The sequence below is a fragment of the Natator depressus genome, chromosome 8, assembly GCF_965152275.1.
Source record: "Natator depressus isolate rNatDep1 chromosome 8, rNatDep2.hap1, whole genome shotgun sequence".
Classification (NCBI taxonomy): Eukaryota; Metazoa; Chordata; order Testudines; family Cheloniidae; genus Natator; species Natator depressus.
In genome coordinates this window covers 11,460,557-11,525,288 of record NC_134241.1, presented here as the reverse complement: position 1 = coordinate 11,525,288, position 64,732 = coordinate 11,460,557, and the positions used below count along the sequence as shown (strand labels likewise).

Genomic DNA, 64,732 nt, shown 5'->3' with positions numbered 1-64,732 from the left:
TCTTCAGAATTAGTATTGGACCTTGTCCTCTTCTAGGAATGGTGCAGATATGGTGGGGGGAAATTCTGAGGTTTTGTAGTTAGAACTTTTTTTTCCTCTCACTGATGAGACCCCTGTGCATGACCTGGAAGGGGCAGGGGGGCATGATGGGGATCCAGAATCAATTACAAAACAATTTACCACTTTGCCAGACAACAGCTGTGTTTTATCTGGTATGAATAGTGAGAAAATCCAGGTGATATTTTCTGGATCGACTGGCAAATTTTGGAGTAGTCTGGGGCAGGACTTTAGAATCATCAGCATTATCAATTTGCAGATTCGTGTTCCAGAACCTTTTGTCTAGGAAGGCAGCGTGCTGGAATAGATCAGACATGGGATTCATGATTTCTGGGTTCTTCTGCTTCACCTTCAATGAGTCACAGGTTAATCTCTCTGGTCCTCATTTTCTGTGCGTTTATAAATGGGGAGAATGATACCTCCTTTCCTTCTAAAACGCTTCGAGATTTGATGGATGAAAAGTGCATTTAATAATCATTATTGGCAAGTTATTGTATGTGAATACATTGGAAGGGATATTCCCAAGTGGTTAGAAAATGGGATCAGGAGCCTGGAATCCTGTGTTCTGTTCCTATCTTTGCCGCTGTGACTTTGGTCCAGACATTATGCTATGTGCCTCGGTTTCCCTTCCCTTTTAAGCAAGTGTAATATTTACCTAGCTCACAGGGTTTGGTGAATTTTAATATCTGTAAACCACTATGAGCTTCTTGGATTAATCCATCTCAAAGTCCAGAGCATTATCATTGCTCGTTAGGCAAAGATTTGCCCCTCCCCATTTACAATAATTTATTTTTGGTACAAGTTGGAAAGTTAGTAAAGGCTGGGGCTGATATTGTTTTGTGGGACTGCTCCACCATATCAAGCTTATCGTGCACTGTAGTGACGGTCATTGAAATCTGCTCTAGTCTTTACAGCACTTGCTGGGTGAACGGTTTGTGGTGAGTCACTTATCCTTTCTGTGTTTCTGTTTCTCCATCTAGAAGATGAGAGGAATAATGCTGGGTTAGCTTGCCTGCCCTGAGGTGGATGGGATGTAGCTCTAGCCCCACAGAAAGCCATCTGTACGTGAGGAGAGGGCAATGGGGTTGGCTGGAGAAAACACATTGTTGCCTGTTGGCAACCAGGGATGAATCTGCCTGAGTCTCCTTTAACTCTTCTGCTTTAACACTTTTGCACTGAGAAACATTGTAGGAGTGGCAGGAGGCAGTGAATTTCCTGGTGATGTGGTTCCATCTGGAGGGAACCAAGACCCAACATAACTGGTGTGGCTTCCTGTAGACTCCCTGAAATCTCTGGGGGCCAAATCCCTTGCCCATTCTAAGAGTGGCAACTTACTTCCTCCCTGCCCCCCTGCTTAACCTCTCCCGTAGAAAATTCCTCCTGGTGTCTTCCTTCCTCACCTGCCCACACAGATTTTTCTATGAGGCACGTAGCTCACAGATTAGTTAGCTAACCTCTGTAAAGTACTAAGTACTGATACTTTTTATATTGGTATTATAGTTTCATTATCAGAGCTTTATGCACCCAAGACAGCAGATTATTCCTTGAAGTCTGCACATGTCAGAAGGAACAGATGTTAGAGATGAAAACGTATCCAGGTAGTTCTTTCTCTCTTAGTGCTCTATTTACTTCGAATCATCTTCAGTCTGATCTGATTTAGATGCCAATATTTTCCTTCTCCTCCATACTAAAATGCATCATACAATTATGTTCTTCTTATGAAGTACGTTGTGTTTCCATTTTGTATCACAATGAATCTATTTTTAATGAAAGGAAATATATAGATTATCCCTATTTTGTGAGACTGAAACTTGCTAATAAGACTTTTCATCTATGTGTCTCAATATTACGTATTGTAAAGCACTTTAGCTCCCTTTTACAGATAAGAAGACTGAGGCACACAGAGACTAATTGCCAGATTTGTAAAGGTATTTAGGTGCCTAAATACCTTTACAAATCTGGTTTTCAGTGATTTGTCCAGGACACTCAGCGTGTCAAATGTAGAGTTGGGAACAGAACCCCCCTCTCTTCACACCAAGTCCAGTACCTTAATCAGTGGACCATCTGCTTTGTTTTAACAGGTTATGGGCAGATCCTCAAATGGTATAAATTAGCACAGCTTCATAGAAGAATTTTCCCACACTGTTCTTAAGCCCCACTAGCAGCTGATCGTGGCATACAAACACTAATATATTGATCAATGGAGCAGTCCAAGCTCTGTAATGTATAAGATCATGGAAGACTGGTGTGTGCTGGTTAGTATAGCTGCCGGTCTGGGGTCTAATCCAGGGCACCAATGTAAGAACAAGCTGCAGCAGCCAGTGATGCTCCAGTGGGTCATCACAGTATAGGGTGACCAGATGTCCCAATTTTTATAGGGACAGTTCCGATATTCGAGGCTTTGTCTTATAAAGGAACCATATACCTCCCATCCCCATCCTGATTTTTCAAACTTGCTATCTGATCACCCTATCACAGTAGAGTGTGTGATGACATTGTTACATGTGATGAGACATTCTCTCTAAATATATTTAGCCTGCTTAATTTAAACAGTCTCTGGGTCTTTGACTCAGGCTTTCTAGGAGAACCCCATTATAGTCGATAGGGACTGTGCCACTGACTTCAATAGAGCCAGAATTTCACTGACTCCTCAGTAAAGTTTTGACTTCCAGTGTTTGTGGCCAGTTTCTTTTCTTTTTTTCCTGACCCTAAAATGTGTGCAAACTTCCAAAGAATGCGTGAAAAATTCCAGCTGCAGTTTGAACGATATTAGAAAGTGAAAATTGGAAGTTTTGTCCATTTCTAGGTTAATTTTTTTTCCCTGGACAAACAGTTTGTTCTTGCCACATGGTCACTATGTAATTGAGCCCTTAATGTCTCAATTTTTCTAGACCATGTTTGTATGTTATAATTGGAATGATCTGGGGCATTTATTTCTTAATTATGGTTATTTAGTATTCAAACTGAAAGCACCGTCTGGATTCTGAAATGGTCTTGTTCGTTGATTCCAAAATAACCTGCTGCTTATTTGCTATCTAACCTGCGATTGTAAAAAAACAAAAATAAAATGGGAGCAATTTATTCTCCAGATCAAATTTTCTCTCAGCAGGATTAAAATTGCCACAGCACTAAAGAGTTTACAAGCTCACTAAAGAACTATAATAACTTCCCTTCTCGCTGCTGGGTCAAGGAAAGGTAATACATGTTTCCAATCAGCTTTGAATTGAACTCAAATTGTAGGTTTTATTTCACTTTAATCCATATGTGGGTTCACGTTAAAGGTAAGAGAAATCACAGGGCTGCAAACATGGAGCAGAGTTAATTAAATTCTACAACTCCTTTGGAAGAAGCATTGACTCTAGTTTTATACAAAGGCTGGCAGAGTACTTATGAGGGCAATATGAACCATGACATTACTGTATTGGTACATCAAGGAAAATAGAGAAAGCGATGCAATAGGGCTTGAGTAGAAAAATACAGTTTTAAACTGATACTTTAACATTGTCACTTTTTTTTTTCTTTTGGTGAGCTATCTGCTGGAAGCCACTACGTCAAAATGAGAACTACCTACCACCCCACAAAAAGACAGACCTTTGAGATGGCTTTGAGCCAGCAAATTCAGCACTGGATTCCAATTCAAATCTCCGCTTTCTCCAAGTTAGTTCCTTGCTGCAAGGCTTCAGTCTCGGCACAGAATTGAAAAATGGAAAAGGCCTATTAGATCAGTGTGTCCACCCCTCTGCCATGGCAGGGATTGCTCTTTATTGTAGACTTCTTAGTCCCTTGACCAGCCGCCATTTTAAATGAACTCTGCAAAGGGGCTTCCACCAAGAAAGTGGAACGACTCATGTACTTAAATTGAGCCCAGGCTTCAGTGCTTTGCAGAACTGAGCTCCGTAAGCTTTTGTTTGTTGTATAGTTTGCACTGCAAGTGGCAGTGTTCGTATCCAAACCCTTGTCCAAAGAATCCAAAATTCACAAATAGCATTCTGCTCCTTTTAAGGGGAAAAGGAAATTAATCTCGCAACAATAACTTTTCATCTACTGCCTTTAAATGTATTTCTCTTTCAAGTTGAGAGATGCTATCGGTTGGTTATAAGAATATTTGGTGCAAATCAAAGCAATGGTATGGCTGATACAAGGTCTATACAGCATATAAGTCCCACTTAAGCCCCAGTTTATATAGTTACTTAACCATATGCTGAGCTTTAAAACCCCAAGTAGTTCCAATGAAGTCAACACCACTACTCAACGTTTAAAGGTAGGCACGTTTTTAAGTACATTGCTGAATCAGGGCCATAAGTTGACCAGACTGAATTTCACAGTCTGGACCATTCAAAACATTAAATGTTCCTCAAACCTCTGTGGGTCAATCTTTTTCAGGCACAGGTATTTTAATTCCTTTCTTTTCTCTACATTGTCGCTGCATAAAGATAAAATAAATAAAGATAAAATAACAAAGTGAAAATGGCACCAAATAAAACAAATTTCCCTTTCCTCAGAAAGTTGGTGGTTTTCTGTTTAAAAATGAATGGCATTCCAAAATTAATTACAAATTATGCAAGATGATGTGATGTAAGTAAAATGGGCCCCTTTTCAAAGTCAAAGAGTAAATTTTCAGTTAATGAATGTGAATTAAAAAGAATACAAATTGCATTCAGCCCCCGAGAAAAAGCCTCTGTTAACAGAATTTATTATACTTAACCAGCAGTTCTCAAACTGTGGGTTGAGACCCCAAAGTGGGTTGTGCCCCTGTTTTAATGGGGTCACTAGGGCTGGCTTACACTTGGTGGGGCCCAGGGCCAAAGCTGAAGCCCCTGGGCGGTGGGGATCAGGTTACAGGCCCCTTGCCTGGGGCTGAAGCCCTTGGGCTTCGGTTCCCCCTCGCGCCCTGGGGCGGTGAGGCTCAAGCGGGCTCAAGATCTGTCCCCCCTCCTGGGGTTGTGCAGTAATTTTTGTTGTCAGAAGGGGCTCATGGTGCAAGGAAGTTTGAGAACGTCTGTACTTAACCATTTCTGCCCCAGCTCTATTCTTTTCTCACCCCAGGAAAATTGACGCAATTCAAAAAAATTTCTTGTCCTGAAATGGGACAAAAAGTCAATCTCAAAAAAGTTCATGAACTGAAGAGGGGAAAAAAAAATCCGAAAACTTTTCATTGAGATGTTGACCTTTTGCATATAAATATTTTTTACTCTAAGAACCTTAAATTTCTAAATAAAATCTCACTTAGAAATTATTATATCCTGCAAAGTCAGGGGAACATATAAACCTATGAAAAGTCAGGAAGGGGGGCAAACCAAGGTTGGGGGGGGTCAACTGCCCCCTTGCCCTTATAGGAAATGATACCTGTCATTTAAAGTAATGTCCTGTAATATTAAATAGCAGTACAGGCCTGTGGAGTTTCTCTGGACCAGCAGTCTCAGATACTAATTTTGCTGGATCAATCCCTCAGTATTTAGAGATGACTTCAGTGATGGGCACTCATCCAAGCTGAATTGCACTTCTAAATCTCTGTCAATACTCCATAATTATTTCAAACTGAAATATTTACATCTAAATCACAGATGCTCTTTGACAAGCTCATGTTACACACTTCTAAATGCTAAGCCTTTGGTTTAATTTAATTTATTCTTATATAAAAAGCATATTTCTAGTAATTTTCAGAAAATTAGTTTACTGAAAACAAAATTTTTCTGTATACCTGCATATTAGCAGAGTCTTCTTTACACCAGTTTCCACTATTAAAACTTGAATGCGTTGAAACCATGAACCTTTCCTGTACCTTCTAGTTTCTGCAAAAAGAAAAGGAGTACTTGTGGCACCTTAGGGACTAACAAATTTATTTGAGCATAAGCTTTCGTGAGCTAGAGCTCACTTCATCGGATGCATTCAGTGGAAAATACAGTGGGGAGATTTATATACATAGAGAACATGAAACAATGGGTGTTACCATACACATTGTAAGGAGAGTGATTACTTAAGATGAGCTATTACCCGCAGGAGAGCGGGATGGTGGGGGGGGGGGAACCTTTAGTAGTGATAATCAAGGCGGGCCATTTCCAGCAGTTGACAAGAACATCTGAGGAACGGTGAGGGGTGGGGAATAAACATGGGGAAATAGTTTCTTTGTGTAATGACCCATCCACTCTGAGTCTCTATTCAAGGCTAAGTTAATTGCATCCAGTTTGCAAATTAATTCCAATTCAGCAGTCTCTCGTTGGAGTCTGGTTTTGAAGTTTTTTTGTTGAAGAATTGCAACCGTAGCTATGGTTTTCTCCCTTGCTTTAGTCTGAGGAGTTGACCACTGATTCAAAAGAACTCTGAATCTAGAGAAAATGTGTTGTTGCAAAATCCAGACATTGCAGAAAGCTAAGTTAGGGCTTGTTTTCCATTTTTAATTCCGAATTATCACTAGAGCTGGGCGAAATTTTTCAGCCAACATTTTTTGTTGTTGAAATCTGCAGATTCATTTGACCAGAAACATTTTGCGGTTTCATGTGAATTTCCACAAATTGTTTCACTTGAAATGAAAAGAAACAGTTTGATTTATTTTGGCAGGGGAGGGGGGCTAGATTTACAAGGGGATTTAGATGCCATTCATAAAACCGAGGAGGAGGAACTGCTGCCTCCTTATAACCACTGCGTTAGAGAGTCATTCTCTCGCTCTTTCTTTCTCTGGCTCAGTGACTATTTATGTAGTTTATTCAAAGTGGAACAGTTTCAACAGGAGAGATTCTGGGGTGGGTCTTTCCCAATATCCTATAGCTTGCTGGTTAGGGCATTTACCTGGGAAAAGGGAGAGCTGCGTTCAAGTCCCACTCGGGAGAGTGTCCTCCCTTCTAGGCGGGGGGAGGGCACCTCTTCCTCCTTTGGGTTTTTGAATTTAGACCTTCATTTCCTTTGCTTTAATAAATAAAAGTTAAAATCCCCCAAATCAAAACACATTTTGTTTTGGGTCAAACAAAATATTTTATTCTGCCCGAAATGAAATTTTTCTGACTTTTTAGATTTGCCGAACATTCTGGTTTTGGTTTAATCTGAACTGATTTTTTTTTCCCTTCAGAATGGTCAGCAAACCAAAAATTGGTGGTTCTCACAGCTCTGCTTATAACTGTTGTCTTGCACATCAATCTCCTCTGCTTTAGCTACAAGAATCAGTGGCAGATCATGAAAATATAGGGCTGGAAGGGACCTTAAAGTAATCAAGTCCAGCCCGCTGTGCTGGGGCTGGACCAAGTAAACCTAGACCATCCCTGGCAGGTGTTTGTCCAACCTGTTCTTTAAAACTTCCAGTGATGGGGATTCCACAACCTCCTTTGGAAGCCTATTCCAGAGTTTAACTACCCTTATAGTTAGAAAGCTTTTCCTAATATCTAATCTAAATCTCCCTTGTTGCTTCTTGTCCTACCTTCTGTTGACAGGGGGAACAATTTATCATAGTACTCTTTAACAGCCCTTAACATATTTGAAAACTATTATCCGGTCCTGTCTCAGTCTTTTTCTCAAGACTAAACATGCTCAGTCTTTTTAACCTTTCCTCATAGGTCAGTTTTTCTAAACCTTTTATCATTTTTGTTGTTCTTCTCTCACCAGTTTATCCACATCTTTCCTAAAGTATGGCACCCAGAACTGGACACAGTGCTCCAGCAGAGGTCTCACTAGTGCCGAGCAGGGTGGGACAATTAACTCCCATCGGGGCGATGAATTCTGCCTAAAAGTGGGGGGCCCATGAGGCCCCACCCACTCTGTGGCCCCACCCCTGCCCCGCCTCTTCCTGCCAAGGCCCCAGGAAAGCTGGAGCCAGTGTCGGGGGGCCCGAGAGCAGCCTCCAGCCCATCTCTCCACTCCCCAGGCCCGTTGACCAGGGCAGGTGGAGGGTCCATGGCTCCCCATAGCTGCTCAGGATCCCTGGGCTGCTCTTACCTGGGCCAGGTTCCAGCTTCTGGCCTGGCTGGGGGGGCGGGGCCTCTGCAGGAAGAGGAGGGGCAGGGGGCAGGGCTACTTTCAAAAGTGGGAGGGCCTTGGCCCCCCTTTGTTCTGGCACCCCTGCCTCCCGTGTCTTACATATGACACTCCTGTTAACACACCCCAGAATGATATTAACCTTTTTCACAGCAGCACCACCTTGTTGGTTCATATTCAATTTGTGATCCTCTATAATCCCCAGGTCCTTTTCAGCGGTAATACCTCTAGTCGGTTATTCCTCATTTACAGTAATGAGGTGTGCAGACTCCTTTATGGAACCATCCAGTTCTATCTGCACCACACGTGGTTTCTACAAGCACGAGTCTGTTAGCTGTTATCAAAGCAATCTGTTCTATTTATATAGATGACTTCTCTTGTTTCGGTTCCTGAGGCAGAACATCAGGAAAAGGTTATCCTCATTCAAGTATGGTTCAGGGTATACAGGATGATGAGAGAGTCTGTGAAGCCTGAATCTATGTGCTTTTTCAATTAATAGATTATTAACACTGTAATACAGCTGTTGAGGAATGTCTTCAAATATTCCAGCTTCCCAAATAAGGGTGACAAACTCAGTAAAGCACAGTAACTGGGATGGGTTATTTCTTCCTTTGACACCTTCAAATTGAAAGAAGAAAGTGAGCTTTGTTGATATTTAATGCCCCTGGCCATTAAATATGGTCAACCCAATTTTAAAACATGGGCACTTGATAAGACATCCCTGTCCAATATTTGAAGGGTCAGATGGCTACTGAGACACCTGAAGTGAGCACATCATAGTATTGAACTGGAGCACCAAAAAGTGGGTCCCACATTATTAAAGTGGATCCTGTGTGTATATGTTCATTAGAGCCAGATGGCAAATTAAAAAAAAAATCATGGCTTTACTCCCCCATTTTTCAACCAACTCCAATATCTATAGTCTGTTCAAGGAGCAGCATGGCCTACTGGCTAGAGCACTAATGGGGACTCAGGAGAGTTAGGCTCTATTCCTGGCACTGCCATTGGCCTGCTGGATGACTTTCAGTGAATCATTTCATCTCTTTGTCTCAGTTTCTCCATCTGTGAAATGGGGATAAAGCACTTTGAAATGTACTGTTGAAAAGTACTCCATAAAAGCTAGGTATTATTAGAAGGTATGAGTCTGAACCAAAACCCATATCCAAACACATCCATAGGTTTGATCCAGATCCAAACAGTGTGACTCAGGGCAATGACTAAGCGTGATCGCTTAGACTCAAAGCCTAATGTCTGAAATAACCATGCTCCACCTTCTGCTTTTTAAGGAAGACACTTGTTACCATCATTGTTTTTTTGGGAATCATCAATGATATTGTGTGGACAGTTAGACATTTATAGTATGTCTCGCCCACAGATACTGGAAAGAGAGGGACTGCTAATCTCTTGGGAGGGCAGCAGAATTCCTTTCCCTTTTCTCCTGGGAGAGAATCTAGGCAAGAAAATTACATATATTTCCTGCAAGTTATTTTTATTGTCCAGAAATATGCTTAAAAATTTGGAACTGTCATATGCTTTTTAGGCCCAAGGCTGCTATTAGATGCCAAAATATCAGCCATCACCAAGGTCACTTCTTTCCATCTGTGCTTAGCAATATGAATGTAGCCATTTGTTTCTGATGTGCATGAGGCTACCTCTCGTCATGCTTCTATCACCTCCGGACTGGATTATTGTAACATGGGGCTGCTTCTTGAGACTGCTTGGAAACTGAGTGCAGCTGCCCACTCATTAAGTGTCATTTCACACCAGGAGCACATTACAGCAGAGCTGTGGGATCTGCACGGGCTGCCAAGATGTTTCTGGGTGGAATTCAAGGCCTTGGCTGTAACCTGTGCAGTCTTAAATGGTTTGTGTGACCAGACTAGCTGAGAGACTCCCTCTCTGCTGGTGCCGTGGTGCTGCACTTGTGATCGTCAGACGGGCTTAAGCTGGAATTCATAATAAACTGGGGGGAAGTTCTCATCAAAGCCCCCTGTTTCTGAAGTATGCTTCCCCTCATTTGGACTACCAGATTTTTTCAACTTCCAGGCATGCGGCAAAGCCCGTCTGTTTTCTAAGGATATTAGGTAGACGGGGAGTGGGGGTAGGAAAGGCAGTTTAAGGGTTTAACAAAGGGGTGTGTAATTTTAGGTGATCAATCTGCTCTAGATTGAAATATATCCCCTCATCTACTATCGCTAAGTATCATTTAGTACAGTCAGCGCAACGCATCGGTGTCTATTAGCAGTATTTCATGTATCTAAATCTGCTCATGCAGCTCAGAGCTGCCAGAATCCTGTGGAGCACAGGGTAGTAGAAGCTGGACACGACACCTGGCCAATAGTAAGGATACATGTCTCCATAGCCCGGATGCTTTTTTGGCCTTGAATCCCATCTCTGCTGGTGATCATTCTCTGATGACAACACTAAAATGGGAGAATGGCCAGGGTAGAAAGAGGGGAGATGTAAGGTGCTCAAAGGAATGCTAAAACATTAAGACTTTCAGATGTATTTCCATTTAAAGCACTCTGAAGATGACAGCAGAACTGCACTGGATATATTTTTGTGTTTTTCTGAGGGAGAACATTCCATTATAGACTGGTTAGAAACCTATGTTGTATTAATTTCCATTTCATTTCACCTGAAATGACTTGAAATATATTGTAGTAACCAAGAAAGCACGCTCTTAACTCTGCCTGATTGCCTATAAATCCTTTTTGAAGGTCTATGTTAGGAGTATTCATATCCTTGCCTGTTGTTCATGCTGAAAGCACCTGTGCAGAGAAAGGATTGCCTTTCCTAGTGCTCATCCACATACCGTGCTGTAAATCTGTCATGTACAACTGGTGCCAGAACGAATACGAACTCAGCTTTTTCCCGATGTTTTTGGCCAAATGTTATATGAATGTTTCTTTTCATTGTTAGCGGCTACTCTTCTTATCACTAACACGCAAACCATTTAGGACTAGATTCTATGTGCCCCCCGCCCCCACCCCATGTTCCCTACTTTGCCTTACTGGTGTTGAATAGCACCTTCCTCTAAGACCAGTCCCCTTGACTTTAGTGAACTTCTTGTAGAGTGGGATTCGCCAGGTACTTAATACCTAGCTCCCATTAAATTCCCTTTGTGAATCCCACCAGTAGAGGAAGGTACTACTCAATGTGAGTAAAGATGCCAATGTATGGCCCATAGTTTTTCTTCGTTTTAATAAATTCTACTGGGCACTCACTGTGTGCAAACTCCTATGTGTCACTGCCTGCAATTGAAAACTTAACAAATATGGGTACATGGACTAATTGTATCAGCATTTAATTGGTCATGAATGTTTTTGTCATTATTTGTTTGAAGAGCAGGTTTAATTCGTTGTTTACCCCAAAAGTCAGACAGGCAGTAAATTAAAGAGGAGACTCTGCTCATAAGTCCTGCAGGTCAAAAGAGTTGTGATAGAAAGTTACAGTGCAGCAGATCCTGTAGGCTATTTCCATCCTCATAAGGACTGCCAGCTGTCTCAGGAATAGCTCAAGAGAAATACCTGAAATCAAATGTTCGTGGAAAGGGCCTAGCTGCCAATCTGCAGTTTGTACACACACAATAGCATGTGCCCCACTGATGGAAAGAAACAGTTCTACGTTCTTTCTGCTATACAGTTGTCCATAATCTATATGCCCATACAATGGACACTTCTTTATAATGAGAGATTTTATAACAGGACATTGGGAATCACAGCTATAAGGAGGCATACACCATATTTGCCATAACACAGTGTCTATTAACTTGTTGATAGAACTCTGTCTCACCTCCCTTTATCAATGACATCTTAATGTTATACTAATATATTACTTTAATGCATCTGGGAGCTGGATCGGATCATATTGGAGGAGGCTCTCCATTGACTTCCATGAGAATTGAATCAGGCTCTTAGTTTCCTCTTTTTAAAAAATAAAAAGGCAATGGTGCAATCTGGTCCCAGTGGTACACGCTCTCCATCAGGCAAGGCATAAGTGCAGGAGATTGGTCTTTCAAACTGAAACGATGGATAATTACTTTGACTTACATAAGCATCCCATAGTCACTGTCTCATGGTTGATCATTGCTTATGCCACTAATCAATGGTAATAAAAAGTTAGAGAACAGCAGCTCTATCTGGGGAAACAAATATAGTCCCTAGGCCAAAACTGCCCCTAATTCAACTCCAGTAACATTACACCACTGGAGTAACAACAGGGATGAATCTGGCTACATACAGGGGCTGTCCCATGTGCTGCGGATGGAACACTTGAGAGAGTTTATGTTTAGTGGCCAGTGTTTTGCAATGCTGTTATACCAATGACTAGATGAGCGTTTACTCATGGTTATATAGTGATTGTGCCCACACTGTGGGCTGCTACCAGTGGTTCTGTGGTGACTGAAATGGAGTCCTGTTGTCCAGCATAGACGTTAAAATTGGATCCTAAAGGGCATAAATGCATTCAGATGTGCTGTATGTTGGATGTGGAGGAATTGGGTTCAATATACTGTAACTGGAAGGCTTTCACGTAGAGGAAAGAGAGCACTCTTCCTGAAAGGCCAAAGATGGAGGCACAATCACTATGCACTTGACTGTGAAGAAACATCTAGCAGCAGGATCTCTGTTCCACTCCAGCAGGTTTAGAAAGCCCTAAGGATACGTCAGACTGTAAAAGTTCAAGAAAACATTACCTGTCCACTCAGGAAAGCCATTTGTACTCAAACAGAGGGGACTGCACACACCATCTTTTACGCTGGGCATCATGTATGATTAAAAATAGTGACAGAGTTAGAGTTTCACTAAGAGTTTTAACATCTTGATGGCGCTGACTTACTTCCTGAGGAATAAGTAACATAACACATGCTCGTCTCCTATTTCACAGTAATCCTTGCTCTTTGTTGTTGGAACACAAGCCAAAGGTGGACATTTTTCAGGGAATTGTTTGAATTACTTTCCGCATCGTGGTTACTTTTCTTCATCAGCCATCCTTTGGGCATTAACCCTGTATTTATGCTCACATTAACCAGGGTCAGCCTCAGAAAATGTTCTTGCTCTCATTCTTGCTCAGCCACCTGGAGAAACAGAGAAAGGAGACAGTACCAGACACACACTAATTTCTAACATGTGTTTCCTGCCAGTGCTGGCCTCAGCAGCTCAGCTACATAAGTCACTCTTGGAGCAGTTGCCATTCAAGTGCAGCCTGGGGGTGTGCACAGGTTTGAGAATGTTGTACTATCGAGTCAGTGTCTTGCTGAACACCTGAAGTATAAGGAAAAGGAAGAGCCCAGTCTTGGTATATACTAAAAATGAGTGAAGCACAAAGGTTTCACTGTTTGGGTTCATTTGGTACTTACAAGAGCTGGTCAAGTAACAAAAGGAGAATATCTTCATATACATATACAAATATATTCTATACACTATTTAAATATTGCAATGCCATTATATAGATAGAAGGGGCATCCTCCCTGAGAACACTGCATGCAATTCTGGTCACCCCAATTCAAATAATAGATAGATAGATTGATTATAGCAGAAACAGAAGGAGTTCAGAGACAGGTGACAATAATAATTAGGGACATGGAAAGATTTCCACATGAAAAGCCCTATTTAGCTTAGGGAGGAGGCAAATAGGAAGAGTGGGTGTGATATAGTTGTATAAAACAACAAATAGTATACAGAAATAATAATACCCAGCTCCTTTGGTCCATAGAGCTCAAAGGCCATTACAAAAGCAGTAAGTATCTTTATCCCCATGTTACACATGGGGAAACTGAAGTGAAGTGATTTGCTCAAGGGCTCCCAGCAAACAAGGAGCAGAGCTGGAAATAGAATCCAGGTCTCCCAAGTCCCCACCTAGTGCTTTATCCACCAGGTCACACTGCCTCCCAAAAGACGGGGTGGGGGAGTACATCAGGCAATTATGGTTATCCCAGGGCCTTCCCAAAGAAGCTGAAAAGCAACACATTTAAACTTGATAAAAAGAAATAACTTGTGGAACTTACTGCTGCAAGGCAGAAAAGATCTGAGTGTGATTCAAAAGAGCATACATTCATGTGTATATGAACATCCACAATTACATAAGACAAGATTTAAAATTTATACTAGACAAACGTTCACACTTCAGGTTATAAACCAACTGTTTGTTACCTGGGGTTAGGAAGAAACCTCGCCTATGGGCAAGTTATTCTATAATCATCCAATATGGGGCTTCTTCTGATAGTGGCCACTACTGCAGAGAGGATACTGGATGAAATGGTCTCATCTGGCACTTCCTAGCTTCTGGTGTTTGCAAATTTTGGTAACTAATAGTACTCATAAGATAATTTAATGTTATGCACACTCTCAAGTCTGCAAAACAGGGCTAAAATGACGTAAATTCAAAACAAAATTAACAATTAGAGTTGTTTATCCCATTTGTATGCTTGTGAACCTCTTTTATCAAAGCAAGAAAGACATCTTTCCACACACAAAGAGCCTATTCGCCAAATAACTCTTTGATGCATGATTTTATAATGCAATCACGCATCAGAGTTCTCAGGAGCACATTTTGAATGGAAAAAGACAAACAGAAGCACCACGGGCAAAAGCAGAGTATTGAGTCCCTGAATCTGGGGAGGAGTGGCATTAAATGCTGGGGAAAGTTATGTCAGTAAGTTTCAACGGGGTAAACGAGCTGCTTTAAAATTTCAGAGAACTGTTGTGGGTTTCCCCTGCACCACTCTCTCCTCTCTATTCCTACTTACACCAGTGAGCAGAGAACCCATGGGCTGGATTTCTTTTATGTCCCTAACCCTTCCCTGGCAAAGCATCATACTCAGCTGTTGAGAAGATGACAGGGGTGTCTACTCAGATGGTTGAGGGCCTCCCAAGCATTAACAACTAATTGGGCTGTCCCTTGACTAGCAGGGGGAAAGGGAAATGTATTCCATTGATTTCAATGGAGTTTTGCCATTCACTTCACAGGGAGCAAGATTGAAATCCTAGTTCAGTGTAGTATAGGAAGAAAGGTATCTACACAGTACTCAACCCCTCTCTACGGTAGCTGAATGCATTAGGAGGTGACAAACAGGGGCAAGACAAAAACAAATAGCCAAGAAGGTGTGAGTGGACAGAAGTCAGCAGCATTACATGGAATACAGTCCTTATCTGTGATTTCCCCCCACCCCGCCCCCGTGGGCTCAGTTATATATATTTTCAGTCAGGATGACTCTGATTAGGTCACTGGCTTGTTGGAATGAGCAGTCTAGCTAAATAGTTATACATTCATGGGACTGGTTTAACCAGTCACTTTCTAAAACTCATTTTTCAATACATATTCAAACCTATAGTTACTCTTTTATATCCCAGCATCTGCCTGTGACACAGAAACACTGGTTATCATTTCCACAGTACACTGTCCCTGTAATAAATCTCTGGTACTTCAAGCAAGCGTTACTCCTAAGAGCATGTTCTGCAACCCCTTCTGGGGTTTTTTTTGAATGTCTATGATACTTGAGTTGCAGGAGATCTGTGGTTCATGTTCAATATTCTCTAATGGTGTGATTTATCCATTAACATCCCTAGCTATTACTGACCTCTTAGACTGAGATCTTCAAATATTCTTTCCTAGTGGACCTAATTTGTGGCAGAGGATTACGTTTTTCTCTTTCTCCCTCTGCCCCAGGTTCTAGTTTCTTTTCCTAACTGCTCCAAGTGAAATAGATTTTAATATGATCATTCTAATGCCCATCCCTTTACTATGGAGAACAGGATGTACAGCTGGTAATAATCCAGGGTTGTTTAGATTACTTTTCCCTTCGTTGCTTATGATTTTATACTGACTCCCCTGCTGGCCCCAGTAATCAGAAGTTAATTATTTCCACTGGCAAAATGGCAGTCCAAAGTTCTAGATCCTATCCTATGGTATGACACAGACATACTGGTTATATGGGGATAAAACTGGAGCCAACAAATACTATGTGTATATACAACTTCTGTTGTAAGTACTATTTAGATTATTTGGTAGATTGAGTTCTATTCTCTCATAATATTTTTAATAAAACCAAACGCGAATCTTTCATTGCCTTCTGGGTGAATTCCCTTTGGGTGGGGGGGATTTAAAAAAAATGTGCAGGAAGACTGAGAGGTTTTCATGGGGTATTTAGGACCTTTCTGTAAGGAGCTCACTTCTGGTGCTAGCTGAAACAACTCTGGCTCATGTCCTTTTCCTTCTAAATTTTTTTTGCTGTCAAGGGACAATGACTCTCAAGAAATGACTTATTTTGCCGAATGCTTGGCTAGATTACTAATCCAAATGGCACTATACTTCAATCTGATAGTCATGTTGTATTTCTTGTGTTGCCTGACATTACACCGTTGCTGGTTTTCCAGAGTATCACTTGGTGTTTGTTGGGAGAATAAGAGCACAGTCGTGTATCTGTATTTTTCTGCTGCAACTTACTGTATGCCGTTCAAAGATCTTGAATGCTGAAGCGATGACACAAAACTGCCAGCTAAAATGTGCTTTCTCTAAGAGATCCAGGTCTCTGCAAGAAGTTCCTTTCCAGCCTGGGAGTTTTTGTTTCATTTTAACTTTAATTGCCTTCTATGGTCCATAAACTATATTGTTTTCATTTAATTCTGGGAACATAATGAATTTCTGTGGGCTTGTTTCCTGTTCAATGCAATATCTCCAGTAGATGTGAGGTTTATTTCACTAGCTAGTTATAAATTTACCCAAACTCCCACTCCTTCACCTGGGGAGCAATCAATAAAAGGAAACATGAGTGGGATTTCAGACCCTTCACATCCACTGAAATTCAGAGATGTAAATCCACAGGCTGGCTCCCCCCTCCCAATGTTGCTGCCAAACATGGAGGCGGAGTGATGGTGCGGCCGCCGAATTGCCACCGGTGACTGAAGAAGAGTCGCGTCCCCACTGCTGAATTGCCGCTGTGGTGGAGCGGCCGCCGAATTCCCGCCGCCGCTGAGGGCAGATTGCCGCCCCAGAGCCTGACCTCCTGCCGCCCCTTTACATTTGCCGCCCCAGGCACCTGGTGCCTGGAGCTGGCCCTGGATGGGCGACATTGGCCCCCCCAACTGCAAACTTTGGGCAGGTGCGGTATTTGTCCTCATTGGCCTGACTGGAACTGCCTCCCCAGATATAGAAGTCAAACTATCCCTAAGGGTGGGAGGAAACAAATTTAATCTGAACTGTCTGAGTTTGGGGCAAAAAGTTGGGTAGTTTCTTATTTTACATGGACCCGTTTGTCCTTCCTGTATAATAAGGAAAGCTCCACTTTGCCTGCATCTCTCCTATAGTTCTTAGATAGTGATTTCATTCTCACAAGGGGAACCACATTTCCCCTACAACTTCCCTTCAATTCAAGCCCTTAACTCCAGCCAAAACAATCTCTCACGCCCCATCACAGCGTCAAGTGTGCATGTGTTATCCCATTCTTCCAAGGCCTTCTCCAGGCCTGGTGAGAATACAAAATAAAAGCCCAAGATACCTACAGGTCACCCTTCCTTACTCCCTGCTTACCCTGAAGTTATCATTCAGCTATTAGCAAATAGTTTTGAAACAGCTAATATATTTTTAATTTTCTAGATTTAGCCCCTGTATTTTCCTGTTAATAGCGATGCTGAAGAGCAGAGTTCTGAGCGCTCTTGAAAATTGGGCCCCAAACTCCCAATTCCCCTCTGAATCATGCAGGCAAATCAGGGTTTGCTCCAGTGAAGTTAGCAGCGCTAAACTGGTGTAAGTGAAAGGAGAATCGGGCCCATACTCAACTCATTTAAGACCAGCTTGTGATATATTTACTCACACTGACTAGTACTTTACACCAAGAGAAATCCCATAGAAATCAATGGAGGAAGGTGCTACTCAGTGTGAGTAAGAATATCACAATCTGGCCCGTAAACATTATGTTCATATTGTCCTTCTTTTACCTCTTTGCTTTCTTTGTTGTCCTCATAATAATTTGTTTCTAAACCAGTGCTCTGCACTATTATAAATATAAATGTTGGAGTGTGTGCGTATCTGGGTGCATAGGGTGACCAGATGTCTCGATTTTTCGGGACAGTCCTGATATTTGGGGCTTTTTTTTAATATGGGCTCCTATTACCCCCCCACCCCTTGTGCTGATTTTTCACACTTGCTATCTGGTCACCCTATATATGCATGCGTGCACATATGCAAGCTTGTTTTGAGACTAGCTAAAGCAGCAACCGTGTAAAACTGTTCACAGTACTTTCAAGGGACCTTTTTAAGTTTTAAGACCTACTGTTTTGCTAAGTGCCAGTTGATCTCTGTGCCGTTTATCTCTCTTGATCTCTGCCTGGCTGCTGATAGACAAGCATTGCATTGTTCCGTGTTGAAATATTTCTGTGAAGTGGGACTTCAGGAAGTTTGGGGTTTTTCTTGCCTGTGGCTAATCAGCCGTAGCTATTGTTACTTTTGCTGACTTTTGGCAAACCCATACATGTGCAGATCATTCCAGCCGAATCGTTTTTCACGTTTGTCTTCAGGGTTCTGTGGAAGCAATCTGTTGTAGGTGCTGTGGCGATGGAAGCAAAACCTAATATTTGGAGATAATACCTCAGCCTAAGTCTCAACTATCTGTCTCGAAGTTTGTCTACTCCTTTGGGAGCTGCCTACCCACTCAAAGCAGTGCATACACTTGGTACCAGTGTTTGCACATGGCTGTGGTTGTCATGGAAGTTCAGCTGTAACTTAATAGATCTCAGGTAAACGTGAAGAAATTTGTTTCAAACAGCACTGCACTGAAGCTCACTAAGAAGTCTTTAGTGCGCACCAGCAAGGTCTACACGGACCAATTAATGCACCACACATTAGGGCGCTCTAGAAATCATCCCCCGGGGTGCGCATTATGCATCATATAGAGAAGACCTCCGGTTTGTTTTGTGTGACAGTCAGACCTCCATTACATCAGAGATGCCCAGTGCTTTAGAGGGTCTTACAACAGAACAGTATGCACAGCTATTCCTCCCTAGTTCTTCCTTACACTTTCCTCTGAAGCATATGGCCACTCTCAGAGATAGGATATTAGACTAGATGAATCTTGGATCTGACCCAGTATGGGAATTCCCATGTTTCCTTGATCTTTTCCAAAGCTCTAGGTTTTTTTTCTATGCCTTAATAAGATTTTTCCTCAGGAATTTCTTCCCTATTATTCCTTTCTCAGCCCTCTATTGATCTTCATTGTATTCCTTTTGCTTAATTTTTGCAACTTGAATCTCTTCTCCATGGCTATCTCCCTGCTACATTTCTACCCCCCAGCTTGTGCTATTCCTGTCCCTCTCCAACACCCTTTGGTAGATTTTCCTCCCTTTTTCTCCTCCCCCTTAATTCCTTTGGGCTGGCCCATGAGTCTTGCTCATACTCTAGATATGGGGGATGAGTATCTGGGAGTGTGAGCACGTGACAGTGTGAATTTACAGGACACACTGTCTGTGCGGCTGAGTCGACATCCCAGCAGGGCTGGATTACCCAATAGGCAGACTAAGCACGTGCTTAGGGCACCAGCAAAGCAGGGGGCACCAAAACAAAGATTTTTTTTTTTTAAAACATTGATATTTGATATTTCAAAAAAAGCATCGAAGTAGTCATCATGGGAAAAATCAGAACTTTGTTAGACTTCCTTACACTCCACTCTCTTCCCCCGTTTTTCTGTTCTCTTTTTATTACTTATCCCCACCTACCATGTGCTGCACACTCTCTCAGTCTTGTTGGCGGCAGTGCTGTTGATTGTTGTCCGGTGGCAGTAAGTTTTTTCTCAACAGTCCAGTTAATTTATACATTTTTCTCTGCCTCAACACGCTGATGGGCAGTTCTTAAAACATATTTGGGCAATGATCGTGTGTTGAAATCTCTTTCTAATACTTGCTGGGAGGCACACGCAGTGGCAACAAGTGCAATTCTGGAGTCCAACTCAAAGATTGTGGATGCATTAGAAAGTATAGCTGAAGACCAATCACAAAAGGGAGAAACTATAGGAGAGGCAGAAAACATTGCAAACAAGATGCAAGAACTAGAGTTTGTATTCATGTTGACCATGTGGAATGCAATTTTACAACACTTTTACCACAGAAGTCAAGCTCTCCAAGAAAAAGAATTGGATCTGAAAACATGTGCAGACCTCTGTCAATCATTAGCAGACCACTTACACACTTTGAGTAATGATTTTGAAAGATTTGAAGACATATCAAAATTTATCTTGCCTGATACTAACTACAAAGAAGCCCAGTCCCGCAAGCGAATCAGGAAAAAACAAGCAAATGATAGCAGTGCAACAGAAACAGCATTGAATCCTAGAGACAAATTTCGCATATCTACTTACTACGCTATAATTGATACACTTGAAGCTCATATGAAGAGGAGAGGTGAAGTGTACGAAGAAGTATCAAGTCGATTTTCTCTTCTAAACAATATGCACTTATCTGACAAACAATATTCACAAGGTTGCCAAAAGCTAGTTGACTCATACCCTGTTGACTTGAACATGAATCTCTGTGGAGAAGTACAGCAGTTCCACTGTTATAGGCGCGCAAAGTTTAATGAAACAGGAAAAATGAAATTCAGTCACATTGATCTTCATGACACAACATTGAAAGACAGAATACAATGTGTATTTCCAAATGTAGAGATCACACGACTTATTTTTCTAATATTGATGATGACTAACTGCTCCGCAGAACGCTCTTTTTTTTCTCAGCTGAAAAGAATAAAAAACCCTCAGAGAACAACGTGTCAGGACTTGATTCACTTTCCCTATTGTGTATGGAAGCGGACATGCTTCGTCAAGTCAGCTTCGATGAAGTTATCCAGAATTTTGCAATCAGAAAATCTAGAAAGAAGCTATTTTAATTTCAGCATACATGTAAGTTTTGCGTCATTTCGAAAAATAAAATTTTATTTTAAGGTACAGTATTGTTTTTATTTTGAATTACATATTGGGGGGGCACCATAATCTTTTCAGTGCTTAGGGGGCTCTAAAGGTCTTAATCCGGCCCTGCTTTCCCAGTGATATACTTCAATAATAAACCAACTCTTCCATTACTTTAACTCCACATTTAGGATACAATGATGCTAGTTAAACATGGAAAAGGTTTTTATTAGATCACTACCCAGCAGTTGAACCAAATATCAAACGAGTACAATTCTTCTGCCTACTTGTAAACTTAATTTAAAACTCATAGATCCAGTGGTTCATTGTGTAACAAAAAACCGAAGGGGCAAAATGTTCCAGGCACTAGAGGAAACCAGGATGTGTAGTGTCCAGTGTGTCTGTAAAATTTCACAGTACAATACCGTCAACACCCTTTAGATAATTTATTTGAAATTCAAAAAGAAAGCCAGAGATCTTAAGACCCGGCAATTAGTAGTGGCTTTTGACCTCTTCAACTCACTTCACTGAAGGGTCATTCCTTCAATCAGTTGCTATTAAAGGGGTGGGGAAGGGACAGAAAAGCACACGACCTTGTCCATCAAAGCCGGTACATGTCATAGGATCAATGGTGGATACTAAATGGCTTCAGTTGTCAGCCTGCCTGGGTGATGTTATTAACATTGGGATGCGAAGCTGATCTAAAGGTGGTGGCATGGGTGAAAATAGAAAGGAGGGTTAGATTTGGACTGAATATAAAATAAAAATCTGGCACTTGATTAAACTATCTCCCGTAGGTAAAGCAAACTCACTTGTAACAGAGTAAAAGGAAGCCACTGTAGATAAGTTACAATCTCAGCAAGAGAAATGTAATTAACAGGTAGCTCAGCCTTGGGAAATTTTGCAAAGAACCAGGACATTGTGACCCTTGAAAGGGATTGGCTAGCCTTCCCCCTAAAACAACTTGTCTTAATGGTGGAACTTTCATGATTAGGTTTCACTGAAAATGTATTGAACTCCACTAACTTCTTGATTCAATTTTTTAAGAGGTAGGACTTGAAAAATGCACTCAGTGCCTTCTCACCCAGACTAAGCCTTCTCACCAAGCCCCCTGCAATTTATGGGAATGTTAATAGTTAGTGGACCAGATTGTCCAGTCTGGTGTGGCTGTTTTGGAATTGTTTTTGGTGCCACAAAGCAGCCTTAAACCCAGAATAACTGGCCAGTGGAGGATTCTCATTGTGTAAAGGAATGTTTCAGTGGTGCAGGGTGATAGCTCTTAAGTCTCTCCCAATCCTGCCACCTGATATAGGGTGTGTGGCCAGGGCAACATCCAGATGGCCCACAGCTACCAGAACATCCCCCATGAGGATTTGACAGCCAGTGTAAAATAGAACAGCCGTCAGAGCAATTTTAATTTCTTCCCAAGATGTTATTCCCAATCTCATACCTCCATGTCAAATAGTCATAGCCTAGTGTTCCAAGTGTGTAGGATTGGGGGCCAAAAGTCTAAAAAGGGCATCATCACCTGGGCCTTGATGTTTGCATGGTAAAATCCTGAATTTGTACACGTACATCTCAGTTGTATGAACATCAAGTAGCCAGACATCTAGATAACTGGCAAGTGTCATTATTTGTGTGCACAAATGTGGAGACTTTAAAAAAAAATGGTTCAGATATCTGAAGTGCCTGTTATCTCTGGGGAAAAAAGTACTAGCCATGTTATTTTATTGATTAATCATATTACAGGAATGCTGCAAATGTACCATAGAAACATGTAGGGAGAGACACATTCTCTGAAGATCCTGTTCGACAGGTCATAATTCTCCCAATAAATACTAAGTGAGGAAATTTTACAAAGTCCCATTTATAGATTCAAAACTCTGAGATAATTAGCTGCTACAGTAATGGGGGTAACTATATAAGCACCTTAGATAAGATAGATTTGGGAGTATTTTTAATTCTCCTTACTAAAATAGGAGGTAATGTGAACTCCATGTGTTTGCAGTCCACCTCCCATGGAAGCAGAACAGGTTGTAACTTGTGCTGCTCTTATTATCACCAAGATTAATTCATGCACAAAATAATTATTTACAACCAACCAAAATAAACAAAGATCTGGAGAGTTCATTTTCAGCAGCAGCTAGAAGTGTAATGTTTGTTTTCAATGATAGCCGAGTTATCTAAACCTCCCAACTCTGCCAAACTGGGCTATAAATGAAATGAGATTCACCGTGCTTTCTGGTCAAGTTGGGCAAGGAAATACCACGGAAACAGCTTTTTGTGGAGTTTTTTTCCAGCCCTGGCCAGAACCAGGACGTGCAGCAGGACACAAAAATGAGAAAATAAGGAGAAGAATGTTATCTGAACTGCTTTTGAATCTGGAGAGGTTGATTTGACTTTTCAGTGAAGATTTGGTCCTGAACCAGTGTCCTTCTTTCTGATGTGATCTTGGTTTAATGGATGAGTTTGCTTAAGGATTTGTTGCATTTTTTTTCTATTCTTTGTGAACCAAAACTCAAATCCAAATTCCGTCAACCTTGGACGTCTTCAAAATCCAAATGTCATGCCATGCTGCATCAGCCCAGTGTTCCATCTTGGCCGTATCCTTTCTCCAACAATAGGTGCTATCAGCTGCTTCAGAGAAAGGTGAAAGAAACCCTCTAGGAGGCAGTTATGGAATAAATTACCCATAGGGAAAGTTTCCTCCTAAAAGTTAGAGGTCAGTTTATGTCCTGGAGCATGAAGGTTTATATCCCTTCCAAAACTCTTGGGTTGAAATCCTAGCCATTGAAATCAGTGGCAAAACTCTCGTGACTTCAATAGGTCAAGGATTTCTTCATCCAGTTTTTTTTAAATCCTTCCTACTATAACTCTGGATATTCTTGCTGTCCATGTAAATATCCAATCCTTTGTTGAGCCCCACTAAGCTCTTGTGGCAGTTTTGCAAATAACCCCTCTCTTTATGATAGGCCAAACAAAAACTTCAGAGCTGAACATCTGTGGGGCTGTTCAAAAATCCGATCCAATTTGTTTCCCCCCTATCTAGTTTGTATCTAGAAATTTGTGATCTTGTTGTAAAAGAATCTGATGACTCATTGCCTCTCTCTGACCTCCTGCCAATATCACAGTTCAACCAGTCAATTAAATGAGAAACTCTAATTACTTCAAATTCAACATTTTCCCAGGATTTTGCTATTTGTAGAATAGTGAATAATTGTGCCCTTATATATCTTTCCTTTTTATTTTTCTTGGGGAACATACAAAAATTATATGTAAATATTTTTCTCCAGTGAACACATTTTATTACCCCCTTTTCCCTTTTGCTTTCATTAAAAAGTGCCTCCCCCTGCAGCCATGACTTTAATATATAAATAAATAATGCCAGATTCAAACAGCCTAAACCATAAAAAAAAAACCCTGCTTGAAAAGAATCTAAGGCAACTACCACATCTGGAATAATAGTCAACATATTTTAGAAGGAGACTTCATTTTTTCTCACACAGCACACTAAATCATGGTGCCGCTCTGTGCCAAAAATAACAGTTGGATATGACTATGGATGGACGTGAACTTATAATGAGGTTCAATAAAGTACTAATCTTATTGGGTAATGCAATCTGGTTTGCTTTTGCAGGAGGGGAAAAAAGCGTGCGTGTGTGTGTGTGGACAGCGTTCAGCTATCTCTGCTTAATCCCTCTATAGAGTTTTGCCTGTGCAAATAAATATTTCAAAACTCATTCATTTTGTCCCAAATTTGCCTTGTTGCAGGACGGATGGCCGATTCCACCTGTCCACCATTTCGATCTAGGAAAATTTAATGAGACCATAAGCATAAGAGCTGTAGCATTTACTAAGAACCCCTAGAGGGTATTAGCTGTGCACAATTTCTTCATTCTCCTTTTTACTACAGTTCATTCCCAAGTAGAAAATGAATCACTAATTATCAGCTGTGCATTAAAATCACTCATGATCTTGGGGAATAAGCCTCTGCAAGATCACAAGACGAGTCCCATTTTGCTGTTCATTCACTGGGATCTGTGTATACCCACGGGGCCTGTGATGAAGAGAGGGCTTAAGTAAATCTAAAGGTGGCACCGTTAGGCCAGTAGGAGATCCACACTGACTGAAATGAAAGGTGACATTCAGAATGAGATGTAATGGGATGAAATAAAGAAAAGGAAAACTCAGCTTAATAGCAGGAAATGCTTCCGAATGTTGAAATCCATTCATCTACGGAACAGTCTCTGAAGGGAAGTGTTAGAAATCTCACTGCCTGAGACACTTTGTCCAGTTGAGATCTAAGGATGAGGGAGCCATCCTGCACTGACCAAGGGAGTGGCTTGGATGACCTAATAGGCTTTTTACATATCCAGCACTGATGATTCTGTCTGTGGGCAGGAAGGGCCCAAACATCATCCTCACTGAAAAATGGGTGGGGAATGGAAAACCTACAGGGGAAAGTATTTTCCCAGCTCTCATCCCCTTACAGGAAGGGACTCTCAGGATTGTGGAGAGGCTAGGGAGCATTGTCTCCTCGATGCACAGCTTGAGGATCCATGGGGAATCCTGCTCCCAACTTCGTGGGTCTTGGGACATTAATGCAGAGGACCTGACCTGATCCAGTGCTCCCTTAAATCTATTGGGGGGATATTATTATTTTAAATATGCATTGTTTTGGTGGGTTTAAAGTGTTGATGACACCTGATGAAATTTATAAATAACTTTGATAATGTAGGTTTCAGAGTAGCAGCCGTGTTAGTCTATATGAAGTGAGCTATAGCTCACCAAAGCTTATGCTCAAATAAATTTGTTAGTCTCTAAGGTGCCACAAGTCCTCCTTTTCTTTTTGATAATGTAGTATGTATTTTCTGGAAGTGGGGGATTCTTCCATCACTTTCTATTACAAGGGTTGTTTGTATGAAATTTAGCTATGTGTTGCTTAGGAATTCATCTGCTCTTCAGGCTGCTCATTCTCCGGTTGAGTTCATCCTCTTTTTGTGACATCACAGTCATCTCTGCAACAGCTAATTGTGACATCATGAGCAGGGCCCATCCCCTCTGAGGGCCTGACTCACTCAGGAGCCATGCTGCTACTAGTTCCCAGCCTGTACCCGCACCATCCTTCCCCGCTCACTGGGGCTGAGGGTGTGAAGTTACATTAATGCCTGCTGGAAACCTGTGGAATCATCAGGAGCATACTGTGTAAAGCAGCTGTTCACTGCCCTGCACTCTCCAGCCTGATGCCAACAGCCTCAAAAATCCTTGTAGGTCCGAGCGCTCAGTGCTCACACAAAAAGGGTTCTCCAGACTGTGGATGGGGAGGCCAACGTTACCTGGGTGCTTCTTGGTTCCCACTGACCGTTTGGGGACTGTTGTGGTGGAACCGTCATCTCTTGCTGCAGAGAGGATTATAAAGCTTTGGGGTGTCCCATTCAGAGCATCACCTTCTGACCAGTGTGGGGAGAAGGAGAATAGGAGTGCACAGGGAGAGACCTCAAAGCAGTTCTTATTTCAGTGCTACTATTCCCTCCCTGCCCCCGCTTTTCCCCTTCCTCTCCCCCCAGAAAGAGAGCGGTGGAAAATCTATTGAACAACAGAACCTTAGGCAAACAAACCCCATCACAAACACAAAGTCAGTACTGCCACTTAAGAATGGAGGTGATCCCATGGAGTGGAAAACCAGGTTTGCAGACTCTTGCCTGTCAGGATCCTTCCTTTCATCCAACATGTCTAAACCCATAAAATTCTTCCTTTCACTTCCCATATTTTATCCACAAGAGGGTGATTAAACTATCATTTTGTCTCTGGAGCTTGGGTTTTTGTGAAACAAGAAGTGGGAAGCCAAGTCCAATGAAGTGAGCTATAGCTCACGAAAGCTTATGCGCAAATAAATTTGTTAGTCTCTAAATGCCACAAGTCCTCCTTTTCTTTTAACATGGTAATTGTTTACTCTGCAGGATGCCTAACTTGAGAAGACACTACTGTCCCTTGCAGATTTAGTCTGGCACAGCTCTGAATTCTCATCAGCCAACTGGATTGCTAATTCAATGCAGCCATGGGAGCAATATATTTATTATGCTTTAAATAAATCTAGCTCCAACTGATATATTTTGGTCATGTAATCAGTCTAGTTTCATAAAAGTTCACATGTGCTTTACAAATGTGCCCAATCTATATGATCAGATGTGTGGGAAATATATATTTTTTCCATATGGGTCATAATATAACATAAAAAGCTTTCCTCCCCCTTCCTTGCAGCCTCATGTGGGCATATATCATAACAATCAAAAATCTGATGAGAAAATGCGTAGTGTTCAGAGCTTCCAAGTAGTTTTCCAGAGACCTGTCGGTTAATGTAGCATAAATCATTAGCAGCAAAGTTGTTACCTGAACACACAAAGCAAGGCACTCTGATTTCCTCGCTGCTGTAGAGAGAATAATTGCCGTTCCTGCTTGGTAAATATCTTGCAGTGGGATAATTCAAAATAGATTAACAGGAAACGTGTATGGAGCACACTAGCCAAGAAGGGGGCACATAACAGGAAGTAAGTGGCACTGCCATGAATAAACAAACAAGGCCAATCAGTAAGCATGACAACATATTTCTTTAGCGCTTTTTGGCCAGGATCCCTGAGAGGCTTACAAATTAGCAACATGCTTAAGGAGACAGCTGTTTAACAGCACATAGCCGTTAGTGACGGATGGAAGTAAATAATACCTTTATCAACTGAAACTACAGGAGAGATTTTAGGTACTGTCGGCCGATGTTATTACCTAATTTAACACTCACTAACACTCCTACTCTTTGAACCCCAGTTTTACATCTCATCGAAAAGACTGCACCGGCAGCCATAGACTGTAGTGTCCCACATGGTAGAGAACAGCTTTAATGAATAAAGAAGAGAGAGAGGAAAACACAGTATCACCTTACAGGTAATCCCTAAATCCTGGTCTGGATTTTGCAGTCAAAAAAGGGACAGATGTGCTGCACACAGCACCCCCTAACTACATGCTGAGGTATTGGTGCAATACTCAGACAAATAATGCCACTGTCTGCATCACGTGCACCACTTTCTGCAGCTTTTTTGGAAGTATCCTAATAAAGTGCTGACCAGGGCTCAACCTCTCCTAATTCTGAGGTCTGATGAAGTTAGTCATTAAGCTGTGTACATAAATAATGCAAAAAAGCTTCCATCTGATTCTTTAAAGTGTATTTGCTTGTCATTCTACGCCCATTATGTGTTTTCAGTTTTACTGGAACAGATGTTGGTTCCAAGTGAATTTTAAAGCTGTAGGTGCAAATATTTGTAGACACCAAATTTTTAATTCTCATGCTCAAGAATTCATGCTGAAAGTAGCTGCACAGCCCTACATGTAGGGAGGAGAAATAATACTAAGTCATTTACTTGGCCAGTCAGAACTAAGCGACACAACTCAAATTTTAATTATTGGAGCTAGTGGGGAGGGGGAGAAGAGGAGAATGAACAGTTTTTGGAAGTTAGTCAATTTTTTGTTTGTTTTGAAATTTGAAATGTCTGAAATTTCAAAATTGGAGAAATTCTGACCAGTTCTATAGTTGGTCAAAAAATAGGGAACAAATGTCATGAATATTTTGTAAAAAAGTTTAACTCCCTGCTCTCCCCCCAATTTTGAAAGGTCATGATCAATAAATAAAAAAAGAAAATGTTCTCTGTGATGAATATATTCAAGGAAATCATGATTTGTTGCTGGATATTCCATGGATTAAATTAGTCACTGTGGATTATAATAATACTTAGCACTTCTGTTGTGCTTTCCAGCTAAATCAAAACACGTTATGCATGTTCATTACATCCCCAACACTCCTCTGAGACCTCCAAGGTAAAGTCAGATTCAATGACTTGCCCATGGTCACACAGGAAACCTGTGGCAGGATTGGGAATAAAATCCAGATCTCCTGACTTCTGTCCTGTGCATTGGCAACAAGGACATCCTTCCTCTCACATGTGGCTACCAACTTAAAAAAAAAAAACCCGAAAAGGGAAGGAAAACCCCTTTAAGGCCCCTTCTGGGCCTTTCCCGTTAGAAATAAGATCCCTCTAGAACAAGCCCTGTGATATTGACACAGTATCTCTTTGTCACGTTGCTGTGACATACAGTACTTTCCAGTCTGATACTGTGACATGATGGCAGTTTAGGGATACTCACAAGGATGTTGGCCATGATCTTCTGAAGACTATGGATGTAGCTGAAGTATCTGTCCCTTGAGTGCTGAGAGAGCAAAGTGGGTGTGATTTCTTTGAGGGCTGCTCACTACACAGAGCACTACAAAAGCCAAGTCCTTAGGGTATGTGGAAAGGACAGAGTTGCTCCCCAATTTAGCCAGCCATCTAGCTGGCTGCTGGAGTCCGTTACATTGAATTTTCATGAAGAACCTTATGGGTCTAGTAGAATGGCAATCACCAGGGCAGGACATCTCAAAAGGGAACTTCCTCGTCTAATTCTGTACACTCAGAATCCCAAATAACTTCAACATTGGTTGTCTTCCAGTGTCCCTGGATGAGGATTTGTTGATGCTCCAAGATGCCGAACTTGCAGGTTGATGCTAGTTCCCACAAATCCATCCCAAAGCTAGTTTTCAAAAAACTGTGTGAGTTTCCGCATTATGGACAGAAAATAAAACACTGTATCCATATTCTGTAGCAGGTCTGGACCTGTTCTGCAGGGTGCATTACTGCTTTCCCATTCATCTGCTGGTATCAACATTGCTTCATATATTTTTTAACTGTATTATTTTACTATGCTGTGCAATACCTCCTGGCTTACAAGACAAGACAGTGACTCATACTAGATGTCTTCTGAAGTCCTACAGTTGCTAAATGACCAGATCCATAGGTACCAAAGTATTAGTGGGAGTTTCCTCATGATAACGGCAGATGAGATAGAGCTAAGTTTGCCATTGTTGTCTGTCAAAAGATTGCAAATTCTGGAACATCATGTGACCATTCTTTAAAGGTAGAGGTGACTAATTCATAAGCAGGAAAATGTAACATTATTATTGATGTATAAACTACTCTCTCTGTTTTCTAGCTCCATCTGCTGGAAGTGAAACAAAACACTGACTTAACAAAGGCTCCATAGCAAAACAGAAGCCCTATTTGAAAATGTATCAAGTTATCAGTAAACACTTGAGCAGGTCTGTAGTCAAATTTTGCACGGTCAGTTTCTGTGCTAAACAAAACCCAAGGACCACTCTCTGCACGTCTGTCAATGCCATAGTACTGCACTGGAGACTGTCAAGGAAAATGAGAATGAGTGAAAGGTGAAGCAAATCTGCACCGGAGCTTGAAAACTTCATGACACCTGCTGGCTTTATAGGCTTTGGCATTTTCTGCTGCTGTATCACATTAAAGAATTGATCTTTGGGATACAGGAGGAGACACAAAACAATACTCTCGACACAAGTAGGTTTGAATACTTTGAGTCTCTTGTGTCCATGGGGATGTACAATCAATGGTTCATACCTTAAAAGGTCTTTTATTCTAATTCGATCATGGAATTGTTTGTTTATCAAACTCGTCTCTACTTAATGTAAAAATCAACAATTGGGTGAAGGAGCGATTGGTTGGGGGTTTTTTATTAATTTTTTTTAGTTATAAACTTTGAGGTTATATTTTGGAGCATGCCTGTGCAGACAGGAAAATATAAAAGAGAGGACAGCCTTGCAATTAAACAAAACGTAAGCTACACCTAAAGAGCACCTGTAGAACTGGGTTACCGCTTCTGGGGAAAAATCTTAAGGTCCTTTTCTAAACCAGTGTGCCTGCTCCACAAAAATATCACCAAGGAAAGACGTGTGTGGGGAGGAAGTCTCTGTGAGGTTCCCCTCATGGCATTTTCCCCATATCAGTCTGGGGGAACAAATGGGTTCCTGTGTCTTACCCATTAAATGCCCACTGACTTCAGCAGGCATCTTGCCAGAGTAAGGAGGACTGAGTAATAACTGAGGAAGGATTTCATTCATGTTTGAATGAAAGAAACTAGTGTGAGTGACTCTGGATACTGAAAAGGGGACACCCCTCTCAACCCACCCCCACCCTGGCTGTGCAAAGAGATTTATCCTCCTTAAATGATAGGAAATGTGTTTTTAAAAATCAGTGCTTTCTAACTGGGGGTGACCCTCCCAGCATGAGCACACAGGCTGCTATGGCAACCCGCCTAAAGTAATATCCTGGGTGATTTGCGTAGGCTCCCTCTGGCTCTGCTCAGCGCTTGGGCACTGAGTCTTTCACTGTAAACCTCCAATACGGTGCAGCTGTTGGCTTCCCAACACAGAGCACTCCTATATCACCTCAGCATCAGAAAGGAGCATTCTCCCAGGCTGTGCGTGTGGCAAATGGGAGTTGGCTGTATGCAGGGGTGAAAGTAACTTAAAGGACTTACCGGTACGCCAGAGTCCTGAGCAATGGCCGTGGCCTCAACTGGAAGAGGTGGGGCCTTTAAATACCCGGGCCCTTTAAATCAAGCGGCAGCTGGGAGCCCCAGGCCCTTTAAATCACCCCCAGATCTACCAGCTGCAGAGGCGGCTGGGAGCCCCGGGGCTCAGGGGCAATTTAAAGGGCCCAGGGCTCCAGCCGCCGCTACCGCAGCGGAGCTCTGGGCCCTTTAAATTGCGGACAGAGCCCCAGGGGCTCCCGGCTGCCGCCGCTACCCCAGGGCTTGGGCGGAGATTTAAAGGGCCTGGGGCTCCGGCCACTGCAGGGAGCCCCTGGCCCTTTAAATCACCACCAGAGCCCTGCAGCTGCTACCCCAGGGCTCCGGCAGCAGGGCTCAGGAGGTGGTTTAAAGGGCCCGGGGCTCCAGCTGCTGCAGGGAGCCCCAGGCCCTTTAAATCGCCAGCCTGGGGAAGTCGGTCTGGTCCAGTCTGGCGTACCGGCTCTTGCCGGTATGCCGGACCGGACCGGCTTACTTTCACCTCTGGGTATATGCTACATTTCCACTTCCCTGACCCTGGGAATTTGCATTACAGAGCTGAGTGGGAGGGGAAGGAGTTTGGCCCCTAAGCAACTTAGAGTAGCCTCAGAGCTGCTCTAAACTCTGCCCGGATGCCTGTGGCTCCAAGAGGCCATTCCAGCTGTTGGAGATCACCAGAGCATATAAGTGTTCTGGTCACACATTTTTTTCCCCAGCAACAACCCCTACCCTGGGGGAATCCTGAGAAGCCTCCTAGACTTGTTTCACTGCCCCTTTGCACCTGAGAACAGTGCAAAGGTACCACAGTGGGGCTAAGAATCCACCCCCATGTCTAGCGTGTGGAGGCGTGGCAAAGTCAAGCTTTGTTTTTGCAACCCACACTTATCCAAAGTGACTCTGTCTCCTAGTGGCTGGGTACATAGCCGTTTATAATTCTGCTACAGTCTTTGAGCTAACTGACCCTGAGCTTTTCCAGTTCGGGCAGTAGAGGCTTATCCTTTTAGATCCAGAAGTCCTGAGTTCAGTCCCCACTGCTGACGACCCACCCTGGGGAGTTGCGTTACAATGGCTTTCTTTGCACCTGGCTAGCAATAAATGTGAGCGTTCAGGCTGCTGTGATTTATGCCAGGAGACCAGATCTGCACAGGATCAGAGGAGTGCAAAAAGATCACTTCAAGCCCCTCCTACATTGCTCTACATACTTCGGAGCTGTAGCCGAGAATCTGGCCCATTTGCATTATTCTTCCAGCTCTAGTAAATAGTATACAATAATGTAGTTTATGCTATTGTAACCCATGCTAGCAGTGTGGCTCTCTTTGTGTGAGTTATGCGACAGTGCGACATATAGCATGAGTACAATAGTATAGTCCATCATTCCAATTAGAATATTGATCAAAGAAGAGTTCCTGCTATAAAGAAACATCTTGTATAGAGAAAGTCATTCTTCCTCCAGTTTCGATTTGTGCCAGCAAGTGGCGCTCAACACCTTCTTTGCTTCACAGCTGTATTTTCAGCTTCACAGAGCGAGTTTTAGCATATACTCAGGGATCTATTCTCCCCCAATGCACATGAATGTCTCAATGGGAACTGACCACTAAGTATCCTATTGATTTATAATCGTAGCGGCTAGGATCCCTAGTCATGGACCAGGACCCCGTTGCACTAAGTGTTGTTTCACAAACATGAAGCTCGATGAAGAGGACAGAATTGGGTGTCTAGAACACAGAAATAAGAGTGATCATAGAAGGTTAGGGTTGGAAGGGACCTTAAGAGGTCATCTAGTCCAACCCCCTGCTTGAAGCAGGACCAATCCCCAATTTTTGCCCCAGATCCCTAAATGGCCCCCCTCAAGGATCGAACTCAGAACCCTGGGTTTAGCAGGCCAATGCTCAAACCACTGAGCTATCCCTCCCCCTCATCCCTCAGCCGAAGTTTTCAGAAGTCACTCGTGACTTTTGGGTGCCTCATTTTTTGGGTGCTCAGCTTGAGGGCCTTGATTTTCAAACAGCACTGAGCCTCCCACCTCTGAAAACCCGGCCCTCGAGGTGTTCCGTTAAGAGCAAATAACTTCAAAATATAGAATCCCAATGATTTCAACGGGCCCATTTGTAAAATACTACCTAAGGGTTGGCTCAAATCGATTTTTTCTGTTACAAACTAATTGTCCACTGCTTTCTTCTGCCTTGCATAAATAAAAATTAAATATAACCTTTTGTTAGGTAATACATAAAATAAAAGAGTTATTGCTACAGCTTTGTAAAATCTGATATCCATGGGCTAGTTGTAGTTCCCAAAAATCTGAATAAAAATTAAACTGATCAGAAGGTGAGATGGGGTTGTGTATTCGAAATATGCCAATGCAGCCGTGTTTTAGGGATCTCTTCAACTTTATATATGATCAAATCAGCTCACAACTGAACAAATGACATTTTTGCATTTTATATTTATTATTCCTTTGAACTAATTACAAACATAGCAATTATTCTTAAGACAGAAAGAAAAAATCATCACTTATCATTCATTTCTGTTATATAAATCGGTCCCCACTATATAAACCCATGGAAGATACTGAAGAATAATAAAGCAAAAGCAAATATCTCTTAGTGGAAAGAGTAATTTTTTACTAAGTTAGACTTTTTTGCAGTTTTAAGGTAGAAAAGGCAACCTAACATGACAGATGTATAGGGATATTTGATTCAGTTTTCATCCAGCATGCATGAATGCCAAAGTAGGCAGATGGTCTCCATGAGAGAATGCATGAATTGTTGTCTCTCAGAATGCAAGATTTTATATACCAGATTCCATTGTACATTGAAAAATTCCAGTTCTACTTCTAATACTTTTTTCATCATCATTTGAGTCTCCGCCAACTCTCTTTAATGATGCTGCAATGCTTAGGATTTCAATTCAGTTGGCAACAAGCCAGCTATGACTGCTTTTTAAAGCAATGTAGGCTCACTCTATTTCACAAGATGCTTGCCCAGCATAGAGATCTGATTCTTTGGTATCAAAATCTTGTGGAAAGCATAATATTCTTACAAGCACGATTACGTATTTAAAATTAGATAAAGTTGGCCAGAGAAAGTTGTAGACAAGCAGCAACATCTACGTCAGTAGATCTAGTATTGTTATAAAGGGTTATATGCAGGGAATTGCCAAATGTCCTGTGCCGCGATTTTTGTTGACCCACAGATAGGAAGGCACAGGGACAATCACATTAAGTTATTGTCGTAACGTTATCAAATGTAGGTACTTCTACGGTCTCCATTACCATAGTATCTGAGTACCACATAGTCATTAAGGTATGTGGTTTACAAGCCTCCCATGAAGTGGGGAAGTGCTCTGCTATTATCCTCATTTTACAGAGGGGAAACTGAGGCAGGATGTAGTAGAGCAGAAAATTGAACCTAGTCTTGAGCCCCAGGGTAGCAGGCTAACCACAGAACTAGCCTCTCTCCCTAGCATAACAGGCTTCAAAATCTTGGCATTCTCGTCAGTTTATTTTATATTTTATTTCTTGCTGTGAAATAAGTAAATTTCCCATTGAAGGCTGGTTTCAGAATAAAGAACATAGGTGAGGAGAGCAGAATTCAGCCCATTCATAGGATATTTACAGCTGGTAATCAAGTGTCTAAATCTGAGTATATTTTGGGGCCCGAATCCCCATCTGTCGTATAAAAAAAGAAAGCATGGCTCCATTGATGTCAACAGAGCTACAGTGATTTACCCTTGGCCTGCATTTAGAAAGTGTCCATCCCCAGGCCTTTGAAGAAACACAATGAGAAAACAATTGAAATACAGTAAAAATAAAACTCACTTTTATTATTATTGTATATTCATACCCAGGTTCAGGACATTTATCTGTGTGTCTAGGTCCTTATACCACGCCAATTAAGTGGAATCTGAATAACTTACAAACATTTTGAAGTGGAAGACAGAAATCAATCAAGCCAATCTTAGGGAGATAGGGGTTATATAACAAGAAGACAGGTGTGTGGATGGTGGGGAGGGTAATAGTTCAGGATTTTTTTTTAAGCACCAGTTTCCAGAGACAAGTGATTCCATGAGAATGGGGTGTGTGTGTGTGTAAATTTCTAGCCCTCGTGGTTGTGAAGAAAAGCTGGAAAATGTGACCCAAAAGCATCCTAAAGTCTAAGAAACCAGACATCAAAGAAAAAGATTGGCTTAAAAATCAGGAGATTTTTTTTAAAAAAATTCATCATTTTGGAGACCTGATGTAATATTTGCAAACTTGTTTGGCCAAGTTTGCCTTGGAAATATTATCAATAACATTATGCCTAAGCTGGTTTCAACAATGAGATGGGATCTGAGTGAGATGCAAAGAGGAGCATGTTTCTCCTACTGTCAGCTGACCCAGTGTAAAAGCAGCTTAACAGCTATGGGATAACATTTGGGGCTGATGACTATATAGCCCTTATTTGGTTGGAGGACTGGACACCCCCTTCTCCCTGCAGACCCCTCCTGCAGGGAACATTGTGGATTGGCCTGCCTATTCGCAGGCCACCCCTCACCTCAGGCCCTTGTGTTTTGTAGGTGTTGAGAGCCTTCGGTGTGTCTAGCACTGTACCATACATAATAGATACACTGTACAGTACATAGAGCGAGATATAGGGAGCCCAAGATCTGGTAGTCTGGAAGTTAATTGTGACTTGCCAGGGCATAAGGGAAAAAAGAACACCACTTAGACCCACCGAGGGGGCTACGCAGAGCTTAGGTTCAGGCTCAGAGGGCAGGCAGTCTGTGTGCATCTGTTACTCCTATCCTCAATAAGTGGGCAGGGAGGGGTGGCATAGACCAGCAGCAAATTACTACCCCTTTCACCCCGAAACATTGGTGAAGCAAGCACGATGCTCTATGCTTCAACGGGTTGCATACCAGCTGGAGAGGGGAACTGAAGATCTGACCTAATGTTGTATTCAGGAGTCCATCTTGTGCCCTGTAGATTGTGAATCTTGGTACTCTCATTACATTAACTAAGCAGATCATTAGCATTTCCAGTATAAAAACAGCATTTTGGTCATTTTTACAGTTAAACAAATAGTGCTTTGAATTACTAGTTACAGACTGATGCTGTTACATTAGCGATACAGAGGCCCTGACCCATAGGACTACTTGTGATTAAAGTTAAGCACGTGCTTATGGGCTTTTATGGATCAGGGCCTGTATATTTCTCGACACATGAGAGTTATGACACAACTCAAAGTAACGGGACAGATGTTCCCAATAAAACTGCAAGAAGCCATTATGGCTGAGATTTTCAAAGCCACCTAAAATATTTGGACTTCCCATTCCTGTTGATTTTAACAGGAAGCGGGCATCCCCTCCCATAGACATCTGTGGAAATGTCAGCCTCCACCTTGTATATAATGCTTTGTCTCTGATCACACACATATCTTGAACAATGATGGGGCATTTGAGTTTTGACTGAATGCTGGAGAGAGACTCCTTTGAGACACATTGAAACGCGCATGATTCTGGAAACAACTTCCTAATAGAATTAGTTATTCACAAACTGAAATTCCAAAGGAAAAAGCCATGAGGCCAAGTTAGACATCTGTATGGCTTTTCACTGAGATAATTGTAAACCATGGGATAGTAACCTAGACAAACAGCAAAGTAAACTTCAGATGATCTGATTAGTTACATTGGCTATGATGCAGATACATTATCTGTATGTTCAGTACCATGTGAAAGACAATTCATTTAAGATGAGGGCATCTTTTGGGAAGTCTTCTGTTATTAGTACCCATGGTGATACCAGTCAAGCTGTAACACAGCCTCCAGGGAAATGAAATCTATAACATAGTTAAGTCAGCCTATTGCATAAACATGAGTAAGCAACATTCTAGAGGACAATTACAGTATTTGTGTTTACACTGTTGGAAAAAAAATTGATTACAACTGAATGATGCATTAAGAAATCTCTTTCCTTCCTTCCTTTTATAGACAGAGTAGGGAAAAGAATTTTCTTCTTTTAATGATTATTCCTAGATAGAGAAGTGTATCACCTACTGTGAAAGAGAGATGTTTTTGCTAGAACTAAAATTTGTGTATGGAAATATTCATACTATTTCTTACGAATAATATAGTGAGGTATTTATTATATGGAGGTTATGAATACAGCCTTCATTGTATTTCCATGCAGGACCCAGATAACTGATTTGATTGCAGAAAACTGCTAATTAATATAGCTGGACCAATGCAAATTTAGTGTATAGTATGTGTATCATTGTGATCATTTAGTCTGACATTCTGTATAACGCAGGCCAGAGACATAGGCGCCGTCTCCATGGGTGCTCCAGCCCTGGAGCACCCACGTTAAGAATTAGCGGCTGCTTAGCACCCACCGGCAGCCAAGGTTCCCCCACTCAAGCCAGCGCCTCTCGCCTGCCAGCGGCCCCACTAATCAACTCCTCGCCCTCCCTCCCAGTGCCTCTGGCCTGCTGCGATCAGCTGTTCTGCGGTGTGCAGGAGGCACTGGGAGGGAGGAGGAGGAGTGGGGATGGGGTGTGCTCGGGCGAGGGGGCGGGGCAGGGGTGGGAAGGGGTGGGGCGGGATGGGGCCTTGCGAGAAGGGGTGGAGTGGGGGCGGGACCTGGGGCAGAGCGGGGGTTGAGCGCACACCCCCAGATAGAAAGGAAGTCAGCGCCTCTGGCCAGAGATCTTCCCCACAATAATTCCGAGAGCATATCTTTTAAAGAACATCCCAAACTAGCATCCCATTTAAGCGCTGTACTGTACTTAACTATACTCTTATACAATTAAAGCAAATCTCAGCAGCTTTACAATCAGTTCCACAGGGACTCGGTCAGCCAGCCAGACACCTCCTGCTTCATCATACAGGAATTGTACCCTTAGCGTATCTCGAAAGTCACCAGGTTTGGGCTATGTGGGACTGGGATCAGGGAGCAGGATTCAGAATTTCAGAGACATCACAGAGAATGCCAGGCCAGCTACCCCCTCTCTTTTATAGCAAGGAGCATCCAGTTTGAGCACCTCTGCTGTGGCAGGTTGGCATGGGGAGAGAGGTGATCTCTTCTGTGGTTTGGAAGTGCCAGATTTAATGTTACCTGTGGAACCTTAATTCAGCCTTCATGTGTGCACAGGCATTATGACAGTGGTTCTCATCCTTTCATTATTTGTAACAGGATAATGCTAGCTGATAGCTTATCTGAATGTGATGAGGCATATGTACCTTGCACCCAGCTGGAGGGTAGAGGGGTTAAATCCCTCCCTGGATGAGAAAAGAGATCATACCCTGCATTGTGAATCTGCATTAGCTGCCAGTCTGGAGAAAATGGCTTTCAGCTTTGTCCTTAAGAAGCAGTCACAAAAAGGGGGGTAAAGAGCTGCACTTTTGTAATGCTGGCCAGGTAAGAGTGGTGCTTGGCTGGTGGAAAAGAGGTGTGGCTGGAACGCTCTATAGTCTGGCAATACCCAACTGCTGGAACACCATGAGGCTGCTCTAAATTGTGCAAGGGCCAAACTAGCTCCAGTGAATCCCAGGACTAGGGCATGCTGACCTGGAGCTCCTCTGAGGATCAGGCCTCTTGTGCATGTTGTATTTTATGGTGTAGGTTTATCATGGATGTGTGGTCATCGCTTAATTCTTGTAAGTCCTTCTGTCTGCAAGGTGGGTTCATCAAAGTGGGACTCATCTGACATGCAGTTTACCAGCGCTAGCTCCATACATTTTTTAAAAGTTTATGGTTATCTGCAAATTCTTTACAAATGTGCAAATTAGCTCATTCGATAATTTGTCACACATGAAACTACAGAAAGCTCAGCGGTGATGGATGAACCACCGTGGAGAAAAAAAAAGAAGATAGGGCAAGTTTAGGCCCAGATTCAGATACCCTTCACCATAGTAAGCAGCACCTTTCTTCACGAGCGTCCTAGTGACTGCACTGGGACCACCTATCCCAGACTCTGGCCCTTGAGTAGCAGCACCCTGATCCTTTTTGTTTTTAAATTTACTCCATCAGTTTGTGACCACTGCATTTACAATCTTCCACCCGGATTCAAAGAAGCAAATGGGAGTTGACATAATAACCAGAGACCATGCATTAAAGTGCAATACATTATGTCACATTTAGGGTTAGATTGTGCCTGGTGCAACCAAGCAGTCTATGACACAGGGACAAATATTTGATATTATGATCTTCAATCTAGCAGAGAAAGGTATAACATGATCCAGTGACTGGGAGCTGAAACTAAACAAGTGCAGACTGGCAGTGAGGGGAACTAACCAGTGAAAGTATTTACTAAGGGTGATAGTGGTTTCATCACTGAACTTTTAAATCCAAGTTCTAAAAGATCTGCTCTAGATTTTTGAGGGAAGTGCTATGGCCTGCCTTAAGAAGGAGATTGGATGAGATCATCACAGTGGCAAGTCTTATGTTTCATAGATTCCAAGGCCAGAAGGGACCAAAATGGATCAGATCCATGGTCCATTTAGTCCAGTGCCCTGTGTCCAACAGGTGGTCATTACCAGAGGCTTTAGAGCAGTGTTCCCAAACTAAGGGTGCTGCTTGTTCAGGGAAGGCCCCTGGCGGGCCGGGCCGGTTTGTTTACCTGCCGTGTCTGCAGGTTCGGCCGATCACAGCTCCCAGGGGCTGCGGTTCGCCACTCCAGGCTAATGGGGGCTGCGGGAAGCAGCGGCCAGCATGTCCCTTGGCCCGTGCCGCTTCCCGAATGGCGAACCGCGGCCACTAGGAGCTGCAATCGGCCGAACCTGTGGACACGGCAGGTAAACAAACGGGCCCAGCCCGCCAGGAGCTTTCCCTGAACAAGCGGTGCCCCTAGTTTGGGAACCACTGCTTTAGAGGAAGTGTGAAAAACCATGCAGTAGGCAGATGTGGAATAACCTGTTCCCCCATGAAGGTCTCATCCTAATCCCTAGTTAGAGATCGATTTAACCCCTGAAGCATGAGGCTTTGTATCCATTTCACAAATTCTGTTAGCATTAACTATCCTAACGTTGGCTAGCCAACTTGAAGTTCAAAGTACCATAGCCCTGCTAGAGTGGGAAGCTGGTCTGAGGGGAAGAATGTGACAAAGCCCTTTGTGAGCTGAGGGAGACTTTGTGCTGCATGGTTTTTCGGAGTGTCAGTTGTACTACAGAAGATTTTCTAAAGCGGTAGAAGCACAGGTGCCTGGCTTTCTTCTGCATCAGGGATGAAGGCTGTGGGGAGGTTCCCTGAGATATTTTGGAAGCAGCTCTTTTTCAAAGATTGTCGCTGAGGAAAATGGGCTCCTATATTTGCAGTGCTGGCTGCCCAAGGAAAATAAGCCTTTCACCTTGCTCCCCTAGTTCCATGGTCAGGGTAAGGGCAGTTGTTTGGCATGAGAACAGCATTTTATTTCTAGAAACTTTAGAACATAAGAACGGCCATACTGGGTCAGACCAAAGGTCCATCTAGCCCAATATCCTGTCTTCCAACAGTGGACAGTGCCAGGCGCCCCAGAGGGAATGAACAGAACAGGTAATCATCAAGTGATCCATCCCCTGTCGCTCATTCCCAGCTTCTGGCGAACAGAGGCTAAGGACACCATTCCTGTCCATCCTGGCTAATAGTCATTGATGGACCTATCCTCCACGAACATTTTTTTAACCCTGTTAGTGTCTTGGCCTTCACAACATCCTCTGGCAAAGAGTTCCACAGGTTGACTATGTGGTATGTGAAGAAATACTGCCTTTTGTTTGTTTAAAACCTGCTGCCTATGAAGTTCATTTGGTGACCCCTAGTTCTTGTGTTATGAGAAGGAGTAAATAACACTTCCTTATTTACTTTCTCCACACCAGTCATGATTTTATAGGCCTTGATCATATCCCCCCTTAGTCATCTCTTTTCCAAGATGAAAAGTCCCAGTCTTATTAATCTCCCCTCATACGGAAGCCGTTCCATACCCCTAATAATTTTTGTTTCCCTTTTCTGAACCTTTTCCAATTCCAATATATCTTTTTTGAGATGGGGCGACCACATCTGCATGCAGTATTCAAGATGTGGGCGTACCATGAATTTACATAGAGTCAATATGATATTTTCTGTCTTTTTATCTATCCCTTTCTTAATGATTCCCAATATTCTGTTCCCTTTTTTTTGACTGCCGCTGCACATTGAGTGGATGTTTTCAGAATGTTTCCTGTTAAACTCTGCTACCTCCACCTACCCCTTCAAATCACCCAACAAACCTGGCTTCTTACCTCCAGGAATAACTTTATTTTTAAATTTATTCTGTCCAATGGGAAGAATAGGGACATTGGGACTCCTACAATTTGGACCCACTGTCCCTAGAGTCCTCTAGACTTATATCTCCAGTCTATGTAGCACTCGGAAAACCCGAAAGGATTAAACTGTAATCAGAAAAGCAGTCACAAGGGTAGGCAGCTTCTCTGAAATTGAGCCGAATCTTGTGATTTGAGCCCTGGGCTGGCTTCTTCTGCGTTCCGCTGGCTGGTCATAGCTAGAAATACTGGTGAGACCAGCCTTTCTCATGAAACTTCATCACTCCACTCTCAGCCATGACAAGAAACCAGAATTATGGTGGAGGAAAAATGTATCCTAATATCTCAGAAAGTCTTCGGTTTGAGTTCAGCTACTAAAAAAAGGCCACCTCTGTCATAATGAGGGTTGTTTAGACTCTTGGATGGTCCTTAAAGGTGTCATTCTGACAGGCCCCATAACAATAAACACATTAAATTAATTAATTTAAAGGGGCAAAGGTTCAGTGAGTGATTTTTTTTAATGTCCAACCAGTTAACTCAGCATGAATTTAAAGAGAGCGAAAATAGAGGTTTTTTTTAAAAAACAAGCAAGCATCAGTGTATCACAGAGGCTAATTAATGCTCTTTGTTAGAGATCAGCCCTTGACAAGCCTTAATGGCCAGGCTGGGCCACATTCTCAGGTTAAGAGAAATCCAATAAGATATCAAATTAGTTGGGGCTTTATTTTCTTTTCTAAATGACTGAGAGAATTGCGATCGTGCCCTGGTGCAGGGAGCTATTCTTCTTACCTCTTAACTCCATTGTGTTTAGGTGAACAAAGCCAGGAGGTGTCATTGAAAGGTGCTGTGACCTCCATCAGCAGCGTTCCTCATTGTTGGCGGGTTGTTGTTTTTCGGCTGAGATCTACTGATCATAAATATGCATGAATAAAAGAGCCTGTGGGGGCTCATAACCAGCCTAGGTAAAGTCCTTTCTGATTTTCCCACTTTAGCCTTCCTGACATAGAAGGCTAGAATAAAGCCAGGGGACCACACCTCCAGATTAACCCAGCTGGAGTTCCTATTTCCAATTGTAAAGGTCGCACTCCTGCATCATAACAATCATCATAATTATCACTTACAGAGGAGTCTTATCATATAACAGCTTCTTTTTTTTTCTTTCCCCAGGGGGCTTCGAGGGCTGGGGGATAATTCCACCCACAGGGGTTTGTGTCTTCATTCATTATTTTCCAGTGGAAAAATTGAAATCCCTGAGCAATTTACAGATTATGGACCTCTCGCAAATAGGTGCGTACGCTGTGCACACGTGTGCGTGCACACACACACACGTGTGCAGAATCACTCTGTCCATTCCAGACACGGAACATAAAACAGGCACATGTTGGCCGCCTGGAAGAAAACTGTGTTTTGCTCAAAGGTTAGACAGCAACTTAAGTAACCTTCCCTGTTAAGCCTAGCAACTCCAGCCTTGCCCCACAGCTCCTCCTGGCTTAATCTTTCTTTCTTTCTTTTTTTTTTTTTTTTTTTTGGCTCATTGAATTGTGGTCAAGGCCATTGTAACGTGAGCACTGCCTGTGCTGGGATTGGCTGGAGGAGGCTCAGAGAGGCCCCTTTTCACAGGGGACTAATTGCTTTGGACCACCAGTATTTGGGAGCTACAGATGTCTTCCTTAATTTGCCTACAGAGCACAATCGGCCCCATCTGTTGCATTTTTCCCCCCTCTGTCTCTCAAGTCGCCTTCTTCCCCCTGTCTGCAAAGGCCTAAATTGAAAACTCATCAAAAAGTAATACAAGAGCAGTTTGGCTGGAAAGCCGCTGCCGAGGGGCTTTGGCTTTAATAAAGGCCCCCCTGCTACTTTTACACATGGGCTGGAGACTAGAGAAAGGGGGAGGAAGGCAGAAATGACCAGGAGGGGAGGGGGAGTTCGTTTCTAATAGCCAGATGGGATACTGGGAGGCAGAATAGTGCCGTGGCTGAAAGGGGGATATGCAGGAAACTCCTTATGTTTTATGTACACACAGCAAAATAGATGACTTTTGCGAAGGGCTGGAGAGGGGCCGTGGGGTTTGAAATATCTTAGTCTAATGGGAGAGCTTCTGCTGACCTGCAATTGATCACTTCCCTGGCACACACCTGTCTGTCTTTGCATTCTCTGCTCTGGGGAAATTCCAGGGCAAAGAAGGAAGATTGAGAGTAATGATAGGAGAGAGCGGGTAAGAAGTGGTGACAGATGACACTTGGAAGGGAGGGAAGCTGAAGAACTGGGCTGTAGTTGAGAATCCTGGCTTACCCTATCCTAGTGCCCAAAGAAAGGGTCTGGAACCTACCCTGCCTTGAAAGCAAGGTCTAGACAAAGGGGGGATGCTGTTGGGGCCCAGCTGTTGGGTGGAGGCCTTTGCCTCTGTGCATTGTCTGGGCATGAGGGTATCTCACCGTTTCTGGAAAGCAGCTCATTAGTTTGTCCTGGCTCCTGGAGAGTGAGTGAGAAATCCTGATTGTTCCTCTCACACTGTGTCCTTTCTAACACAGACCTACTCCAAATCCTGTCCACTTGGAATCAGACAGATGCATTTTTGATTCAGCTGTGGAGAGTAAAAGGGACAAACCCAAACCACTCTCCTCCCTTAAAATATTAACAGCGAAGATTGCACAACCCCTCCCCACTTCCACACCTGATCCACTGGTTGAAATCACAACTGCTACTATGTGTTCTCTGTGCCATCGAGTTTGAGTAGCTAAACAGAGCAAATCCTAGCCTGTTGCTCTCTGAAAACTGCGACTCCCTCTCATAAATATCCAGATCTTGCTGTGTTTCTCTCTTTTATGAGGTGTGGTTTCAATGAGTCATAAAAACAGCATTGTTTAACACGAATAAAAAGGGCACTTCCTTACTGCAGCATTGATTACACTAGCTAGAACTAGTGTTCTAGCCACCGGGCCCTGATCCAGATGCTCTGAGAGCCGTGTGAATGGACCCTCACACCTGTGTGGAGTTCCACCAACATCTGCGGAGTTCCATGGTGGTGTTAGATCCTGTGCAGCTGACCCCATGGCAGAGTCAGGACCTGGAAGATGTGAGAGTTTGGGACGCTACGATCTGGATTTCTAAAACATGCCTATGGCCCCGTCCGGCCAACCCTTACACCGTGTAACTTTATGCACGTGAGCAATCCCATTGCACAAAGCTGAGCTATTCTCTTTGCCCACGAAAGCTTATGCGCTAATAATTTGTTCGTCTCTAAGGTGCCACAAGTACTCCTGTTCTTTTTGAGATATAGACAGATTAACCCCTGGTTTGCCTTAAATCCACACAGGAATCTGTAGCAGAGTCAGGAACTGAACCCAGCTCTTCTTAGTCCCAGTCTAGTGATTTAACCACAGGAACATCTTTCGTCTTAGAACTGCAACTTGAACTCTAGTAGGACTTAAAATTCATTAAAGAAATATGATCTATTTTAATTTATCCTTGATTTCTTCTAACTACAAGGTCTTACCTTTCCCTCCCAGCCGTAAAATAATATATTTAGTATTATAATTAGAGTAAAACTTGGTGCATGGCCATTATTTGTTCTTGGTTATGGAAAAAAACCAGCAGCAAGTGTGATCAAAAGCAAGAGGAAGGGTTAACATTTATTTGACAGGAGACAAAAATCCAACCACATAAGAAAATCAGTCTGACCTTTGTTCACCTTTACTCTGTCCTCATTATTTCAAGAACACGTCAGACAGGGTGGATGGTGAAAACTTGTGTAGCCTTACAATGATGCAGTCCTGACTGAAGGGCTTGGTAGGAGGAGAGTACTAACGTATGTGGCGTGATGACACTGCCCTTCTGTGAAACTCTAATGGCTTTAGTCCCAATCTAGAACATGAAAGAGACGATGGTACACTTAGTTCTAGCACTGCTGTCAATCAGGAAGTCAGGGATATCACACTGCACATGGCTTCCACTCCTTGAGAGGGACAGCATGCTGGTTTGGGTGCTGCTGAGAGTACGCTTTGTCACCTGCCACAGCAAACACTGCTAAACGCTCTGCAGTCTAATCAAGTGAATCCCACTCTACAGCCTCCCTCTGACAATTACACATCAGTTGACATACTTGAGTAGAAAGACTCTATATGATGGGGGGAAATCACTTCCAATTGAAATGTAAATGGTCTACTCCGAGATAAAGGTGTGTCTGTGGATGTGGGGCGGGGCGGGGGGGGCTGGAGGGGGAGAGAAGAGGTGTAAGAGAAAAAATGACTGACAATCTAAGGGTTTATCTGCATGAGAAAGTTGACCAGATTAACTGAAAATGTGATTTTAAACCAACGTAGTTAAACCAGTGCAAAAGGAGGACACTCTAATTTTGGTTTAAACCAGCCTTATTTTTCAAACAGGTTTCAGTTAAACTGCAGTAGGCCACTCTTACTCTGAAATAAGAGTGTCCACACAGGGGTTTGGACTGGTTGAACTGGGACTCAGTTGGCACATGTCCTGAGGGTTTGTAATTTTTCAGGACTCTTTGCCCTGCCTTAACAAATGTAAGGACTTCTCATGCAGTTCCAGGTCTCCATTCCACTAGCCATCGGTTTCATGCTGCTCCTAGCTAATATGGCAATAAAATGAAGTACTTTTGAAGAGTAGTGTAGATGATGCTGTCACAGATCCACAGGATCTGTGCTACACCCCAGCATATAAGCAGCCCCTTCAGTGCACCAGATCCCCAAGGCGCCCCACACTTCCTTAAGGGTATGCCACGCAGCCTCAATGCCTCTGAGGCTGAGCCTCTGGGCTCCAGTCCTCCCGTGTCATACTGGGAGCTCTGCCTAGTGAGTCCAACAGAGAGAGACTTCTGGTCAGAGACTTGTACATTCTTCAGGGACCAATGGATCTCAGCAAGTATTTGCATTGACACCAAGCAGCCTTTCCAAGACAGAATAGGATTTATTCGTCAACTGGACACAGCAGTGGGAAGTCCTTAGGTCAGCACAGAGAAGCAAAGGTTAAGACACAGTCCATTCTAGCCAAGCCAACTCTCTACGTGGCCAAGCTGCCATGGAATCCATTTGTTGGCTGTCTCCTCCGGTTTCTCTGTCAGTCCCGGGTAAAAGCTGCTGAGTCTCTCCAAAAGCCAGCTCTTAGCATAGGTGCTGGAACTAGGGGTGGTGGCGGTGTTGCTGCACCCCCTGCCTTGAAGTGGTTTCCATCGTATACAGGGTTTACAGGTTGGTTCAATGGCTCTCAGCAAACAGCACCTGCACTATACAAATTGTTCCAGCATCCCTGGCTCATATCCCAGCCAGCTGACACCTCTCAGTCCATTGTAATTCACGCTGTCCACACCGGTGCTCTGTTGACAGGAGATGCTCTCCTACCGACATACCTTCTGCTTCTCGCTGAGGTGGAGCAATTACATCAGCATAGCGCGTCTTCACCAGACACGCAACAGTGGCGCAGCTGCATCGATGCAGCTGTGCTGATTCAGCACCGCGTGTAGACTTGCTTTGAAAATGGTTCTAGTGTTAACGGATCCTTTTTCTTTCTGTCGGTTGGTTACAGAATGAAGAGCCCCTTTTGAGAATCCCCAAATAACCATTAAGAGAGAAAACTCTGGACAGCTTCCTAACTGGAAGATTATGAGCAGGTAGTTTGCACCTCTGGTTATATCACACCACAGACTCCAGTCATTAGCATGATTGGCTCTGATTGGTTATTGCAGTGGCAGCTTACATTTAGGATGCATTTAAAAAAAATTAGTTCTACAGTCATTCAAATGACATTGACATTTGACCCTCTTAAGAATAATCTTTTTGTGTTCATGTGCGGGGGGTGAAGGGATTGGGAGCAAATATGATGAATTTTTAAACTTGGGGAAAACTGACCGATGGGTAATGGCTAAAGTCAACCACAGCACAAGCAGGTGTGTGTGAGCAGGACTGGGCTTGAACCATGTACTTTCAGAGCCAAAGCTGAAGTCACCCTCTGGGGTTGGTGGTGGAATGTTAGGACAGGACCAGGCACACTTCCCAAGGGACAGGAGAAAAGGCTTGCCGAGTGCATGTCTCTCTGGGACTATGCTACCCACTGATAGCAATCCTTAGTGGACGGGAAAGGGGGAAATGACATGGGAAAGGGACATTTGCCTATTGGATGTTCACGCCAACGGGTGGGGAATCAGTTCTGGGACTACTGTCAGTGTAACTGTGGGAGAGCTTTTATTTATCATTAATATAGATAGATCGTTGCCGAGTTTTCCCAAGTTGATGTTGTGTCCTTTTCCCCCCAGTAAATGTTTTCTTTGTTTCATATATAGACTTGTGCTCATGAGGGGGGAAGTATTGCCTATTCAGGAAGGTAGTTAGTGATCCTAGAAATTTTGGGTGGGGGCTCAAGCCACTGCAATTGTTCATTTTAAGAGGGAACCCAACCTTTATTCCTGCCGACAACACCTGGCAGAAGGGTTACAAATGTTTAAATTCCCTTCAGGGTTAGTCTGAGGTTTTTTTGAGTTGTGATCCAGATTAAAAAGTTAATAAACATATTACAAGTTATTTAAGGAGAAACAGGGTCTCAAGCTGGAAAGATCTTGAACCGTTAGCGGAGAACAAAAGCCAGTGGGGCTGATATTTCCAAGCAAGTTCTGTGTCATGAGATCTCTTTGGTGACCTTGTAATATAGAAATCACTACAAACGCTTCTCTGTTTCAGTGGCCCCAGGAAAGAGTAGGAGGTTGGTCACTTATCAAAGCGACTAGCTCCTTAGGGAGAAGGTGTGAATGACCTTCCTTGACTAAGTCACTGGATAGTCTTTGCTAGGCTGAGGCTGACTGCTGGTACCAATAGGTCTCTGTCTTGCTATTCAAAAAACTGATACTCTGTTGTTACATTTATTTTTTAATGAGCAGATTTCAGAAAAGATAAAAAAAACTAGGAGTTTTTTGCTCAAGAGGTGGCATTCATCCCATTTTTCCATAAGTTGCCCCTGAACCACTTCTCACGCTGGTGTAAATCAAGAGTAACTATGCTAAAGTCTCTGGTGTGACACAGATGTAAGTGAGTTAAGGGGGTAGGCACTCACTCTGCTATCATTGTTTTCTGTATAAATAGCAACAAACGTCAACAGCTGAGAACTTTTTAAAAGAATATTGCAGCCAAAAAGGCAGCTAGAATTCTCTTTATTACCAAAACAGACATACCGTCGGAGAGGGACTGGGAAAGTGATTGAACTTTTATCCTAGTAACCTCTGTGATAATAATTAGCTCAGAAAAGACAGGCTTTAAAGAGGCTTTGGCTTCTTGTTCAGTGACTTGGAGAAGCGGTGGAAAAAGCAACCAGAGGCTTTTTTCATTTGAAGATCAATGTGAATCCCAGAAAATCCCATTATTTCCCTTTTAGATCAGTGGCCTGACCAGCTCAGCCTTTCCTCTCCCCAAGGCAACAACTTTCTCCCTTTGTGCATCTTGCCTCTCTCTAAGATCTGCCTGGGACGTTTGCCCAGGCATACATGAAATGAAATATAGTACGAATCTGCAGGAAAGGTTGTTTACCGCCCCACGTCTCTTCTCCACTAACTCAGAACCATACAATGCCAGGTGCAGCTCCTTTCCTTGCGAGCTCTCCCCAGCAGAGAGAATGAGCAATCACTAAGAAAAAGAAACGCAGAAGCAAAGGAGACCCTGCAGGTGTTTGCATCTGAGGAGTAGCACAAGCTGAACGGGCTATGTTTATTATTTAAAAGGAATGAAAGGACACATTTTAACATTCTGATGAGGCCCATATTTCAAAATACAATTACGAGAGACTATTTGCTGAAGTTCTGATCCAACAACAAATGACTTAAAATGTCCACCCCAGACATGTGCAGTACAATCAAAGAAGTGATCTTGGCTGAATGCAAAGGCTTTCCTTGCCTCATTAACCCTATAAGGATTTCAGTTAGAAATTGAGCCATTCTCCCCAGGAAAAAGGACACATTTCTTAAGGCACTAGCTTGTTTTGCTGATAGCAATGATGGTTTGAGTCAAACTTCTATCTGCTAATGCTGCTGAATTATGTGCTGTACACAGTGAGGCAGATTCTCTGCTGTGCCCGGTTTCTGCTGAGACACACAGAGCAGGGGGCCTGTTATAGCTTCCTGATTCTGAGCCTGCCTAGTACAGGCTATTGTGGGCAATCAGTGCCCATGAAGCCTTATACCTCTTGAGGTATTTGGGAAGATCTCAGCCTGGTTTACACATTTGAGCAGGGGTGAGCCAAGGGGGCAGAATTTCATTTTGGATACAAGGGCACAAAATATTACCATTTTCCGTTTGGGCAGTTTTCCTTCTGGGCCACATCCTAAGCCTTGCTCCAGCTGTTCTGTACTGCTCTGGGGCAGGAATAATCCATGCAAAACATGAAGCTCTAACATGAACCCTTACTTCCAGGCCTGCCCTCCTGCCTGTTTTTCAGAGGCACTTATGCCTAGAATGTCTCTGCCACAATTCCAACCAAGGAGTCACCAGCAAGTGTGAACTCCCCTGGTTCTGAAGGAAAATGGACGGGGTGCGCACTTGGCTGCCTTACAGGCCTGGGGAAGAGGCAGGATTAAGTGCATATTAAGAATAGCGAACATTGGCTCATGTTATCTTCCCAGCAGCCAGCACTGCAGATCTCTGCAAAGGCTGCTAGCGTGGGAGACAAGGATTCCCACCCCCATCCCTTGCCTTTGCAGAGATCCCTTAGGGTATATCTACGTTGTAATTAAAAGCCCGCAGCTTGCCCATGCCAGATGATTTGGGTTTGGGTGAAGTGTCAAGGACCCTACGAGGTGGGAAGGCTCCTGCAAAGGTCCCAGAGCTCGGGCTCCAGCCCGAGTCCAAACGTCTACATTGCACTTAAACATTGCCCGTTCGCCCAAACCCAAATCATCTGGCACGGGCCAGACGCAGGTGTCTAAATGCAGTGTAGACATACCCTTGGAGGCTGGAGCAGGATATGTGGCCAGAGCACCCTCCTCCACAGAGGGAGGGAGGAGTTGGAGTACCATCATCATAGTGCCCTGCCTCCAAAGAGCTACTGCACAGACAGCGGGAAACGTGGAGCAGGAGAATGCACCCCTTTGTGGGCTCCTGATGGCCTGCCAGGCCTGTGTAGCAGAACTGCAATAATTCAGCTGCGTTACGGGAACCTCTGCTCTCTGCGAGGAGCGGGCAGGACCTGAGCTAGCGTGCATGATGGAGGTATTATGACCATAGCTGAGATTCTGATTAAAACACAATGGGTCTGATCCCGTAAGGTGCTACAGGCCTCCTGCATAGGTGCCCGTCCCCCTCCTGGAGTTGAGGTGCCTGCTTGCCGCACAAGCAGGGGCTCAGCCCACTTTGTGTGTTTGGGCCTGACGTGAGCGAAAAGCCGGGCTGAAAAATTATGCATGTGCTCGAACCACTTTGCTCCCATTTGTAACTTGCTGGGTCCATATGTTCATTTAAAAAAAAAAGAAAGGTCAGCTGGATCACTCATGAGTGAGTGACGTTAGAAGAGGAAAGCTCTGTTTAAGTGTCGGGATACAAAAATACATCTAAAGCTGCAGTACGTGTATATATCAATCCATATATATTGTGTGTGTTACATATCAAAAAACCCTATGTTCAAAGAACATTCCGTTTGCAAAGTCAAGCCCTCAAAAGTTAGGAGATGCCAGAATTACGGTTGTGGGCGCTACTTTAATTTGGCCCCCTTGTGTGTACGCATTAGGATTCAGTCTTTAATTACATGATCACATCCGATTTTTCCCACGGGACTTCGGCCTCATTCAGTGGACAGAATAAATTTGGCAAAGTTTTAAGCAACAGAAAACAGGCCTTATAAAGGGACATGTCGTGGAACTGTATATATAGGAGATGCTACCAGTTCTACCTATAATACAGATATGTCGTTTAATTAAAAATTACCTGTCCAATTTAAATGAAATAATTCCTGGGCTGAAAACTTGCACATCGGCGACCAATCCTAAGAGGCGTTTTATGGCTGTGTTATAAACCCCCTCCAAAAAGGACGTTTATCGTATGGAAGTACTCACACAACCTTTGCTGAGAGGCTAAAATAGCATTGCTCTCCTGTCCCAGGGAACAATGGGTTTAAAAATAAACAGACCTCATCTCCTTTGCTACCCCTTCTGTTTGAAAGGTAGGGTGAACATACAAGCTGTTTGTTTCTTTGGCAAAACTATAGCTGAAAGCAGGGTTTTGTCAAAAGTCTAATAAATCTGCGTAGATATTGTTTGTAATAACATAAATGATTTTCAGCGGCTGAATAGAGAGGAGGAGGGCAGCATTTTTCCTTCTTCTGTTTGTGGTCAATTTATCTTCATGGAAAAAATGGTAGCGGTGGGATTTAATTTTCTGAATGAGTGTCTCTAAGCTCCCCCATACCTTCGGGGCTTATCGTCAGGTTGGATCCAATGACAGAAGAGTCAACATTATAAGCCTTTAGAGATGTCTGAGTGGTTTGTAGCTAGTCTCAAGTGGGTGTGCTTTCAGAACACTGCTACCACAGCTTACATTAGCAGCTGAAGAGACTTTGTCTGTTACCGATGCCCTTGGGTGACCTTTGACCCCTGCAACTTCACTCTGTAAAGATCTGAAGGTTGTGTGACCAGAGTCCTAGGAAATGGAGAGGTCCATTGTGTTTTAGAGAAAGAGGAACACAAACATGGTGTGTTCTCAAGGGAAACAAAATGAAATGGAAATAGCAGTTCCAAAGTTAGGGGAGGGGGAGGGGAAACGCGTGCACACGCGCACACACACACAAATAAACGTACGATTTTCACAAACGTCTCTCTTTTCTTAAGTTCTTTCTGTGGCTGGAGCACATGATGATTATTATACTTACCGGCTTGTTAAGCACATCTGGAAGGTTTGAGTTCTTAATTGAGAATACTCATTCCCTTGTGGTTCTGCATTTCTTAGCTGGAAGAAACATGTGGGCTCCCTTGGCTTTTGCAGAGCATTAGATACACTCAGCAGCAGAGCGACAGACCTATGTCAGCAAAAAAAAATCACCCCCTAACCTCCTAACCAATATAGCTATGCCAGCAAACCTTTTAAGTTTAGACAAGGCCTAAGCCCGGCCTTAAGTAATTAGCACTCACAGTGACCCTGAGAGGAAGGTATGGAAGTATCCTCATCCCATGTTGTACCTGAGACTGGTGAAGTGAGCAGAAAGGCCACAGAGAGCAGCCGGTGTCAATGTCACATAGCATTTAGGCGCTGCTGGCTCCCACTGCTCTGCTCAGACCTGTTGCTCACATCTATCTCCTAAACTGAGTTTTGCCATCCTCATAACCTAAACTGATGCAGCATCTACTGCAACAACGCCCTGATCCCCAGCTGGGCCTGTAGGCATTGTTGTAATACAACAAATCAATATTAATAAAGCCACCTGTACCCCTCCCCCTTTGGTACCTGAGCTCAGCTCAATGCAGGGATGAATCTGGTCCAACACACTTTCTAATTCTAATCAAGTTCTGCGTTCAGAGTTAACAGGAAAAGACGCCTGAGCATTGTCACATGACTAACATGTGATGTCACAATCATTTCCACTCTGGCTTCTAATAAGAGCATGGAAGCAATGAACACTCGCAGATCACTTACTATGGGAGATGTCCAAGGCAGGTTCCTCTTGGAGAAATGAAACGGTGACTTAGTTGGCATCTTATAATTATGAAGCAACGCTCTGTTGACCTTCTTTATTAAATGTGTCTCTAATGCTGGGTGCTCTGAATTTGCCCTCGAGGTACTGCTGTTACTTCTCTGTTCAGTGTTATGAGAGGGTGCTGTGAGAGATCTGTCTGTGTATCTTTAGATAGTTAATAGAAAGAGCTCCATCTGTAGGCACAGAAGAATATGTAGAGTCTATAAATTAGGAGGTTCAATAAAGTTAAGCGCTGCAAATGGCTTCCTGCATGCAGCTCTTAACGCCTTGTGCTCTGGGGAGGAGAGAAGACGACACACTCCCTGCCTGTTTTCCTCCTGTATGGCTCCACATCATGCCCCAATCAAGGGCTATGGCTAAACACCCTGATCTATTGCTTAGCATGTGAGCTTTTCAGAGCAGGAACAGCATCTTTTCCTGTGTGTACAGCTCCAAGCACACCGTTGGCCCTGAAAAAATCATGAATCGCCCTCCCCATCATGATTTTTAAACCAATCTCATGAGATTACATAAAACAAAACAAAAAAACGGAAATGCTGTAATTATTACATACCAAGGAATGCTGCTACATGGCCGGCGGTCATGTGGTCACCAAAACTTTTGGTGGTATGGTAAGATTGCCAGTGATGGACATAAACTGAACATCCAACCAGACCATCTGAAGGACCTAGCTAGAGATTGACCTGGGTGGTGCTTGGTCTGGAAGAAGGCTAGATCCTTTTGGGATTTACCTTGATGATGATGATGATGAACAAAAACTGAGATTCTGGTGTGATCTTTTGATTCCAGAAAATTGGGCTTGAATAAAAACACCAAATAGTGTCAGATTTGTGATAAAATGGTGAGAGCTGGAAATAGGTGAATATTTCCTTTCTTAAAACTCCAGGGACTGTACACCAGTTTGCTTCCAATGGTTTCGGGCCCTGCTGTTCAGATCCTCCAGGTGTTCACCACCATGCCTCCAAAGGCACAGACATACCTTTAAAAGCAATTCTCTTTAAAAAAAAATCTTCCATCCATTCATGGGAGCATTTGAGAGATTATTTTATATTTACAAATGTTAAACGGGCAAAAGAAAAAACACAGTCAGTGGGTGAAGAACCCACCACAGGGGTCTATTCTGTTTTCCTGCTACATTTTGGGGAATTATCTGATGAAATTGTGAGTGTCAGTGTTGCAAAATTGGGAGACTTTATTAAAAACAACCTTAGGGATCCACCCCCTGATTTTACAAAATACAGTAGGAAGATAGAAAAATCTGTTCACGCTTCCCTGTATTGCCACTGCTGAGTTCATACCCTGAGCTGAACCTTTGGGTGTTGAGGCAGGAATCTGATCTCAGAAATCTAGGGGAAGAGTCAGGAAAGAGCATCAGAGACCCCCTCTATTTCTGAAGACTGACTGAGAAGCACTTTCCAGCGTAAGACCACATTTATCCCATTCTTTCTCACAGTGATTAATACATCTAAAGTGCTCCTCTGAACATAGCCAAGGGCAATGTAAGAAAGAAGCAGTCTGGGCTCCCCCACCCCGAGTGTGCTTCACAAATATCATCTCTGGTCTCCCTGTGTAGTTAGGAAACCTCCTTTGCCCGTGACTCCTGAAGAAGCACTTGTATAGTCACAGCATCTTTCTCAACTTTAGCTTCTCTTTTCAGCACGTATTCAAATTAACCCTTTTGTCCCATTCACATCCCCTGTCTCGAGTGTATACTGTGGATTGGCCAGCAGTGACCCTACGGATACGATTATCATGATTTATTAGCATCCTGGTAGCGCCTAGAGGCCCCAGTCATGACCACGGCCCCCTTGATCGTCCGAAAGTTTAGCCCCAAAATATTTGCTATTGATCCCTTTTATGCAGCTAGAAGAAAAGGAGTACTTGTGGCACCTTAGAGACTAACAAATTTATTTGAGCATAAGCTACAGCTCACGAAAGCTTATGGCCAAATAAATTGGTTAGTCTCTAAGGTGCCACAAGTACTCCTTTTCTTTTTGCAAATACAGACTAACACGGCTGCTACTCTGAAACCTGTTTTTTGTAGCTCTATTTTGTAGGGTTTTTAAAGAGCAAACATGACGGGTGTATTTCTACTGCAGGCCCATTCACGCCTCCAGCTGATCACCTCAATGGGTCCAGAGTCAAATGATCAGGGTCATATGCGTATGAAAGCATGGGTTGTGTTGCCAGCTATTCTCTCTACCTCTTTAGGGATTTCACACTTTCTATCCTGTTAGGGTGCCTACCGTTTACCTAAAGGCTGGGGTTTTTTTTCTGTTTCTGTGTCATCTGGATTTAATCGAGTTAGAAGATTTTATGCCTAAAATTGCATTGTTAACAGCAATTGTTTAAATTTGGACCAGCGTAGAATCCTCCAAATCTTTGAACCCCACTTTAGTGTCTCATATCTAAACCCTGCTCCGGCTGCATAATTTTAGTTTGCACGGAGGGGGCCAGGACTGGAATGAAGGGGGTTGGAAATTGGTGGCTTTTTTGCTTCCTTGGAAGCATCCATTGCTATTTTCAGAACCACAAACAGATGCAAATGTCTCTGCAAACATTACACAATGCCATTCAGGGAGAGTACAGCCTTTCAGGGTCTCTGAATAGCCCTTCAAAGCAAGTCTAATTAGGATAAGTAGAGGTAATAGGCCCACTTGGGTTTTTTCACTCTAATTTCCCCCCCCCCAAGTCTCTTTCTGGGGCTGGTGGGGACAAGGGGGTAGGTGAGATGTACCCTTGTTCAGTTGTTTGTGCTAACAAATCCAGGCCTAGAAAGGGCAGGAAATGGAAGAAAAAAAATCAATCATTTGAAAAGTCTCTTCTATTTTTCCCTGGTGAGATATATAGTAATGACAGCAGCAGCATCCTGGGTTGGGGGCTACACATGTCAGCTAGAGAAAGGGTGGGTGTGTGGGTGTGTGGGGGGGACGACTAAAGAGAGGCTGGAGCTCGTGTCATTTGGAACTTTAGTAAGTGAAAAAGAAAAGCAGAAGGTATAGGCTGAATACTTGGGTAAATCAGTAATAGAGCTAAAGGGGATATGCCTGTAGGGAATATGTTAGCATAAAAGAGCTTTAAGAGGGGCCATTCATACTGACAAAGGGAGATTTGAATTGCTGCCTTCACAATAGCATGAAAGGACGGGCTTGGGGTGTTCTGAAACAAAGTGGAAATCATACTGCCCTGAACGGCTCTAATAAGCTTTTAACTATTTTACATTATGGCATTACCTCTCCTCTTTTTTGTGTGTGTGAGCAGAGTGCCAGGCCCACTTAGAAGTGTGATTTATACTTTTCCCTTCATGGTAACTTTGGAGAAAAATGGACAGGGACTCAAAGGCAGTAATTCAGCGTTTTCAAAAGTAAGGAGGGGGAAATGTCATCATTTCTGAATGCCTCCGAAAAGCGGACTTGTGCACGGCCATCTCTGATTTATAATGCGAGGAAGAAACATTCACCACATCAGGGGAAATTATGCTGAAAGCTTCCTTCTCCTTTCCCTGTGCAACCGATCTGACATTTCCATTTCCAGCTTTGTTAGGCTTGTTGCTAGCCATTTAATCAGGCAAATACTGTGCTGAAACATCATTTAAATAGCGTTACCAGGTAGCTCAGGTGATTTTTCGGGTGCATCTGAGAAATATAGAGTTTGGTATTTCTCTGATCAGAGACCCACATTTTCAGGCTTGCAGCATCTGAAGTTAAACTGCTAAATCCATATTTAGGGACTTAAATAAGGGGCCTGATTTACAGAGATGCTGAGGTTTCTCAGCTCCAATTGACTTGCCTGGGGAGGCTGCTACTGCTCTCACAGTCTACCTGCATGTCAAGAAAACAGACCAACATTGTCTCTCCTTGTGAGGCACTTTCTCCTCCATCTGCCCCCAGGGTGGCAGAACTGAGCCATTAAAGTCCATCTTGTATCACAGCTGCACCTTCCTCAGGCAAGTCTTCTTCAAATTCAGGAAGGCCAAAGTCTTCCCATTCATACTCATTTTTACTGAACAGAAGTTTGTTCAACGGAAAACCTGAATTAATTCCTGTTTGCTTCTCGGAAATGCCACCTGAGTGCTTTGATTTTGCTGGTGAAATATCAGGGGATGAAATCCTGGCCCTGCTGAAATCAATTGGAGTTTCATCATTGACATCAGTTAGGCCACATTTACACCCCAGTTCTCTTTATCCACGATTTTATCCTGTGAATGTTGTGTGTAAGTATTTAAGTGAGTGAGAGGAAGCCAGAAGGTTTTTCTTCTAGGTCAATAATCATTTCCCATTGTTTTTAGCTGCAAATGAGTTCTTAGATCTTTCAGAGCCTTTGGGGGTGACTGGGAACAAGAGGGTGCCAATCAGTCTTTCCCCTAAGTGGTTCACATTTGGCTTCCTAAGCAAGCCCAGTGTTTCATCAAACATTATCAACATGTCTACTTCTACATATGTACTAAACAGGAGGATGTTCCAGGAATGTCAAATGCACAAAAAGATAACAGCTACTCAAATGATGGTTCACTTTGTCTGAGTCTTTGACACGGAAAAGAATAAATTATACAACCATGGGCAAGTTTTTGATCTCAGTTAGTGAAGTCAAGGGAGTTACTATTGATTTCTGCTGATGTAACTAAGGTCTGAGTGGGTCTTTCACTGCACATTTTTTGCTATGTATACAAAATTATTTCATAACACCTGTTGTCAACTTCGGGTCTGCTCAAAGATACCTGAAGACAATGTGGAAAGATCACACTACAAAGAAACATTGTGCCAACAGACCTCCATTAAAGATAATGGGCTGGATCCAAAGTCCACTGAAGTTAATTGGAAATTCTCCCACTGACTTCAATGGGTTTTGGATCAGGCCCAAAGTTGGGGAAAGAAATCCAGAATCCATGCTGTCACAGTGCACTTCATTCAGTCCTATTGATCCTAGGTGTTCCACAGTAACATAGGCCTTTGTCAGTGAATTCCAGAACATTGAAACATGTTACATGCCACTGGAAGACTGTCTAACCATCAAAAATGTGTTAATCAGGTGAATGGATGTACATTATTTGTGTATCACTGTGGGTAGTACAGTATTAAGTTACATAAGGTGTGCAACATCACAAATGTTGTTGGGCCCAGTTTATAAGGGGAACATGTACTGCAGCATCGATGTACTGAACTCAGATCCTCCTTGCTTTGGGGGATTTGTCTAAACTGTGAAGTAATGTTCGTGTAACTGACTTTTCTGTGTCGAAGCATCTATTAGGACTATTTTAACAGTGGAAGATGAGAGGGATTGTATTTTATAAAGACGATTTGCAGAAACAAAACATGTATAAAGATGTTTTGCAGAAAAGATCAAATAGACACGTTACATAATGAATAGAAACTTTATCGTTTCACATGTGTTTATTCTAAAAGAGCTGCCACCTTTTATTTTCAATACATTTGACCAAATAGTGTAATTGACTCTGTAAAGTTCATCTTATCATAAATCCAAGAGTTTCAGATATTTCTGCTACATGCAGGTGCAAGAGTGTCTACTGGTTTATCTTAACTGTTAAAAAAAAATCACATCTGTTTAGCTCTGGAAACTGGGTGTCTAGAATTTCCATGATATTTATCTCATTCCTCTCCGAAGCCCCTTTAGCAGAAAACACACACAGTGCTTCCACCAGCTCCATCTGAATGTGTGCAGCTGCTCCAGCCTTTGCTTGATTGACAGTTCTTTTTGCCAGGCTGATGCATCTGATACGCTCCTGTGAGTCTCCAAGCATCTGAACAAGTGCTTCCCGTTTAGTATGGGACAGAGAGAGTGCCGCAGGTGACGATCAACATCCGTTCAGGTAACATGGATCGTTCTTCTCCAGGACCACTCAGACCTAATTAGCTGCCACTTGACTTATCAAGAGGTCATTGTTGCTTCATGGCAACAGTATGTTTCTTGGAAACATACATCTATTTTCATTACAAATAGGAGGGAAGGAAACTGTACCACATGAAAAGATTGATTAAATACTAATTAGCCGCTTTCTTAACCTATTAAAGAGCTTCAGTGATTTGGATAAACAAGACGTGTATCACTTGCTCTTCTGGTCAAGCAGTGGGTAATTTAAAAGGAAGATCCATTACTACCGCTGTGACAGGGAAGTGTTACTTCTTAAAACAGCAAAGGAGGGGCATGTGGGGACGGGGGCGGGGGGCGGAGCTGGTATCTGGGTAGGAAAAACATCATTTGTCATAATATTATTTTATACAAGGAACTTACACACCCAAGTTTGAATACTGAAACCAATGAACTATTAAAATAGCTTGTACAAGGTTATACCACGCGACAACCAAAGAAAGAAAAATAAACTATTTCTTCTATCTGGTGAAAAAATTGTATCCAGCCACTTATAGATGCCTGTCTTCAACACATCACAGTGCCATTGTATCTAGGCAAAGTAATTTGTAAATTTAAATGGTTTCCTTTGAATTCCAGGGTGCAGACCACAAAGTGACAGAGGCCAAAGTGAGATTTGTCTTTTCTGTTTCATATTTAGACCTAAATGGCAGGGATCAGAGGCTGCTTTCCATTCATTATCATGTAAACTGGCAATACCAAAGTCCAATGACAAATATTTTTGCTATATCAAAAGGAAATGTTTTTATGTGGAAATTTAAATGACAAAGGGCTTTGCAGTAAAATCAGTTCATCTTTCGGATGCTGTTGATAATTTTCATTATTATTATTGGTCCTACCTTTCGGATGCTCTCCCCAACATGCCTTTCTGAATTAGTTGCTGGTAATTCATATTTAACATGGCTAAACTGAGCTCTTTTTATTTATTTATTTTTTCTCCTTAGAGTCATAGAACTTAAGGTCAGAGGGGACCAGAATCGGACCTCCTGTTTATTACAGGCCACCAACACCCACACACTAAACCAAACAACTGACATTAGACCAATGTATCACAGCTCTCAGGAGACTAAATTATGTGTCATGCGCAAAGAATAAGAGGGAGTGAAGTCCTTACTCCTCTCTCCTTCCGCCTCTTTTCATTATTTTGACACTACCCACAATCCTTCCTGTCACTGAGTATGGCCACCTTTGGGTTGCCTTTGACTCTTGCCTTTCCTCCCTGCGCATGCAGGCTGAGGCCAGATTTTCCCTCTTCTTCCTCTAAAATAAATATGGAAAATCTTACCCTTTCTTTCCTGATGGCCAAAACAGTTGTCTGTGCCCTGATCATCTCCCTGCTTGATTTCTGCAACCTCTTCCTCTCTGGCTTTCTTAACACCTGTATCAGTCCCCTTCCTTGTTCAAAATGCTGCTGCTAAAATTATCTTCTTTACTTATCTATGAGGATATGTCACCATTGCCCTTGTAATTCTGCCGCTGGCTTCCCCTTCACCACTGTGTTGAGTTTAAACCTCTCGTCCGTGTCCTGTGTAGCTCCACCCTTGCCAGCATCTAGGCCCTTACATTCCTTCCCATCTACCTTGCTCTACAAGCAACGCCAGCCTTGATGCTCTGTTGTTTATCTCCATCTTTAGTTCTACTCCTGTTTTGTGCCTTTTTCTGTGCTGCCCCCTGCGCATGGAACAGCCTATCACTCCCTGTGTGCTAAGCCCCCAGCTCTTCCATCCCTACCTGTCTCTTCCCCGAGTCTTTATACTAAGGTGTAGAGTAAATTACTGCAGAAGACTCATAAATAAATACATAATCTAAGATAATTAATTCCCTTTTCTGGGTCTTCCAGTGCAAGTTGTTTTCTTTGCATCATGGCTGTGGGTTCGGCCTATAAAGAGCCTATAAAGCATGGAGCACATGATCACTACATAACACGTTATTTTTATTCAAGTCACAGGACATCTGAAACTCATCAGAGATGAATGTGGTGGGGTTGGCTCTCTGTGACAACCCTAATTCTTTTTCTGCGGGAAGAGCTTTAGGGGTCATATGTCCAGACCTGGGAGGCTGATGGCCAAAGAGGCCTGGGATCATGGCTGGAACGATGGGGAATCATATATTTTCTGCTTAATTTGGTTCATGGCTGCCCCTGGTGGGTAGAACAGCCATGACTTCTCAATTCAACATTCCAAAGACAGCTAATACTCATGGTTATGCCACTTAGCTGCAGCCTTTGCACTCTTTCCCTTAGGCCTGTGGTGTAGTAAGGCATGTCTTCTTTTTTATTGCGTATCACAGCACTAATGCTTTCCTACCTTGGAGGCTGTTCTGACTTGTAATTAACAGATATTTGTAAAGTGCTTTGAGGACCTCAGTTGAAGGTGCTATGTAAGAGTAAAGAATTAACCTCATCTCATGGAATTCCACAGATGTGCTCAGTGGGAAGTCAGGTCCGCCCAATATTGTATGCAGAAAAATCTGAGCATCTTTGTGTTTGTTAGGTACTCAGTAACTTGTACATTAGAAACTTCCCGAAGAAGAGCCAACCTAAAATGTAAGCAAGACACTGATTTCAATAGAAGCCGAGTTAGACCAATGCTGCATGCTTTTGAAAATCCCACTCCCAGTAAGGCTGTGTATGAACACAATAATTTATATGGGATTCCAAATGGAAGACTAGTTTAAAACATGTCAGATGAAGGAATTAAATGCCCGATCAAATGATTGCTGCTCTAACGTTAGATTCAAAGTCGCCATTGCAGACGTTTCTGTTGGTGTTGGTGGCAAAGAAGATTTGTATAATGACAGCTGATTTCTGACATCTGCCATACTGAGAGAAGTAAAATAAGTTGTTTGTTTGTACGAATTAGTCCAATTAACTCATACAGATGGAACTTAATCCGTTATTTGTGCAACAAATCATTATAGACCATAATAGCCTGGGATTGCCATTAGGTGGCTTTAAATGTTTTCTTAGAAGGCAATGTTGTGAAATCTTCAGGTAAAAATCACCTGGAATGTTTAGAATGTAATAATCCAAGAAAAAACTAGTGAAGTCTTGACCAGCCTGCCAAATCTGTGTTTGGGAAATATTCACAGACATCAGCAGTCTTATAAGCTTAAATGAATAATTAACAACATTCCGCAAGCACAAAGCAAAGCAATCAAACATGGCTGTTACCGGGAGTCATATACAGATATGGGCCATTCCTTCCCCTGAACCATAAAAGGTCATCTGAGTTAGCAGGTGGTATGGATGGAAATTGACTAGTGCATCTAACTGAATGAGCTCTGGGCAGAGAGGCCTGTGAAGTAGTTTAGGAGCTACACTCTGCAGTTTATGCAGCTTTTCTTCTCAGCTGCAGCAGATGGGGAATATTAGCAAGTTCCCTAATGATTATTACTTATTATTTGTGCTCCGGTAGCATCTCTGGGCCCAATCAATAATTAGGGCCTCATTGTGCTAGGTGCCGTACAAACATGTAACTAGAATGTAGTCCCGCTCCAGAGGGATCACAATATGTGGGCTCATGATTGAAGCATGGCCTCCATCTTAGCCCCATATTCTCCACTAGCTCACACAGGCTCATTATTTTCCAACTGTCCTGTTTTATACTAAGTTATGGCCATCATAAATGTTGGCTCATGAAGCAGGTTATGGAAAGCGCTAAACCCCCTTTCTCCTCTTCCCCCAGTTATTTCAAGTTTCCTGCTTTTCTTTTGTAGTGTCTCTCTTCTTCACATTGAATCCTGGCTACTCATTTGAAAGGTCTGTGTTCTGCAAGTGCACCTGGGCAACCTTAAGGCATGCGTGGCATTATCCTTGGATGTGTTCAGTTAAGATGAAAGAAGAACCTACCTGGCCTCAAAATAAAACATGCATGTTCATAAAAGTCAAAGAAACAGGGTCTGATCCAGCACCCACAGAAGTCAATGGAAAGATTTCTGTTATCTTCAATGGAGGCTAGATCTGGCTCATGGTATTATGCCGATGAAAATATTCTCATTCACTAAGATTCAAGGACCAAACTCAAAATCTCCCCATTAGAAATCTTATAACTCTGTTGCCTTAAAATAATATACTAACTTGTTGAAATGTACAACCACTACATCAAAAAATTATACACTCACTCAAACACCAGAACTACAAGAGGCTGTATCCTACCCTGCTTATGTAGGCAAAACTCCTATTGAAATCAATGACCAAAGTAAATGGGACACTGCATGAGCAAGGACTACTTGTTTGAGTAAAGCTTTGTGACTTTCTATGAGACTTAGGGACCTGTCTGAGTCACTTAGGCCTTGCAATGCTTTACATGGAAGGTGCCTAGGACCAGATTTTTAAAGTCAAGAGCAATACCAAAGACCCTAGTGGATTTCTTGTTGTTTGATGCTTCTACCTTTTCAGGGTAAAAACTTTATTTGGGTTAGAACACTAGATGAATAAACCAGAAAGCTGAGTCACAAATGGAGTGTACTTTTATTTTAAAAGAATCTACTCTAATTTAAGCAAGATAGGCTGACTTGTTTTATATTTCCAATGGTTTTAAAAGAACTTTTATGCCATTTAGTTGAGGAGGAAAGTAGAAAAGGGATTAGTTGATAATGGACACTATTATCAGGGTGATAGATATTTATTTGACTTAATTAAATCAGTGAAAATCAGCACGTGTTTCAGTAATGCCCTGGGGAAATGATGATAAAGGAAAATGTCCAGCAAAGTACAACAATCTAAAATTTTTGCATCCCCAAACTACCTTACTGCACTGTACCGTCAGTAAAATTTTCCAATCCTTAGTAGCTTTCCCCTACAGATGATTTCTTTCGGATAGCATATGCCACCAATGAGAAAGCTCTTGATGCTGAAAATTAGTTCCCACCTGCTTCTGTCCTTATAATCTCTACCTACTATACAAATCAGCCTTAATGGATCATTAGAACACCTGAGATCTATAATTATAGTATTAAATTTCATGTGCTTACAAGTACTAAGGCAGACTTTATTTTACAGATCATGTCGACAGAAAAATCAAATCTACAGCAGATTAGCATTAAATAAAAAGTCCTTATAAAGATGTTCTTGTTAATGGTTGAAAACCAAGCATTGTTTGAGATTCGAGCCATAAAGATGCACCAGGTTAGCAAGCAGTATACAGCTGGCACCATGAAACATAGGAATTATAGAAAATATTGGACTTGTTATATAAAACCTAGATGTAGTTTTAAATTCAGAGATGACACAGAAGTTCTTTTATAAAGGTGAAATGTAGCATGTGAATTATCTCAAGTGAACTATGCAATAATTTTCCATAAATGATGATTAATTAAATCCGCTTGCCAAAATTCTTATTTTACATCTGACTTTCTGACCAGAAAGCTTTAAAATGAAGATGTTAAGCAAATAAAATATTTGTAAAATCATATTATCTTCTCCCTTGATACTTGTATTTTTGGTAACAAAATAATCCAAAGGTTTTCATGTTGAAAAATGCCCAAAAAGAGCAGTCAGGGATTTTTTACAAATTATTTCATATTCATATAAAAATAAAATGCACCACA

The 64,732-nt window shown here is 42.6% G+C and overlaps 1 long non-coding RNA gene across 1 annotated transcript; it reads left to right on the top strand.

Moving 5' to 3' along the window:
* The first annotated feature begins 15,884 nt into the window (after positions 1–15,884).
* On the top strand, positions 15,885–30,350 carry LOC141992744 (uncharacterized). Its single transcript, XR_012640638.1, has 3 exons — positions 15,885–16,002; positions 27,731–27,847; positions 29,984–30,350. It is a non-coding gene; the product is annotated as an uncharacterized LOC141992744 (long non-coding RNA).
* The last annotated feature ends 34,382 nt before the right edge of the window (positions 30,351–64,732 follow it).